This window comes from Amphiura filiformis, chromosome 11 (assembly GCF_039555335.1).
Source record: "Amphiura filiformis chromosome 11, Afil_fr2py, whole genome shotgun sequence".
Lineage (NCBI taxonomy): Eukaryota > Metazoa > Echinodermata > Ophiuroidea > Amphilepidida > Amphiuridae > Amphiura > Amphiura filiformis.
Genome location: NC_092638.1, coordinates 1,768,240 through 1,823,052, shown reverse-complemented (window position 1 = coordinate 1,823,052; position 54,813 = coordinate 1,768,240). Strand labels below are relative to the sequence as shown.

The window sequence follows — 54,813 nt, the reverse complement described above, 5'->3', positions numbered from 1 at the left end:
TGTCTACTGGTGATAGCACACTACTTCGTCAACTATCTATTGCTGATGGCACGCTACTTCATCAATTATCTACTGCTGATAGCACGCTACTTCATTAAACTATCTACTGCCGATACTTCATTTACTATCTACTGCTGATATCACCCAACTTCATCAACTATCTACTGCTGATAGCACGCTACTTCATCAACTATCTACTGCTGATAGCACGCTACTTCATCAACTATCTACTGCTGATAGCACACTACTTCATCAACTATCAACTGCTGATAGCACACTACTTCATCAACCATCTACTGATGATAGCACGCTACTTCATCAACCATCTACTGCTGACAGCACGCTGCTTCATCAACTATCTACTGCTGATAGCACGCTACTTCATCAACTATCTGCTGGTGATAGCACACTACTTCATCAACCATCTACTGCTGATAGCACGCTACTTCATCAACTATCTTCTGCTGATAGCACGCTACTTCATCAACTATCTACTGGTGATAGCACACTACTTCATCAACCATCTGCTGCTGATAACACGCTACTTCATCAACTATCTACTGCTGATAGCACGCTACTTCATCAACTATCTACTGGTGATAGCACACTACTTCATCAACTGTCTACTGGTGATAGCACACTACTTCGTCAACTATCTATTGCTGATGGCACGCTACTTCATCAATTATCTACTGCTGATAGCACGCTACTTCATTAAACTATCTACTGCCGATACTTCATTTACTATCTACTGCTGATATCACCCAACTTCATCAACTATCTACTGCTGATAACAGACTACTTCATCAACCATCTACTTCTGATAGCACACTACTTCATCAACTATCTACTGCTGATAGCACACTACTTCATCAACTATCTATTGCTGATGGCACGCTACTTCATCAATTATTTACTGCTGATAGCACGCTACTTCATTAAACTATCTACTGCCGATACTTCATTTACTATGTACTGCTGATAGCACCCAACTTCATCAACTATCTACTGCTGATAGCACGCTACTTCATCAACTATCTACTGCTGATAGCACGCTACTTCATCAACTATCTACTGCTGATAGCACACTACTTCATCAACTATCTATTGCTGATGGCACGCTACTTCATCAACTATCTACTGCTGATAGCACGCTACTTCATCAACTATCTATTGCTGATAGCACGCTACTTCATCAACTATCTACTGCTGATAACACGCTACTTCATCAACTATCTACTGGTGATAGCACACTACTTCATCAACCATCTACTGCTGATAGCACGCTACTTCATCAACTATCTTCTGCTGATAGCACGCTACTTCATCAACTATCTACTGGTGATAGCACACTACTTCATCAACCATCTGCTGCTGATAACACGCTACTTCATCAACTATCTACTGCTGATAGCACGCTACTTCATCAACTATCTACTGGTGATAGCACACTACTTCATCAACTGTCTACTGGTGATAGCACACTACTTCGTCAACTATCTATTGCTGATGGCACGCTACTTCATTAATTATCTACTGCTGATAGCACGTTACTTCATTAACTATCTACTGGTGATAGCACACTACTTCATCAACTGTCTACTGGTGATAGCACACTACTTCGTCAACTATCTATTGCTGATGGCACGCTACTTCATTAATTATCTACTGCTGATAGCACGCTACTTCATCAACTATCTACTGGTGATAGCACACTACTTCATCAACTGTCTACTGGTGATAGCACACTACTTCGTCAACTATCTATTGCTGATGGCACGCTACTTCATCAATTATCTACTGCTGATAGCACGCTACTTCATTAAACTATCTACTGCCGATACTTCATTTTACTATCTACTGCTGATATCACCCAACTTCATCAACTATCTACTGCTGATAGCACGCTACTTCATCAACTATCTACTGCTGATAGCACGCTACTTCATCAACTATCTACTGCTGATAGCACACTACTTCATCAACTATCAACTGCTGATAGCACGCTACTTCATCAACCATCTACTGATGATAGCACGCTACTTCATCAACCATCTACAGCTGATAGCACGCTACTTCGTCAACCATCTACTGCTGACAGCACGCTACTTCATCAACTATATACTGCTGATAGCACGCTACTTCATCAACTATCTACTGATGATTGCACGCTACTTCATCAACTATCTACTGCTGATAGCACGCTACTTCATCAACTACTGCTGATATCGAGCAAGTTACTGCTGATAGCATAATGCTCCTTCAAATCAGTGGCGGATCTGGAGTTGTCACGAGCCCAATTTGAGAGAAAATAATAAAATTTACCAAATGGCCCCGAAGCCATCGCATCACGCTTGCGCGACGCAGGTGGGTGTTTGAAGGGGTGTCCCCCTCAGAAGTGAGAAACTGTGTGCAACATGAAGACCTACTTGAAGCCATTTGGTGGACCATTTTGGCACTATTATTTTGTAAAATTTTAGTTTGAAAAAGCCGACAATTTGCGAAATGAGGGCCCAATTGAAGCTATTCCTGGCCAAGTTGTCACTATTATAGTATAAATTATTGCTTTAAACATAAAGTGCCGGGTGTGCAAAGCAGAAGAAATAAAGGGCACTTCTTTAATGCATACGCAGGGGGTTGTCTGAGGGGGATGTTCTCTTCTGAGAATTTATAAAATTTTGCAAATTGAAGTCCAAATTAAAGCTATTTGGTGTGCAATTTTGACACTATTATTGTATAAAATGTTAGTTAACGCCACTCGTACACACTATTATAGTATGCCTAAGTTATTGCTTAAAACCTAAAGTGTAGGGGTGTCCTACGAAATAGAGTAATGGCTCTAGGTTTCAAATCTTTCGAAAGTATCTCCATCTTTTTTGAGGCACCAATGATACATACGGCTCTTCTTTATATAACATCAAGCTTAGGCCTCGTATCCATAGGCTGTAGCGGCCACTAAGCAAAACAAAGGTTCAGTTATCTGTGTGGCAGGTCACATGGGATAAAGTAAACACGGAACAAGGGCACACGCCACAAGGGAACAGCCTATGGATACGAGGCCTTAGACGGAGAGGTGGGTGGATCACCCATCCATGGCACATTCCATCTAGGACCGGATCATAGTCTTGTATATCATTGTTCACTGAGATGGAACAATGTAGGGCTGCATTACGAAGGAGATCGAGAAGCTGGCTGGCTGTTCTTGCCATCTTGTTCAGAACATGAGTCCACGACAGGTCTTTGTTTAATTACAGTAAGACCAAGCAGGTCAACACTATCTGCCTCTTCCAAAGTTGTTAAAAATGGAGGCAATGATGACCAGTATAATCTCTGCGGTTGGAAATAGTGGTAGTCTTGCACTTCGCGGTACCAAAGAGAACATTCTATTTGATTGCCCATGTCTCTATAGCCTTAATTGAGTTCTACATCATGTGATGTTGCAACACCTATTCTATCTTCTTAGCACATAGTGGGTGACATCAGGGTTATTTTTGCATATAGGATCAATGTCTTGATGAAGATAATAAGCAAAAGAGGTCTAAGGATGAAGCATTGTTGGCCACCAGCATTTTATAGGTCTTTCAGTTGATGAAATGCCATTCGTTGAGACTCTCGAGTGGTTTGTAAGGTAGTTATGCAGCCAATTCGGCAGCTTACCAGTGAAACATAAGAACAGATACCTTTGCCAAGAGGTCAGGATACATAATACCCTGTCAAAAGCCTTACTGATGTCCAGGCAGGCAACTGTATGTACTTCTAAACTTTCTTCTCTGTTATTGATGGAGTTTAATAGCTGATGGGAGACATATGTTAGTGTATCAGAGGTAGCCAGCCCTGAAGATTTCACATTACAAAATAATGTCTCCAAAAGCTTTCCGTCCCGATGCAGTGTTTTTACATTTCGGTAAATGTTGACCAACATTACATCAATATCAAAAATCAAAATATTTATGCAGATTTTGTGAAAAAAATTGTGCCATGTATGTATACATTGTGCCATGTAGGCTTGAATTCAAGCATCTGGCAAGATTTAAAAAGAATTTTTTAATGTATTTCTCAAAACGCCGGTTTCTAGGTAAAATCACAAGTGACGCTATTCTGAAAATGGGATGAGCAAATCTTCGCGGTCCAGTAGTTCGAAAATTCAATGGTCACCAATATATTTCTTTTTGTTTGTTTACTTGCTTGTTTGTTTGTCTTTCAGGAAAATATTACTTCGAAGTGGAGCTGGAACTAAGTGAGACACAATTTGACTTCAGAAAAAACAGGGGATGTACAGATGCCATTTTTGCGCTACGACAATTTGTGTATCGAGTTCAACCAGGAACTGCACATGGTGGATAGAGAACAGTGTTGGGCTGTAATGGAGGGCTATGGTATAAGAGGTCAACTGCTAGATAATGTCAGAGCTCTATATAAAGACAGCAAATGCATGGTGAGAACCAGAAGTGGCCAGTCAAAGTGGTTCCCAGTAACATCAGGGGTACGCCAAGTATGTGTGCTTTCGCCACTACTATGGTCTTCTTGATTTATGTGGACAAGATCGCCAAGGAAGCAAATCCAACTGGTGGAGAAATAAATGAGCTTTTCTTTGCAGATGACCAGAGCCTCATCCACATTGACTCTGCAGGACTTCACTATCATACCAACAAACTAAATGCAGCATGTGAGAAATATGGCATGGAAGTCAGCATAGCCAAAACAGAGACTATGGTGGTTAGCCGTGCAGGACTTCACGATCATACCAACAAACTAAATGCAGCATGTGAGAAATATGGCATGGAAGTCAGCATAGCCAAAACAGAGACTATGGTGGTTAGCCGATTACCAAAGGATATTGACATCACCATTAACAGCAGTAAGCTAAAACAGACAACGGAGTTTAAGTACTTGGAGAGTATCATTAGAGACATAGAGACACGATGTCAAAGGCCAATAACATCATCTACCAACTAGGCCCGCTTCTTACATATCCTGCATTACCCATGGATACCAAAGCAAAACTCTCAACAAAAGACCAACCCATAAGTTCATCACCTGTGAAATGAGATGCCTAAGAAAAGCAGCTAATAGGTTAAGGAGGGATAAGATCAGGAATGAAGATATCAGAAAGATGGTGGGCAATTATGGTTCGGTCACTTTATGCGAATGGCCCCTAGCCAACCTTCAGCAAGAACGTATAACAGCAACACAACAGGAACTAGGGCTAGACAGCTGCCAAGCTGGTGTGTGACTCCTGCAACGATCTGGGTAAGATCATGTGTACAGCAGAAGTCATGCGCCACCCTGTCCTCTTCATTAGTAGATCTGCTAAGAAGCCATTCGTGGTGGTTACAGTTGAAATCCACAGCCAAAATAGAAATATTGGCTTTGGTTTTCGTGATTTATTAGGCGGTCCAACAAATATTTTATAACAATAACATTTTGACAAAATTTGTGAAAGGTTGTTTTTCTAAATAAACTGTTTTAAAAACATTTTCATGACTTTTACATGTATATAACCAGACATATAAATATTCTTAAAACGTTTTAACCAAAACCAAAACATGTTAACTTTTAAAAAATTGCGTTCACTGGCTATATACTGCTGATAGCATATGACTTTGTAAACTATCTATGGATACCATACCACTTCATCAACTATCTCCTGTTGGTAGCAAGCTGATAGTGTTCTCTAGACTAAGACAAAGATAAAACAACACATTGAAATTTTATTACAAAAGCAGTCCATTTTTAATAAATTTCATTTCATATATTGTGTACACTCTGTGTACACTGAAATGTACAATTCACATTCTTTTATTCATAAGGCTGACATTGACAACCTAAATATTACATGGTACTTCATAGCGTTGACATCCTACAAGCCAGCATGCTCTTTTGGTTAACCATGTAGTAGTAGGTAACTCTTTTAACTTGGATTGAATAATATTCAACCCAGTTTATAAACTAGGTCACGTCTGACAATCCCGTGGATCAAATTCCCAGGTACCGCCCTAGCACCGCCCTAGTTACGCGATATTAACCAATCACGGGCCGTACTGGAGTTTGATTGACAGAATCTTCAGACGCGATCTAGTTTTTGTTTATTTCCAACATCTATCATAACTGAATTTTTGAGCTTTGAAACAATAGAACGCATACTGTCTCAATTGGAAGGATCAGATCCGGGGGATCAGATTCTTTTTAATTGTCTCTTATAAAAGAGGCCTATGCAGATGGGTAGGTGTGCGTGGGGGTGCCCGCGTTTATACGTGTATGGGGTGTGTGTGGGACGAATGTGTGTAGGCTTTGTACATACACTAAATCAACTCCGCAAACAAATAACAAAATCAACACGCTATGAATTTTCCAGAGAGGAGTATTCACTGCTTTTATTTTCTAAGAATACATTTACATTTCTGAGAATACACAGAAGCACAGAAAGAAACAAAGAAAGAAAGAACAAAAGCAAGCAAAGAATAAAGAACGAACGAAATGAAGAAAAAAGAAAAGAATGAAATGAAGAAATAAAGAACAAATAAATAAATAAATAAATAAATAAATAAATAAATAAATAAATAAATAAATAAATAAATAAATAAAATAAATAAATCATCAATTAGCACTTAGTTTTGTTTATATTTACATAATCACGTGTCGAATCTCTTATGCATGTATCCTACTTTATGATACTATCAGTCACAGCGATCAAAGGACATATCAATGTAGGCCTACTGTTAACATTGATTAGGGAACAAACCGAAAGTTCGATGACGTCTTATAAACTTTCGTTAGGATATTGATCCCATCCCTCCCTCTCTGAAACGTACAAAACGTTGAAAATTGCAACCAGATAATTACTTACAAACGTAATCGGACTTTCTGACCCCACCCCTAACGGAAGGACTTGAGTTAATAGGACGTCTTTCAACTTTTTATTTGTTTCCTATAATTATACACCTTATTTTTTATTACCAGATTTTATCAACAATGATACATATATAAACAGCTTACTTATTAAATGCTACGGATACAAACAGTTTCTTTTATGCAAATAATCAAAATACCAATATTTTAATCATTTAGTATGCCTATAAAAGAATAAATGTTCTTAATATACGTCCAATTAATTGAACATACAGATAATCAAGCAATTCAAAATATTTCACAATATAAACAATATAACTCTGACATTTACAATGTTTACTGCGTAAGTTGCAGACCTCAAAACGCAGCCGAAATATAATGAACACTCTCAGAATTATTAACCTGCTGCCAAGGGCGGACCCAGGGGAGCAGGGGCTTGCCCCCTAAAAAGAGGGCTCCTTTACCTCTCCCCACACCGCGCCGAATGACCAATTGAGTCGCATTTGTATGGCAATTTGGCTCGGGAAACGAACGGCAAACATTTTAAAGAGAGGATTCTCCCCCTGTTTGATGTTGCAATGGATCATTAACTCCGGGCACTGGATGGAGGCAAAATTGCAATACTTTAGTCTTAAAGATTGCCATTCAATTGCATTTTAAAACGACATTGTACATTCATAAAATTCCAGGACAAGGCCAGAGTCCCGCTACCCCTTGGTTTTAACAAATCAAAATAAATCATATTAATACGATCATTATAATAGTAGACTTTTTTACTTTCTTCAATAGCTTCGATAACACACAATATAACACAAATAAGACATAATAATATACATACACAATGTGACATCAATAAGAGATAATAATATACATACACAATATGGCATAAATAAGAGATAATAATATACATACACACATAATATGACATAAATAACAGATAATAATATATGAGTGTCTGATTGGCAAGCAAATTAAAACAGAGCGAACACCCCCGCCCAGCAAATATTTCCATGGCAAGGATAACCCCGATATTTCACATAATCAATGAAATGCACATATATGATATGAAATGTAAATAGGCCTATATCGTTTTTTGATACAAAAAAATTGTAAATGACCAAAATAATTCATGAAATACATAAAATTGTCATTATTTCAAGGTGATAACAAGGAAGTTTTTTGTGCCGTTTAGAATTTACCTCCCCCCCCCCGGCTCATACTAGTATTTATTGCACAACCCCTTAAGCATGTATTTCACATAACACTCACATTGAGATAATTTACACAATTTTCCTGAAATCAGGATGTGTGCAAAATAAGGCAGGTCTGCAATGATGATGAGTATACATAAGACATTATGCAAATCATCACAGTGATCATGTATACATGCTGATTGTTGGACATAAATGAGAATTAAGCACCTTATGAGGCAATCAGGCCATTTATTGTTGCTCATACACCAACACAGATTTACGATTCGCTACATAAATTTTTCCATTTGACATGGCAATACCACATGGTGCATACATCCCTTTAATTATGCACCTTTGGAATTGTCCATTCATAGTGTATTGGTGTATGTGACCAGTATTAGCGAAGGCGCCACCAGTCTTCTCATTTGCCTCTATCACTGCAATATAAACTGACCCTTTGCCATATACGGCACCCCTGGGTTGACCTGCTTCGTTATCAACAATAAATGACTTGATACGACATAACTCAACACCGCTATCACTGTATCTTATCACTTGCCTTGTCTGCCAATCAGACACCCATATATTATTATCTGGGTCTGATGATATATACCATGGTTTGATATCGACAGACAGCTTCTTTATAGGTTGCTGTCTGTCCATATCATGTACTGTAATTACCTGTCTGTCCAAATCACCTACGTATACCACACCAGATGGAAATATTGCTACACCACATGTATCATACTTAGTACTATTATTGCACTCTGCTGTAACAGTGGAGAGACTTTTTAAATAATCTCCACTGACAGAAAAGAGTTTTACTAGGTTTGATTGGTCGGAGATAACAATATCTCCACCTGGTGTGACTGCGACACGTTTGGGGTATAGGAGTTTGCCTTCTGGATTGGTTGGATGGGATTGGAATGTAAACTTATATGTGCCGTTACTGTTAAACATGTATGCTTGACTTGTTTGCATTGCCAAATTAACGTTTGTTACAACGATATCACCATTCTTACACACAGCAATACCCAATGCCCGTCTGAATTCTCCGTCCTTGTCCCCTTCTTGTCCAAACGTCTGCATCAGTTTCCATTCTTTTGAATGTTGAGATCCTATTGGTGATACATAGAAATAAAACACAGTCATGTTATAGTCATTAGTGTATGTTATATGGGTCATAGCAATGATGGACATTAGTTGAATATTGATTATTTTAATTTACTTATTTTATTTGTTTACTTACTTTTTGTTCTTATTTATTTATTTTGTTTATTTTATGATTTTTTTTTTTTTAATTTTTTATATATTTTATTTATTTCATTTATTTTGTGATGCTACAGATATACATAAACCCTACATGTGACTAATAATTAGAATTGAATTTAATATTAATTATTTCTTTATTATTTTTCTATTGTATTATGACGCATACACAAATCATGATGTCATTCATTTTTGTTTGCTGTTGTTGTTTGTTGTTTGTTTTTGTTTTGTTTTTTGTTTTTGGCTCTTTTTTTTTCTTCTTTTTTTTGTTACTGATCTTGGTTGCGTCTTTCTGTGTAGGAGTAACAAACTCCCGCTATTTATTATTATGAACAAAAAGTCTCCTTATATATTATTTTTAGATACAGCTGGTTAACCGTTTTTAACATTAGTTAATACAATATGAGCTAATCATGAATTAATAACCGAGATATTTTAACTTCAATGACGCAACCTCGCTGTTAGTTGTTGAAGTATCCAAATGTAAACATTAGCAAACTTGAGGGGGCTAGACCACTTTTTAAACTTTTTAAGTAGAGAGCAGGCCTGCTAGAGCGTAGGCCAACGCGCTGTTCTTGGATGCATCATTTTACTCCCGTTATCTTTGTTATAACCAGTAACATGCCAGGGGGACAAGGTAATGGATTTGTATGTGATAATGAAACAAGATCTATTTGAACATAAATATAATAATGTAGTTATATAGTAAACATCAATAATATTCACTGTTTAGTACAACGTTTTAGAAAGAAAGAAAGAAAGAAAGAAAGAAAGAAAGAAAGAAAGAAAGAAAGAAAGAAAGAAAGAAAGAAAGAAAGAAAGAAAGAAAGAAAGAAAGAAAGAAAGAAAGAAAGAAAGAAAGAAAGAAAGAAAGAAAGAAAGAAAGAAAGAAAGAAAGAAAGAAAGAAAAACTTTGTAGCGCATGGCAACTATTAACAGAACATAAAATCAAAATATAAAATCAGCAACATCAGAATTGTGGACACAAACACAATCCAGACATACTCTTTGAATATTGCTATGTTCATTTCGAATCATAGCCTATTTTAGGCCTAAACCTACACTAAATGCATGCATGCTGAGAGGAGGTATGCGCTATGTATTACGCCTTTGTTGAAGCGAAATGATAATATAACATATAATGCATTATAGGCTTTTGTGCCCGTCATTTCATTAAAACTACAGCGAGTGCAATAAAAATAACATACAAAATAAAATACGTCAGAAGAATTAAGATTCTGCTTCTAAGGTATCTCAATGGCAGCGGAATAAATGAGTTCGCTAAATCACACAAATGTATTTTACCCTATAAACATTGTCCCTGACATTTGCGCTTATTCACAAAACGAGCGTCAGTCAAAGGCCTACATCTGCATGATATTAATTGTTTGAATAAACTTAAACCCTCATATGGTTAGGTCGATAAAAAATAGAATTATCAGAGTGATTAAACAGGAAAAACCTGATTGATCCAATGGCATTTATCTCTATCATTGCTTAAATGTTGCGAGTAGATTGGCTTGTGAGCTCAGAGAAATGGAAATCTTATGTAGTCCGTCAATTGCACCCCTTCAGCCCAGAAATCCGCGTATCCTGAACAGAGCATAATGACGATGAAGCAAAATTTGTTTCAGTAGGCCTACTCGGTTGGCCAGCTGCCGGACTACCCTGATGTATTTGGAATATTTCTCTACAGAGAATTATCAACAGTTCTTCATGCAGGCCTACACGCTATTCAACTCGTATACACTAGTGGACTAAGTGAAATGGTACCCTGATGTAGTCCGGTCATATACTCTGTTGAACGTGCTGCCGAAGAGAGTACTACATGATGGACTATACCCTGATTTGGTTGGACCATAAATTTTCACATGACTACAGAGAATTACCAGGAGTTTTTCATACTTTGCAATAACATCAACTAGACCTACATGCTATCCAGCTCGTATACATTAGGCAGGCCTTCTCAACTAGTTTATTTGAAGTGCCAACTGGGAAATTTTAGTGATCATGAAGTGCCATCATGTTAAGGGTGGATTTTGCGAAGGAGCACGTGCGCGCCTGAACGCATAGCGGGGGGGTCCAGTGGCATGCCTTATGGCCCCCTGAGGTGTCCAGTGTAAAAGCCCCAGCCGGGGGTCCAGGGGGCGCCGCCCCCGGAAGCTTTGAGATTTTAGGGCTTTCGAAAGGCTCAGATGTGGTATTTTTACCCCTCTTTTGTTAAAAATGCGCAACTTCGTGCGCCACTTCGACTAACTCCAAGCGCCACATGTGGCGCGCGCGCCGCCAGTTGAGAAGGCCTGCTAGTGAGCTTATTGAAATGGAACCCTAATGTAGTCCGTCCTAGCCTGTCCAAGCACCCGCCCAACCGAACACCCACAAGGCACAATACAGGGAAGCAAATGTCGCTTCGATTTGGTACTCGTTCGACGCGTGACCGAGGGTAGGCATACTTCTTGAGTTTTATGACGGATTATGAATTGATATGAGTGGACCACGTGACCACAGATAACTATCAGAGTTTTTCGTTCTTAGCAATAACATCAAAATACACCTTATCATGCTTATTCAGCTTGTATTAACCCTAACAGATCCTCTGCTTTATGGCGAAGGACAAGGAAAGAAGGAAGACCGATTGAAAGAAGAATAGGAAAACCACCGACCCCTCGGTTGTGTAGAACAAGACCGGGGATAGCAACTCATGAGTGTGAACGCTGCCCGGTCAACGTTTTAGTGTGAATAATCATATGTTGGTTCTTTGCGAAATCGGATCACTCGGTGTGCTTGGTCTTGCATAGCGAATTGCACGCAAGTACGCAACTATACGTACAAATGCACTTTGCGTATTGTGTAACTTGCGCTTGTTTTTTGACGTTAATGACGCGCCCAATAAGAAATTTTAAAATAAATAATTTTGCCGATAACGTAAAACATTGTTGGGTTCTACATTATTGTTAAGACTCATTGTATAGGCCTAAACATGTTTATAATCATTATGAGTTGGGATGGCAGCAGCGTAGCTAGAGATGGGGGAAGGGGGTTGAAGAGAGCTGAGGAAAGGGGAAAGGAAAGGAAGGGAAATCTGAAGAAGAGAATAGAAAGAGAGAAAGAGAAAAACCTTACCAAAAGGGAAAGAAAGCCAAAAAAGAGAAAATAAACGAGGACGAATACAAAGAAAGGGAACTGAATAAAAACAAAACGGAGCCCTAAAAAGGGACGGGGAACAAAATAAATGGAAGAAGACAAAACAACATTTAGCATGCAGGTGAGCAATTCAAGTGCAAGTATTGGAAGGGGAAATGATTGAAAGAAAAGGGAAGAAATTGTAGAATGTGAAACTATGAAATGAAAAGACCAGGCAAGGAATTGAAAGATGAATGTATAGAAAGGGAAAAGAAAGAGAGGACCCGGGGAACTCGATAAGACTAAATGGAGAAAATGGAGGGAAAATGAGAGAAGACACAAGACACTGAAAGAAAGGAACATAACTATTAAAAACCATAAGGGAAATGAAGCTGGAAGAGGAATAAATGAAGTAAAAAGTTCAAGGGAAATAATGCGAGTGAATGTAATGGAAAGCGTAAGAAGTGCTTAAAACACAGGAACTTTCAGGGGCTCTACCCCCTAAACCCTACTAAGTACCAAGGGCTCTAAGAAGGACCGTCTGACTCGAGAATCGATCCGTTCCAGTTTCTTCTCCTCTTGTAACATGAGTGTGATAATCGATCTTGACGTGCTGGGGCAATTACCAAATACGGCGTATAATTATCATTTAGAATGTTCACACTTACCGATGCCACTATCCTTTGACGCCATGGCTTCCTGTAATTATTCAAATAAACATGTATGATTGGCGGAAAAATGTACGATACTAGTTGTATATTATGTTTTATAGTAAATGCAGGTCTAAAACATGTTTACTTTCTCTCATTTACATCTTAAATATCTTAAATATCCAAATGAACCTATAGGACCAGTTACAAAGAAATACGAGTATACAGGATTGTTTAGTAAACATTGAAAAGGTAAGGTTAAAGATGTGCACTATTTTAAGAAACAGTTGCTGAGTTCCAGGAGTAAACAGCGCCATGTAATTTTAAAGAAGCATTTTCTTTACATCGAGTCGATAATGTTTTACAGAGCTATTTACAGTGTTTTCCAATGATCGCATTATATCGCATTGGCACATCGTGCGTCGAGTGCCGCTCTTTAATTCTGTAATATCTAGCAATGCTTTGAGAAATTCGAATATCACATTATTATTATAAATAAATATTCGTGATATGATCAAAAGCGATTAACCAGATAATGGATAAACAAAACAAGCAAACGTCCCTATCCACCGGGTGCACCACTCAGTCCGACAAGCCGCTAGTACGACACGCCGCTAGTCCGACAAAACAAATTCCCTATACTTAGAGGTGCGTCAGTCCGAAAATGAAAAGCACGGCGCTAGTCCGAAAAAAGCACGCGCTAGTCCGAAAATGAAAACCACTGCAACAGTGCGACACGCCGCTAGTCCGAATCTGAAAACACAGTTTTTATATAGTCCGACACGCCGCTAGTCCGAATCCGAAATACACTGCGCTAGTCCGAATTTGGTAAACACTTCTTCAGTCCGACACTGCGCTAGTCCAAAAACTGACGGAGTGTTTTCCAGATTCGGACTAGCGCAGTGGTTTTTAATTTCGGACTAGCCCAGTGGTTTTCATTTTCGATTTTCGAACTAGCCTCGTGTCTGACTGGCAGAGTATATTTAAGATTCGGACTAGCGGCGTGTCGGACTGGTGCAGTGCATTTCAGATTCGGACTAGCGGCGTGTCGGACTAGCGGAGTGTTGGACTAGCGGCGTGTCGGACTATCGCCCTGTACCCCTATCCACAAGGGCGCAGCAAGCGGGTGGACAGGGTGGACGAAGTCCATTGCCCCTATGGTTCAAGGGCCCCGAGACCACGGTGAAGAGTCATCTGTTTAAGATTTTCGTGCAATACTTGTGGTCAAAGCTTTTCATAGACATCAGATGGAGTTAAAATTGCACACTATTGATTTGTTTTCCATTTCACCAGGCTGCAATTTTTCAAACAACAACTGAAATCTAAACTCTAACTATATTAAATCTAATCTTTTCTTATATAATTGGCCCATTCCAGCCGTAAATGGCGTTTCGGCTTGGCTAACTCCAATCAGGGCGGACTTAGCGAAGCGGAAAAAGTTAAAGCGAGGACGATTGTGTAGCCTGCCACCGCTAATTCTGGCCTGATTGGATTTAGCGAAGCCAAATTGCCATCAAAGACCAATAAAGCTCTTTGGAACTTGAAATAATTGACGGCTTCAGTAAAGTAATGGATATCTGCAAAGCTGATTTACGGATAGGCCCCTATACACATAATGATGACAATCGAGGATTTTAACATGTTTATAAATCCAACAATTTTATTACCATTTAGATTTTAGAATCACTGCCTTGCCATTTTGGAGATTTAATACAACATGCTATAAATGCAGGTTGTATAAAAGAATATAATGAGATACTCACCTCAGTGCGACCCATGAGAGCGGCGTCTGATTTGGGTAGCCTTGGTTTGGTTGGGCTAATAGTAGTATTGGTCTTTAGAAAATCTGATCAAGAAAAGGATACCCACATATTAAGGGGGAATAATACCCTGATTTTCATCAGTACCCCTCTTCTTTTTTTCTTACAAATTTATCAAGTACACATATATGTTCATCACCTCATGTCCTGAACTTATCAAATATATCGTTATGAACACGGCAGAGTGCCGAATACGCAAAATTGCTGTTCTGAGTAAACGGCGTCTGAAAATCTTGTTACCATTCCATTGGTCCTTCTAAAAATTTAGAACATTCGTGAGCACTCATTTGAAATATATATTATAGAAGTGAATGTACACGAATTATTAGCAATACTTGCATGTTCTGAAATAATCGATATATCCCTCAAAACGCGTTTTAATAGCTATTCGGCTTTATGCTGTATCCAAAATGTCTCTACCACTGCGCAGAGAGAGGTCGAATACGCATTCAACTACGTGTAAACCATAGCACGCATTCTTGATTTGGGGGGTTTTGTGTAGAAATTACTGGTTGTCCTAAGGCTATGTAGACTTAACTTGCTATTAAGTTATAAATAGTCATCCCTGTAATATTTAGCAAAAATTCGAAGATTTTAAAGCAAAATTAACAATACTGGCCTATATTTTGTGTATTATTTTCCGGGATTTTCCAATTTCACGGGCGCGCACTCACATTATTAAACCACAGCAATATCATATGGGGAATGTTTGTACTTATTTTGGTATAACTGGACAGAAGATACCTACAGCTATACGTTGGTATCAAATATATTAGTATAGGACATGCAATATAGAAAATTCGGGGTTTCCCGCTATACAATACTATAGATCAACATGATTTGTACAGCTAAGTATACGATTCGTCTCTCTGTCGAATTCTTTTATCGCACTTCAGCGCGATTCGTCCAAATCGAAATTTCAATAACTACGTCGGTGAGTAAGATTTACCATTAATTTTTGTTGGAAATAAAAGATAACCTGAAACATAATCATAAGCATACAAAAACTCAATTTGCTCAAAATTCTCGATTCGTCACTCTGCCGAATTCATAACGATATCTACATACAAAGTGTTTTTAAATCATTTTAGTAAGTCATTTTAGCCCTATATATTTTTTGTTTACTGTATCCTAGTAACTCAGATCTGTGCTTCATAACAAACCATAATTTATTCTTTTCAACACGTTCAAGTAGGGTATATGAATAGAATACATATAGAAAATCAAAGTGGTGCATGCAAAATATAACACTGAATAAATTAAATAAACACTTATACAATGGATGCACAGTCATTAGTCAATTTAATACTATAATGTGTTGTTAGGAGAAGAAAAGGCTATTAGGTCATCGTATGTCAGGTTATAGGTCAATTGGTTCAGGTCAAATTTAAGCATCAATTTTGAATACACACGTGAGAGTCTGTGATATCATAATGAGGCATAATTTTGATATTCTGTCTTTAACTGGATATATATCGAGAAGTGCAAGGTGGATATACTAATATACCTTGGGATGTAAATGGTGAGTACAATGTAGAATGCCTAGTTGAGATGGATTTCACAAATAAATATAAAATAGTTACCAAAATCACAAAACTTAAGCTTACGGAAAACTACCCAATATGGCGGTCTAGGTGACAAGAAATAAAATTTTTTCAACATTGCTGTAGTATGGTGGTGGTAACCTGTTACCTATGGCTTAATTAAGTTTCAGTGAAATAATATCGCAAGTTAAAAATACAAAATATAGCTCAACATTGAAAATAGAAGCATTTTAACCAGTTCCTTTTTGATAGTTGTGGAGCACCAAGTTCATGAAGTCATAAAAGAAATCAGGAACCACTTATTCCCATTTTACATATCAACTTTATTTCCCTAATGTGTTAGCAACACATATCCAAAATTTTAACGAAATCCGTTGATAGTAAGCTTTCCAAAATGAAGTGAATTTAAATCATCAGTGATGTACCTCCTTTTGGCTTCTATTTTTAAAAGCATTTAATCTACATTGATACCGATGCCACCAATAAAACGAGAAGATCTGCCCCTTCATTTTGCATACCACTTTGTCCAATTTTTTTTTGTAATTTCTTCACAAAATACAAAAAAATGCAAAAAAAAATCAATGGGTGTAGTACCCCTTAATTAGTACGGTCAAAATATTTTGCTTTCATGATTTCGTAATACGTAGCGCATAGCTCCTCTCAGGATACATTTATGTGATTACCACATAGTTGAACTAAATTTAGTAACAGACCGGAATTCATTTGATACATTTTTGTGAAGATATGACATCAAACCTAGACTTTGTTGTGTGACTTGTTTCATGCTTTCCTTTTGGAGTGACATTTCAGACCATAACTCTGCAACTGATATGTTCAAAAGATTTGCAAAATCCATGTATTCAAAGATGCATATCAATAACTATATTTTTTTATTATTATTTGATGTATTTTATCCTTGTAGCTTTGTCCTTGTTTATGCGGTTATTTTTTTCATAATATATGCTTGTTTAATTTTTTATGCGAAAAAGCAAGCCGCGGATACGCGCGGATGCTCGATTTCATAGAATAAAAGATGGTACCTTAGTATTTTACTTAAATGTAATTATTAGTCTCAAAAACAACATTCCCAAGAATAGGGGGAGAATTACATGAATATAGTGCATTAGTACAATTGTCCAAATTATTTTTAAATTCACTTTTGTTGATTAAGATTTTGTTCCTCGTTTTAATAGCTCGACAAGTGAACCGTTTTGTTTTGTTTGTTTGTTAATAATGATCTTTGTGTGTAGCGGGACGGAGACAACCAATTTTCATGTAGCAGGGTTGATGTAAAAACAACTACCTAAGACAGTGGAATTCTCAATGGTGTTATGATATAACGGGGTCGGCACTGAGCATTGTTTGTATTTGATATATAATACGTCACTTACCACTATCCCTTGACGGTTTCTTAGTCTCCGAATGACTGGATAGATTCAAAGCAGCAACTTTCGCTCTGACAGACACTTCACCAGATGTCCTCCAGAAGTCGCTTCCCACGCTTTCACCCTTGCCACTATCCTGTATCTTCTGCACTTTCTTGGCTTCTGGTGCTTCTGTTACCTGCTAGTATATCATATTAGAGAGCATGATTATAATTTCTAAAAGAAAATCTGCTGTTACAATGAAGATATGGAAGATGAGAGCGTGTAAAAAAAAGGATTGATTTTCTCCTGATGAACAGACATAATGAAAAAGGGAAAGAAAGTGTTTCCTTTGAAAATCTTCATTGGTCAGTCTTGTTTCCCGCCAGACTGATTGTGACCCCGGAAAGTAAACCTGAACCAACAAGTCATACAAAGAAATTGTCTCTTTAGATACGATTTCTGAGAATTAAACCAGTGGCTTTGGTCAGTGGTTAGTGTAATAGGACCTGTCAAATCTGCATCCTAATTGGTTATTAATTCTCATATAAATTGTGTTTCCAACTGCAAGCGCAAACTGTACAATAGGACTAGAACTAGGACTAGACCCGCCACGAAGGCACCAATCGGCCTCTCATGAGCCGCATCGCGTACTCGCGTGTCTTGTGTGCATTTATATCTCCAGATTCCACTGAAGCAAAGTGGTTGATTGACAGCCAATTACACCAAAAATCCATTTGGGGCTCGATTCGGACCAATCAGTGCAAATCTCGCCTAATAACTCGCCTGCGTGCCCGGACCCAAGACGCTGACCCAAGATGATGCAATTATGCTGAGAAACCAATTTACTATTGCTATTTGCAATAACGGAATGTGTGTCTGCCGATAAAAAGCGATGTTCAGTCACCCTTCCATCGGCTTCATCGGCCCAACTCCTGTATTTTATCGCAACCGGATTATAGCACTTGCAGACAAAAATATTAGAAATATCGTTCGCGTTTTAACAAAAATAGCGGTATTGTCAAAGGCCAAATAAATCGCAGAATCGCTCAAAAAGGGTGTTTTTCCCCTGAAAATGAGAGGCAAAAGGGGGTGTTTTTAAAGTTCACCGACAAGCATGAATAGCCGTGGATGCACGGAGTGTGGGAACCGGGCCATGAATCAACTAAAACCCAAGTACTCAGCCGCCTTCTGCTCCTATTCGGACCTATTCGGATGATTCGCACTACATTTATAGAAACATAATGTCCTATGCTCATTATGTGAGTTTTTTGTTGCTTATTTTTGTTTTAGGGTAAGAATTAATATGATTAATGTTAATTTCCAAACACGCTGTAAGTAGATGTTATTGTTTTCTTTGTATATTAATGAAATAACTCACCGTCTCAACTATTTCCATTAAGACCCTATCAGCTCTCCGTATTGTAGACTTGAATTGGCTCTGGTAAAGATGGGTAACGGACTCCTGAATTTCTATTAAAGGTTTGAATAGCGAAATACTTCATTGATCAGGTTTATGCTTGAGACATTCGTTTTATACATGGTTAAATTAAAATACTGAATACAGGTGAATTTATGGGGCCTGGATTATTATAGGAAAGTCACGTACTCTTTTTGCGGAGGACTATAGCTACACATCACAGCAACATATACCTTGATGTGTCATCGGAATTACCAAATACAGACAAATAACAGACAGCGATAAACCGTTCGCATTCGCACCGCGCCTTTTGTGTTAAATCAACTACAGAGGGCGTCGTTGTAATTCACACCTTGATTTCAATCGTGTCATCGGAATTACCAAATACAGACGAATAGCATGCAACGATAAACCGCTCGCATTCGCAACGCGCCTTTTGTGTTAAATTAACTACAGAGGGCGTCGATGCAATTCATACTTTGATTTCAATCGTGTCATCGGAATTACCAAATACAGACGAATAGCATGCAACGATAAACCGTTCGCATTCGCAACGCGCCTTTTGTGTTAAATTAACTAAAGAGCGCGACATTGTAATTCACACCTTGATTTCAATCGTGTCATCGCAATTACCACATACAGACGAATAGTAGACAACGATAAACCGTTCGCATCCACGTGACCGTGCCTTTTGTGTTAAATTAACTACAGAGGGCGTCTATGTAATTCACACCTTGATTTCAATCGTGTCATCGGAATTACCAAATACAGATGAATAGCAGACAACGATAAGCCGTCCGCGTCCGCACCGCGCCTTTTGTCTTAAATTAAGTACAGAGGGCGTCGTTGTAATTCACACCTTGATTTCAATCGTGTCATCGGAATTACCAAATACAGACGAATAGCAGACAACGATAAGCCGTCCGCATCTGCACCGTGCCTTTTGTGTTAAATTAACTACAGAGGGCGTTGACATTCACGCATTGATTTCAATCGTGTCATCGGAATTACCAAATACAGACGAATAGCAGACAACGATAAACTGTCCACATCCGCACCGCGCCTTTTGTGTTAAATCAACTACAGAGGGCGTCGTTGTAGTTCACACCTTGATTTCAATCGTGTCATCGGAATTACCAAATACAGACGAATAGCAAACAACGATAAACTGTCCACATCCGCACCGCGCCTTTTGTGTTAAATCAATGACAGAGGGCGTCGTTGTAATTCACACCTTGATTTCAATCGTGTCATCGGAATTACCAAATACAGACGAATAGCAGACAACGATAAACTGTCCACATCTGCACCGTGTCTTTTATGTTAAATTAACTACAGAGGGCGTCGATATCAATATTTACACAATGCAGAGCGATTTTTGCCTTGGTCACTACCGCGCTGGACGAATCGCTTAAGGCACTCTACCATTCATAGATTATTATAGAGACGATGCAGTAGGTAGTAGCCATAGGGGTATATGTTTTGTATTAGTCGCACCTTGAAACTGTGGTCTGTCTGAAGGCTTTGCATCCCAGCATCTCTCAATCAAGGCTACAATCTCTTTTGGAACATCACTAGGAATTTGGTTCATGTCTGGGCGCTTTCCAGTTAACAACCAGACAGCAACTAAAGTTGGCTCGGCATCTAAGACAACAAAAAACAGAGGATTGATCATCATATGGTCATTTGTTAAAGTTTGATCCTTTTCCTTTACCAATTTGATACATAAGAGGAACTCGACAGGTTCTTTTAGAAGCTTATAGTCCGAAAAATAAACTCAATATAACATTCCACTATTTGCAGTATTTGCAAGGTATATTTAAAGCAAGTGTGTAGAAACAACCTTTGCTTCCGATCGGATTGTGTGGGGGTGTGTGCGTGGAGGGAAATTAATCATCCGATAGTGGCAGATCGTCTCGTAGTGAGGGTCAAAAACGCATGATTTCTATCTAGTTGATACATTTATGGGTTATTTTAGTGCACCAAAAAACGCTGAATTCCTATTTAAGGATGTTTTTGCTCAAAAGGGCAAATCCTGTTATAAAGGGTATGTTTTGAAAATCTCTGGTCGCGCATGTTATAATACTTGATCCCCCATACCAGGGAGGAGGATCGCCTCGCCGTATGTGTGAATCCTCCGACGGTGGAGCGTATGGGAATTCCCTGAGCGTTCGGAGGATCGTAGTGTGTTGGAATCCTCTGATTGTGTGAGAATCCTCAAACTGTGGAAGAACGTCACGCAGTGTATGGGGAGCTTCAAATCGTTCGGATGATCGCTTTACCCAGTGGGAATTCTCAAACGGCGAAGGACCACCACAAGCTACCTCACACTGTTCGGGCATCCATACACTGAGTGGCAATCCCCGACATGAGAGAATTATTATTCGCCGCGTGGAGATCCTTTGACATCTGACATTATTTATAAATTAATTATTATTAATAAATAAGTAAATAAATAAAAAATAAAAAAGGACAAGGCTATTTACTTACGTCCCAACCAAGCATCTTTACCGCTCACGAATTCAAATAGAGTGATTGCATATCTGGAATGAAACAGTGCAGACAAGTAAAAATCATAAGTCTTGACTACTGCATAAATCAAGCTTGTGAGCATACGGGGCCGGCAGGCTATTGACGTAAACTGAAACGAAACTGGACATCATATTCAGGGGGGGGGGGCACATTGTAACACGACATACAAACCGTGAAGCCTGATTTAAGGATTAGTTGCATTCAATCAGCAAGGATGACGGTATTTTACAGCATAATTTAAAAACGTAACAGTTTTTCTGAAAACAAACCCTTCTTCATCTTATGTGCCAATTTGTGTTGTGTTTTGTGTTTAGCCAATGAGAGGCTTGCTCCGTTATGATGGCAACCATATTTTGAAAAGCCCGTTTTCAAATCTAAACATGTGCTCTAATAATCATGATAATGGTATATATAGCGGCTCGCGTTTGAAAAGCGTATTTAAATCGATCCAAACATATTCACCCTCCCCCTTAAAGGAATAGAAGTTCTTACGTCCATATGTCCCAGAATTTGTCCGGTTTGGTCTTCTCACTGCTGTATCCTTCTGGTGGGATGTGTGAAAACGTTCCGGCAACACGGACGCTTTGCATGTACTGAACTGTTTTAGTACTCAGTGCCAATCCCAGATCTCCAACCTAATGAAATATACATACATAAAGATATGTGCTTTTTTTCTTCTTCTTTTTGGGAAAGGACATCAACTTTTTTTCCATGAAAAAAAAACCAGTTTATTCAATGATTCAAATGCATTTTCTTGCCATGTATTATGCGAGTTAATTTTTTTTTAATTATTTTTTTATTTAATGGGCAACATAAAAGCAGTTTTTGGAATTATCCAATTGTCAACATTTCCTTTTGCTCTCGATTTGCTTCTATATTCAACCATTAGATTCGTATACATTGCTTCGTTCTGTCTCTTTCTTAGTCAGACAACGGGTAAGTAAAATATGCGTGGACATATACATACCTTAACACAAAATCCATTACCAACCATCACATTTTCAAGTTTCAAATCTCGATGAATCACCGGAGGAGTTTGCGTGTGGAGGAAATTCATCGCCAACGCAATCTCTTGGATCATCTTAATCTTCCTAGCCCAGCAGTTACCTCCCATCATAAACTTCTGGTTGAATTTTCTTAAGTCTCCATACTCAAGGACTTCCATGACGATACTAAGAGGTTTGCCAGGATCTTCGATGACTCCCATAACGCGTACTAGATAAGGACACGTGATACCACGCCACATCTTCTTGGCTTCTTTCAGGATCTCATCATCCAAGCTGTATGAAATAAATTCAATCCATATTTTAGAGGTTGCTGATTAAAATAAAGGAAGAAAAGCAGAAGAAAGAAAGAAAGAAAGAAAGAAAGAAAGAAAGAAAGAAAGAAAGAAAAAAAGAAAGAAAGAAAGAAAGAAAGAAAAAGAAAAAAAGAAAGAAAGAAAGAAAGAAAGAAAGAAAGAAAGAAAGAAAGAAAGAAAGAAAAAAGAAAAAAAGAAAAAAAAAAGAAAGAAAGAAAGAAAGAAGGAAAGGAAGAAAGAAAGAAAGAAAGAAAGAAAGAAAGAAAGAAAGAAAGAAAGAAAGGAAAGAAAGAAAGAAAGAATGAAAGAAAGAAAGAAAGAAAGAAAGAAAAAAGAAAGAAAGAAGAAAGAAAAAAGAAAGAAAGAAAGAAAGAAAGAAAGAAAGAAAGAAAGAAAGAAAGAAAGAAAGAAAGAAAGAAAGAAAGAAAGAAAGAAAATATCCGGCCAAAATCTCTTTGTTTTGTTTGTTTTTTTGTTTTTTTTGTGTGTTTTTTTACAACTTATAGACCAATTAGCTAATAATTGGTACCGAATAATAGGAATAAACATCCATACACAGGCTATACCTCCCCTACCCAGGCGGCGGATGACATGATCGAGCCGGCAACTTGTGAAACCGCCCGGCCGTATGGCATTTTCCAATATACTCGGTTAGTTTTGTGGGGTTCATTATCAAACCCCAACGGTTTTAGCTTGTATTTATATTATTTATCAACATAGGCCTATTTTTTTGTGATATTTCAAGCGTTTTAAAATTTCAAAATAATCCCATTCAATTACACGGTTGACGATGGAAATTTACTGAATTTAGAGAATGCACGTCGTACACCACCTGTCCCCTACCCAAATATACAGCAGTAAGATAAGGGTTCAACATAATATGGTAGTAAACGTAATTTTTGTCAGGACATATATCTAATAAATCTTACGTGATTCCATTGAATTGTTTGATAGCAACCTCTCCCCAGCTTTTATGAGTCGCAAGTGATACGCCACCAAATCCTCCACCAGCAAGAAACTTCCCAACTGTAATATCATCTGGTCTGATAAATGCAAAACCCTCTGCCGATGTTGCCATGATTGATGTATTAAGAGTGTATCTGAAATCAAATTTCAAGACAAAAACATAGAAACAATTATTATAACTAATGCGGCTATTTTTTGGTTACAAACACGATATTGTTAAAATATCGAGGATGGTTATTTTATTCATACTTGATATGCCCAACGGTAGCACGCATGAGTAATAGTTTAAGGCTAATGGGACGGCAGGAGCCATATTTTTCCAGTTTTAACCATTTAACTGAAAATAAAATGAAGCTCTTATTATTGGTTTTTTTGTGTTATTAAATTATTAATGAAACCGTTGATTAAGGGGTGGGGTATGAACGTTTCGACAGTATTTATTGTGGGACATTAGAGCACATCAGACATATCGAATTGCATTCTGAATACGAAGAATGTCCTTCTGATATCAAATAATTTTGATTTTTTGAAATTTGCAATGTAATACACATTTTATGGCAAATGATTAAAAATAGATATTTTTGATATTTAACAGTACTCGAAGTAAACTTTATAAATCTGATGATTTATACTGAAAGTGTATGTAGGTGGAATGAAAAGCCAACGATCAATTTAAAATTTTGACCTTTCGTATTGAAGATATGGATTTTTTCCGTAAAACACCAAAATAAATGAGGTCTTTTAGGGAAAAAATCCATATCTTTAATATGAAACGTTAAAATTTTCAATTGATCGTCGGATTTTCCTCCCAGCTACATACACTTTAAGAATATATCATTAGATTTATAAAATTTTACTTCGAGGACTGTTATATATCAAAAATGTGAGAAATATCAAATTTTAATAATTTGTCATAAAATTTGTATTATATCGTGAATTTCAAAAAATGAAAAATATTTGATATCAGAAGGACATTCTTCGTATTCAGAATGCAATTTGATATGTCTGATGTGCTCTCATGTCCCACAAAAAATACTGTCGAAACGCTCAAAACGCTCATTCCCGATCCCTTAATGATAGTGATAAGTTTATATTCATTATGAGCATTAGTGATATTGATGTCATCAATATTGCTATAGTTAATTTCATCCTGCTTTTATAAAACGTTCTTTAAACATACTGATATTTAATTTTTCATATCCATAATATGTCAAATGTTCTATACCTGTTACATTTACAGTATATATCTTATATTTTCATGAACATTTAATATCTCTATATCCGTCTTTTGAATTCTGATTTTGATTCTATTGCTATATCTGATAGGAAATTAGTCTAGGAAGCCAATAATTGCATACAATATTTTTATAGGTCTTGTGGCTTTTAAGCCAAGCCCAGTAATATATGAAAACTAACATTTTTGGCGTTCTGCCTCTCCAGAGAAAAAAGTCATGCACAAAGGGCGATAATGACACTCCTAATATCAAGCCGTGGGATCTCCTTTATAGAAACCAAGCAATTCCTCTTGTGTGTCAGCTTTATTTGTCATGCTCCACTCCAACTAGCCTCAACATAATTTTAATCAATAATCACTAAATGAAAGATATCCATTACTATATTAATAGAGCTACGTCAACACAGCCGAGGTGAATGCCACTTACCAGACAAGACAAATATGATAAATGCTGATTATTGATAGTTATCAACTTGACTTACGTGCAATATTCATAATTTATTTCGCATCATATCGTTTTATTATCAGATTATGATCACTAAAATCAGATAACCCTTACAACCTATACATCGCGTCGGCAATTGAGTAAAGTCGATTTTCTGTCAATAACTATAACGGCGCTTCTCAAAATGCAAAATGCAAATACGCAATTATATTTGCGACCATGTGCTGTTCGCTTGTGAAAGTGGTCATGGAAATTAAAAAAAACGAACTAACTAGCCCACCGCTCGGTTAGTTGAGGACTATTAACACACTAAAGCTTTGGTTCTCTTTTTGTGATGGCTATCAGTCATAAACATCATACATGTGTAAGAAAGGGTGTTTGTTTTCAAATTTTTCCTAAAGAGTGCAAACTTTTGAAGCAAAATTTGTGAAATTTTACAAAACATGGTATAATCTGTTTTTCGTCAAATTTGGTTTAATGTCGGGTGTTTTTTAGCATACCAGCCGCACATCCCATGCCAAACATAAGTTGAGTGTCCATATAGTTTACAACGTTAAATCTACAATACTGTACAAGCAGGGTGCATTACACATTATATTAAACATGAGCCAATCCATGTCAACTCCAGGGATGTGCACCGCAGCACCTCTTCATTTTTTTCTTTTTCTGTGTGGTGGTAGATATTGTTGAGGAAGTAAAATGCTGACAATTTCATCGACGCGACACGAGAGAGCAAAATGTGGGGGTCTGGGTCAAATTTTGACAAGCCATATCTCCAAAACCGCTTAGAGTTGAGCATTCATTTTTTCCATGTGTTCATTATGCCCATAGAGGTATGCTAGAAAATTTTCAGCAAAATCAGAGGGAATGACCACTCATTTTTTTTTATGTGGCATGGAATGACTTGTATGTATGGAGTAAAACCTAACTGATGTTTTTAAAGCAAAGCCGTCAAGACCCCAAGCCAATATCTCTCATAAATGTTGTCCAAGGACATATTTTCAACATACCTGATGTTGATGGTGGGGTAAAATGTCTGACGGGGTCAAAATGTACATAAAATGTACAATTGGGGTTTTGTATGGGTAATATCTCGACTAAAAATATACTAATAGGATCAATATTGCATAAAAGTAATGTGCCACCAAAGGGCTTTGACTGGCAAAAAAATGGACGGTAAAATTATGTTTACTTTTGGAGTTCTGACCCCCGAAGTTGGTCCTGGAGGGACGAAGTTGCATTTTGAGGGCCCTATATCTTCTAAAGTAAGAGAGAGTTACACGTCTTCTGATGCTAGATTTGAATTCTACACAAAAAGGTACCCCAAGGTACATATTTTTCAAAGTTGTAGGGGTCCCTTTTATATATTTATGGACTTCCAAACATCGTCTTTTGTGTTACGGAACATTTTTAACGCTGACCCCCCCAATTTCGAATTCCTGCCACGGGAAAACGAAATAGAGTATGAAGCTCAAATTTTCAGCATTTTACTTTCTCAACAATGTCTACCACCACACAGAAAAAGAAAAAAAATTGAAGAGGTGCTAAGGTGCACATCCCTGGAGTTGACATGGATTGGCTCACATTAATAATTACGAAGAATAAAATATGCGCTGGCGCTTTGCGCTATTTGTGAGTTCTTATATAGGTAAATCTACGATCATGTACAAGCAGAATGCAGTCCATACAATTATGACACATTATAAATTACAAATTTACAAAAATTTTAAATTTGCGCTATTTGTGAGCTTCTGACAGAAGTTCTGTAGCCGATTTCTTGGAAACGTTTTGTCGAACTCAGGCTGATAATAATTATGGTAATGATTTATAGTCATAGAGCTGTAGACCTATATAGTAGTTTTTAAACTACTATATAGTTAACACTGCATATATACAGCTCTATATCTATAGCGTACTCCCTTAATAAGTAATTCTCACTGTCTTTAAAGCGAATATAACCCACTAAAACCCACTAAATTTTCAAATGATTGTCGGCTTTTCCTCCCAGCTACATATACTTAAAGTAAATTAAATCATTAGATTTACATAATAATTTGCCATAAAAATTGTATTATAATTGCCAATTTCATCAAAAAATCAAAATTATGTAATATCAGAAGAACAGTATTCGTATTCAAAATGCAATTCGATATGTCTGATGTCTTAGGCCCCACAACAATACTGTGACCGACCACTTAAACAAATCCGGGAATGAAAATCCCCACTTGACGTGGGTAAAAACTCTGACAATACTTAAATAAAGTAATAAAAAATATACTATAAAACAAATCTGAATTATGGAGACATTTTACTGATTGACTTAGGTTTGATATGTAATTTTAAAAGTTGCAAAGATGTTTGTGAAATTGTAAGTGCATTATTCATTTAGATTTAAGACACTGATACTCTCTCTAAACATTTACATCTGTTTTCGCTCTGATCTTGTGTTTTAGATGTTTTTAGCTCTGAAAACTGGTTTTGTCTAGTTTTGATAACGTCAACAAACTTCCTTGTGACCGGTTAGTAATGAGTTGGTCATAAACAGTATCCAGTCTGTAAGCCCCCTCATCCTTGTTCATGGTATGATTGCATATACCTAACATAGTCACCTGAAGTCTGTGGCTCTCTGCGTTTGCCATTAATCGGTTAATTATCCATACTGATATTATAATTTCTCGGCCGTTCTGATTTCTTTTTGAATAAATAGTGCGGTATACGGTATTATGTTGTAGCACATTATAACATCCACGTAATTCATTTAGATTTTATTAATTTTAATTAAATGCGCACTAATGACCATAAAATCATGTGGAGACTTTTTTGGATGTGACATGACAAACTTACTTTGATGTGCAGTTACTTTTCACGGTTTTCCTGTATCGTCTAGTTGTATTTGTCGCACCTGTCGTGAGTCCCAGCAATGGGCTATTGTGAAGTGATTATTTTATATACGTATTAGCTGGAATACAGCGTATGGCGAGATCATAAGTTATTTGTGCTACTCAATCCTGTGTCCTATAGCTGAGATCCAGAGTGGCTTAGGTCCTATAGCTGAGGAACACGTTTTATTTATATGGCTAAATTTCATCATAGTTTTGACGTAATTCAAAAAGTGCCATCAACGACAATTTGTGTTATAGGCGAAGCTACATGATACGGGTAAGCGCGCATGCGTCATTGGGTGGATCGCGGTGGATCACTTGTAAAAGTTAAAAATTAACCTAACCAATTGTTGTAACTTCCATGAGTAGGCCTATTATTATGCTGCCGGTTATATATATGTACCCCCTCCCTTCCCCCTTCGGTTAGATAAGCTTATAATCCGAAGACTTGAAGTGCAAAAATAAATATCAACCCGTGCCCCCTACCATGGGAGCTTGATTGTATTCTACGACCTCCTGGTAAGGTAGTTCCCCCGGGGTAGTCCCAAGGTATATAGTAGATTATTTTGCTAACATTGGCGCAAGTGAGTACTTTGATCTATTTGTTTGGACGCGTATTACAGCATTTGTAATGCAACAGAAATCACTTTTGTATATACCTCCTTTAGTGAATCAAGGGATAAGGCCTAAGACGAGTTACGCTTTTGGAAATAAGCCTACACTTGCTAAAAGTGAAGGAGAATATGTATTTTGATAGTCGTACCCCAGCAAACACAAAACGTTTTCGACATCATTCGCAAAAGGTTATAAAAGGTTGCCAGAAAACGTTTAAATGTCGGGTTATATAAATATATAAAGGGTATATTAAGATTATAAAACGTTTTTATAACCTTACAAAACATTTTTTGATAATCTACTGCTTAGCAAACAAAAATGTTTTACAGAAAACGTTTAAATGTCGGGTTATATAAAGGGTATAAAAACGTTTTAATAACATTCCAAAAACATTCTTGAAAACTTGATACAAAACATTCTAAACAGAATGTTATTTTGGGGTTGCAAAAATATTTTGCGAAAAATGTTTGCCCAAAATATTTGCAATAACGTTTTAAAAACGTTTTCATGACCTTTATATAACCCGACATTTAAATGTTATTAAAAGGTTTTGAAAAAACATTTTAAGAACATTTCTGTGTTTGCTGGGTTCAAATATTTTAACATAATGTTATTTAAGGTTGGTCTGAACCCTGGAATTATGGAAACTTTCGGGCCTCATAACTTCTAAATTGTTTGTCTAAAGTATATAAAAGTATACATATTTAGAATGGCAAAGACTGGATAAGTTCATCTGTGAGGTCAAATTTGGGCCAAAATGGCACTTTTGGCCCAAAATCCCCAAAATAACGGTTTTGGCCCACTTCTTTTTGTGCACCGTAACAAAAAAATTCTTGGGCCAAAATTTAATTTTCATTAATTTTTAAAAACTAGATCAAAATATCTAGGACCCGTTTTTTCATTTTTTTGAATTTTGACCAATTTCACCAAAAATATTTGAAATTTGTGCCATAATCGGGCTTTTTATGATTAAATGAAAAATCAACATTTTTTGACCATTTTTGGCGCAAATTTCTCAAAGTTAGTCGAAATTCAAAAAAATGAAAAAATAGGTCCTAGATATTTTGATCTAGTTTTTAAAAATTAATAAAAAAAAATTTTTGGCCCAAGAAGTTTTTTGTTATGGTGCACAAAAAAGAAAATTTTGGGGGTTTTGGGCCAAAAGTGCCATTTTGGCCCAAATTTGACCTCACAGATGAACTTATCAAGTCTTTGCCATTCTAAATATGTATACTTTTATATACTTTAGACCAACAATTTAGAAGTTATGAGGCCCGAAAGTTTCCATAATTCCAGGGTTCAGACCAACCTTAAGTATTTACAAAATATTTGGCAACAATGTTTGCAAAAATGGTTTAAAATAACATTTTTTGAAAACATTTTAAAAATGTTGTTGTAGTGTGTTTTCATGCAAAATGTTTTAAAACGTTATTATGACCTTTATATAACCCGACATTTTAATGTTATTAAAACGTTTTTACCAAAACCAAAAGCCAAAGTATAACTTATTTAAAACGTTTTTAAAACGTTTTTGTGTTTGCTGGGAGTATCCTACCCCACACACACGATTTCATCAAGATTAACAGACTTAATTCCTCAGACAACTTAGTCAGGCTCAGATCTGTACTCCACTATATTGATTATAACTTGTATGGAGTCAGCTGAACATGTTATGTTAGTAAACGCCAACTAGAATATAAATGTGCCCAAATGGTTCCGATGTTTTAGACTCATTTAGAGACAGTAGCGTTAAAAATGAAAGAGAAAATCTGGAGGAGGGCAAAGGAAAATAAAAGGGGCAAGGAGCCCCTTTTCCACCAAAAATCACCCCAATCATGTGCCAAAATAGTGTAAAATACAAAAAAGGTATTGCGCGCTGCGCCCGCACATTGTCACAATAAAACCTTTTTTATCCCAATCATGGGCAAAAATACTGTAAAATACATGATTTTATGCGCGCACATCGTCCCAATAAAGGTTTATTTTGCCCCCTTACCAAAAATGCTGGCTACGCCCCTGTTTAGAGATATGGTCGACACAAGTTAAATTTCAACGACCTTTCCACCAATCGGGTCAAAATACATGTCAAATTCTTTCTCTCGATGGAAGGATTCCAAATTTATGTACCATACCCGGTTTTCCTGAAATTTGATAAAATAGCAAATGCCCATTGAACACTGTATAAAAATACCAAAGAACGTTTATTAGCATTTATTTACACAGTAGTATATGTGCTATTTTATCATATTTCGATAGAACCACACATGGCACAATACACTGAAAACATAAATTGGGCAGTATGACTAACTTTACGTTAGTCCAGATGGTGCCCATTTTGACTAACTTAATGTTAGTCAAGCAGGCATGACTAACATGTATGACTAGTTTTGCCTAGTCATGCAAGCAGGACTAACTTGCTTGACTAACGTCAACAGTTAGTCATTCATGCATGATTAGTAAACGACTAACTTTACGTTAGTCAGAATGGTGCCAATTTTGACTAACGTAACATTAGGCATGCAACACTAAGCTAGTCGTGCAGGCTTGACTAACATAATATAACCTAACGTGAGTCAAGCAGTTCTAAGCTAGTCAGGCAGCTGCTGGACTAGCTTGCATGACGAGTGTGCTACAAATCACGTTACTGGTAAAAAATTGAAAAAGAAACAAATGTGGCAGTTTATCTTGCCTGGCGGGATTTATTTATTTTTTTATTTTATTTTACAAATTCGGCTAAAAATACATCAAAAAGCGAAGTAAAATTACGCAATACATGCAAAAGGAAACAAAAGTAAAAATAGACCCAATGGGCTAGCCAGGAAGAGTCAGAAGCATCAAGACACTGTCACCAAAAGGTGTGACTCCTCCAACCCATTGGGGCAATTACATAAAAGATATACTATTGCACTGTTTAAACACATTGTGTGTACATCCACATCACAAGGATGCACCCACCAGCCACCACACATGTCTCCCCCACCCACCAGCCAGGAACAAAAACCAGACCCATGCCACGTGGAGGTCACTCCAAATCATCCCCAAGCCACATTGCCCACATGAAGGAATACAGAAAACATTCCCAAACCCATTATCATAGCTTTGCGTTATGAAATTGATATATATATATATATTATCCTCTTACCTGGTAATCATGATGACGGCAGATTTATGACCACTTACCTTCTTCGGGAATTGAACCCGGAACTGGAGATTATAAACCGTCTATCCTCACCACTAGACCACGGAAGCAGTTCGAAGCAATTCAAAGCGGTTGCGCAACTGCGAAATGAAAGTTACGAAAGCCGTCGGCTCGACTACCCTAGAGCTTGTCAAGCGGCTTGACTAACCTAAGGCTAGTCAAGCAGGCTTGGCTAACCTAAAGCTAGTCAAGCCTGCATGACTAGTTTGTCTGTCAGATATCGTAAACTACCCAGCAAACACAAAACGTTTTCGACATCATTCGAAAAAGGTTGTCAGAAAACGTTTAAATGTCGGGTTATATAAAGGGTATATTAAGAGTTTTTCATAACATTAAAAAACATTTTCTGATAATCTACTGGCCAGCACACACAAAATGTTTTACAAAAAACGGTAAATGTCGGGTTATATAAAGGGTCTAAAAACGTTAATAACATTCCAAAAACATTTGTGCAAACTTGATACAAAACATTCTATACAGAATTTTATTTTGGGGTTGAAAAAATATTTTGCGAAAAATGTTTGCCAAAAATTTATTTATTTATTTATTTATTACATTTGGCAAAAAGCACAGGCAATACCCAATAGTGCTCAAAGAGCACTACATCAAAGGGAAGCCTGACATACAAAGCGAACAAAAATTAACTGAGAAGCAAAAACAAGATAAAAAAGACAACTATTGGAGGGGTTTAACTGCAGCCTTGAAAGCGGACAAGGTAGGACAACCAGGCCTCGAAATAAGAAGACAAATTCAAGGGTCCTCTGGACCCTTGCCTTTGAAATATCAAGGGTCCTCACCAATTTTCAAGGGTCCGACCCCGGACCCATGCCTTTGAAATTTCAAGACAGAGAATTAGCTACAGCGATCACGGTATTTAGATTGTAGAAAATTGAAAACCCGTATTGAAAACTTGATGGGAATCTAAAATGAAAGTGTACTCAGGGAGCTGGACCTATTATGTGAACCAGATTTTCCAGTGGAACAACAAAACTAGGAGTTTCTGCTCTTTGCTTGGTTCAATTTTTACGGGTCACGCGGACCCGTACCGTATGAATGTTGCGGGTCCGCGCCTTCTTTCACGGGTATTTGACGCAAGGACGCGCCCCGGGGGGGGCACTCACATTTGCCAGCTATACGGGTATGTGCCGCGGCGACGACCCCCTTTTTCAGAGCCACTGGCCGTTCCCTAGACCCCTGAATTCATTGATTGCCGCTCTGATGACTCAATTTTTTTTCTAGCCGTTCGCTAGACTCACAGAATTCATCATATCCGCTCTCATTGACAATAGATTGGCATGTTTTCCGCGCTACGTTTACAAGCCCAAAATATCGGCCCAAAAGCTACTTTTGCAAGCCCAAAATCTTCCTTCAATGGGGATTCTCCATCATTTTCTTCCCCATTTAACACATTGTAAGGAATAAGGTGAATTTTGGGCTCCTTTATAGGCAACACTGGGCCAGTTTTGTGATTGTTTTCAAAATGTAAACATCACTCAAAACTTGAGCGAAAATCATCGGACTTTTCGGCTGATGGTGACATGAACATTTTGATGAATTGAGACCATCATTGGGAATAAAACTGGAAGTAAATATTATGACTATAGTACCTCAAATATGTACACTTCATTGGCTGGCCCGAATAGTGAATTTAGAAGTGATTTTCGATCTATCAGCCTGGTGGAAAGACTGCCGAATTCTGCATACTTGACATTTATGGCTCGATCCATTCACATAAAACTATTAAATGTTTTTCTTTGCGGCAATCTCAGGTTTGCTTGTAGTACTGCTGCTATAATTATTCAGTAGGTGAGAAAGTAGGCCAGTACAGGGAATTTAGGCTATTTGTCATTTTCTTATGATCTGGATGTTATAGTAGGCCTAGTTAGTCCGAATAATCAGACCCAGAACAAAATATTAATTTCTGACATGATCGTGTTCTGGTAAGTAAGCCTACAAGTCATACCTAGAATATTTTCTCAATTTTATCCTTTCTAGATGATCCACCCAAAAATAAAAATCATCGTATAGAATAGATCCCTGTAGGCTCCCTACTAAGGGAGCGATCGTTATTTATGGCAGGGGGGTAATGGGAAAATTTAGGGGGAACACAGGTCACAGGTTTTTTTTAGTCTTGAGATGGGGGAACCTGAAATTTTTAGTAGTTGAACCAGGAGGGGGTATTGTGAAGTTTTAAATGGAGAAATTGGGAAAACAAGGGGGGACGCGGAAATTTTGAGCGGACGCGAGGGGGGAACGCGAAAATTTTTGTTGATATTTTTTCCAAAACGCCCATCCCCACCCTGCCGTAAATAACGATCGGTCCCTAATCTGGATTCAAGTGTGATGCAGACATTCTGCTTGGAATGATCCAGGTCCAGATGTTGAGATACATTTTAATTTATTTTTCATCCCGATATAGGCCTACTTAATTCGATGCACAATTATTGACAAGAATCAAAATTGATTTTTTCGAAAATCTGTGGCAAAAATGCAACAAAAAAAGTTGAAAATTACCCTTGATCAGTTCTCGAGACCCCCATTGGCGGCTGATCAGTTCCCAAGACCCCCCTTTTTTGACCGGCCAATCAGTTCCCTAGACCCTCCCTATTTGACGGGCGATCAGTTCCCTAGACCTCGAGTTCGAAACTGGCGGTGGCACACCCTACCCAAAAAAAATGTGAGTGCCCCCCCCTGGGGACGCGCCTTATTTCGAGCGCTGATCGAGAGGAGGAATTTGACATGTATGTTGGTCCAATCAGTATGAAATGGTTAACTTTTTTGTTCCTTATATCAGAAGATATTATTGAATTGATTTGATCATTTTCACATTCATATACCATTGCCTCCCTGTGACTCCCAGGGTGCATTATGTTTTATTGGCGTTTACTAACATTATTATACAGTTAGTCGCTATCATAGGTAATATTTACATAACACAGTGAACTTTAACAATATGCAAACAAGTCGTAATCTTTTTATATTATGATAATGTATTTTTAAATACAAAATTCCCCCTTTATATGCTATATGATACGGTCCAAGGACAGTTATCTAATCTAAAGCATGGGTAGTGGAAATAAGCCATTTACCAGCGTATCCTTAATCACGGTTTATATATTATTGGTAGAAATTTCCTGTTTTAATTTTTTTCCTTCTGTCTCAAATTCTTACACAGTATATAAATTATTGGCTTTATAGGTCTTCAGTACGTTTCATTATGTATTTATTTCAATTCCAAAATGTAGTGACTTTATTACAACACATTGAGAAGAAAGTTACTTTACCTCTTACGTACACATGATGTTGTGGAACATATTGGCAATCATGGGTAATAAAACTAATATTTACATAACACAGTGCACTTTGCCGGGGCACTTTGCCATTAGGTAAACATGTCGTAATCTTTTATTGTTATTATTATTGTTATTATTATTATTATTTAACACAAACTTCCCCTTTAATTTTTCAAATAATTTTCTTTAATAACACCTTAATTTTCTTCCTATATGTGTATATTAACCCTAAACGTACATCAAAAAACCTCAACTACAAAAGCATAGCAGCTTACGCCATTGGCCAAGTGTTTCTAAACATACGTAAAAAAAAACCTTGATTTTAATGCTAATTATTGCACTGGTCACGGTAGTCCTGTGACCTCTCTGGGAAATGAGTGTTGGGTTTTTCAAATAAATGTTTTTTGTGTAAAAACTGTAATGTCAGATAGGTAAAGGAATAAATTAATCTAAACTATACATCTATTTTAACGATTTTGGATACCTACTTACTTCACAATTGATCTAGTATAGAAGATAGAGTATTTATTTGAATTTTGTAAACGCCATTTTTTTATCTAGGGAAAATGAAGACTGAAAAAGACGGTAAAATTTTATGTAAAATTTACATAGAACACATCAAGATATTACCGTGGTAATCTTATTTTTTAATTTCATAAATAAATCTAGGGGTTCTATGCGGATTTTTGGTGCAAACTGGAACAATCCAATGCCTTATGAGTTACCGCGCTGGAAGTATACTGTAGCCACGATACCGGCTAGTTAAGGAGTGGGTTCGAGGCCAACCTCTGCCGAATTAAATGTCCCTTTTAAAAAAAAATATTCATGAAATGGGCTGTGCGAATTTATGTTTGGCGTAGGGAGGAGTGTTCCAACATCATATGCACGGGCGGGTATTCCACGTGATGCGATTGCGTCATCATGCGAACATTGGTATGGCGACGGAAAGCTTGGACGGGCAAGCTAAACCCCCGTGGTAAAGTAGGCCCGTGCACGTTTCTGGCACCCGAGGTGTCGGTGGTTCAAAACCGCACCCGGAGAAAAAGTTTTCTCTTCATCTTCTTCTTCCTTCTTTCTTTCCTTGTGCGCCCTGTACACGAATACCATAATTGCATAAACGTTGCAAGGGAATGGGATCAACCATTCCTTTTCATAAAGGTAACATCTCCAGTCAAGCGTTGATTTGTACCTATTCGTGTACATAAAATGATGCACGTGTCGGCCGCTGCATGTGACTCTTTTTACATATTCGTAACAGGATTAATTACCACAGCAATGGGTTTACACTCTTTTTAAATGTATTGCGCCATACTATAAGCAGGATGCACTGTACGAGTATGTGTGTGTAATGATAGATTGAATACTCCGCTCTTTTCAAAGACACTAATGTTATTGGTGCCAGTGATCATCATGACGTGAAAATTCTAGAGAAATTAGTGATCAGCATGATGTGAATTGATTGTGAATTGATTATATAGAATTGCGATCCAGGTCTTTGTCCCGGTTCTTTGATATCTATGTGCAATAACGTTTAGTGTAGGGCAATACATTCATTTGGTGGCTGACAAGTACAATGTTTTGAATCATATAGAGATACAAGCTTATTGTCCCCTTCGACAAGAAGAGGCGATGGATTTTTACACTTTACACAAAAATTACTCTAAAGTTTATTATTCTTTGAACAAGTTCATAAGGAATGTTGATATCAACTGTGAATTTTGTTCATTTTGAACAATTCCAAGTAAAACGAAGTTGGTTTACTCACGTTTTAGTGATGTTTCACCACTACACTAGTGGCTTCTTCAGACTGGCAACTCATCACATCTGACAGCTTGCTTTTATAGGCAACAGGAAGCACCGTAGAGGGCGTGATGAGTTGGTCAAAGATGTTGTTGAGTGAGTAGGCCCCCTCGTCCTTGTTTAGAGTATCTTGTCCTTTTCGGCGGATCCAGATGGCTTCTTTCAGCCACCTGGTGGTCTTGTCTGCTTCACGATCAATCACTTTTGTGTCCTCCCAATTGATGGAGTGATTTGTAGAGGCTATGTTCAGTGATGGCGGATTTGTGAATGTCTGTGACAGATGATTGGCGTTTTGCTCGAGTAAATGGTTTTGATTCAAAACGCCAATCATCTGTCACAGTTGGTTTTAATATATTCCTTTATAAATCAGATGCTACAATCATAGAATTAAGTCTTGGGACAGTTTAGGACCATGAACTAAAATCGATCCCCCTTCCCCGTGACAATGTTGATCGGGGTCTTATCATCAGGCTCCGTGTTGAACTCTGCAACATTGATTGGTGGGGAAAGGGGAGGGATATAACATACAGGAGGGTTGAACATTATTTGAAAAGCGTCCATTAAAGTTTACGTGACTGGGGATGGAAACAAGGAGTAAAATTGACCACGTGTCCCAACACAAGAAATCTAAGATTGTAGTTTTTACACACAGAAATATTTGATTGAAATCCCTCCTACTGCACTATTTTTATAAAAGCTAGTCAGCATGACATGGCATGTCGAAAGCACAAATATGTGCACCCATATTGTCTAGCAGAGGATTACGACAACTAATGCTTCAGGAATATCATTATATAGCCTATATTGTACATGATAAAGTAAGTGAATATATTAAGGGCTGGGGTAGCGACGTTGGTCAGGGTAGCCCCTGTCGAAAAGTAAAGATGCCCTACACTCATTATCATGTGTGATAACTGCCATGGGTCAGTACATGCCATGTATACTCTTTTTTTTTTTTTTTTTATATCTGGTCAGATTTTTGGGGCAAATTAGTGAAAAATCGGTTTTTTGCACATTTTTCATTAAAGAGAAATGTCAGAAACAATCGCTGTTGGACAGTTATTATACATACATACACACAAAATTTCAGTATGGTTTTAGCACCTGCGAGTTTTCCATTTAAATATTACACTTGAATTTGTCTTCCCATTTTGCTGTTTTCTGTCGGTTTTATGTATGTTTTCGCATTAAGAATCGTTTTTCACAATGACATGCTCAAAATTTTGGTCTGACCGTCGGCATTTCTTGCAAACATTATGCGCATTACAACCGAATTTTATTCAAGTCACTCTATGTGTATATTTTGGTTGCTACCGAAGTTTGCAAGTGATATAAACACAGTGAGACACATGTAAAAAAGCGAGAAAGTTGTTTCTCGTAAATTGGCAGTCTAGATGTTTCGTGAAAAACGTCGGTTTCTGGGGTAATTCTGATATTTATACTCACATTGTTTTTCCTCAGAGTGCCTGCAGTTTAGATATTCCATTTTCTTCTGAAATAGACTATTTTTATAGTCTATTTTGAGTCCAATTCTGGTAGAAAGTCGAGCTAGCTCGTATAATTAATATGGTTTTAAATGGCACGCCATTTTATTTATTCGTCCTTGACCCATGATGACACGTGATCTATTTTGAGGCAGAAAGTAATTCCTTATGACAATTCTACTTCAACTGTGCATAGTAAACCTAATTTTTATTGTTGCTTTTTGCAATATTTGCAAGAATTTAGAAAAAAAGACATTTTTCAGCCATTTTAAAGCCCAAAAATATAAATATTTATCAGTATCATCACGTACGATCTCATGTCACGTCCTATTAACGTCCTATTGCGCTTAGCGTGCACAAGTAATATGAATGAGACTACATAGTGGGAATTTCCCCACAGAGGTCAAACATGCGAAGAAAAGTTAGATCACTCACATCATGATCATCATCATGCACTAAACATGGCAATTCTTTCCTACTTTTCTGACTGTTTGCTGCTCAAATTTGTTGTCCAGTTATCCGTGAATGTTAGTCCCTATAATCATTCAATGGAATTATTTTGCCTAGCTATAGCATAATGTTCAAACAAGAATCACAAACGTTGCGATCAAAATTCGGCAGTCTTTATCATAGTTATTATAACATGTATAACCACACCAGAGAAGATGTTATAGCCATTAAGACACATCGTTCGTACCCCGGCGCACAAAGACAAGGTCAAAAGGATGCAGAAGAAACAAAAACTTCAACCTGAACCAGGTAATGTTTGATTTTAATATAAAGCATGAAAATGAAGCCAGCTATGAATATGTGTACTATGGGCTGTGCTGTGTGCAATATGGGGCGGTGGGATTTCTTTTGGAATACCCTACCTACCACTGCAGATTTTCAATGTCATCTTTTATGAACGACCCATACACATACACTGTGAATGTAAAAAGATGGTACCAGGGTATTCTAAAAGATGGCCGGGCGGTGCAATAAATTGTGAGCCCCGATTTCCAAACGGTTGCCAAAAATCGCTTGCCCCCCCCCCCCCGGCCCGGCCCGCCAAAATATCTTTGCTCCCCCAACTTTACACATGTCAAATTTTTGGGATCCCAATTTGCAAACCTTAAATGGCCTAGATCCTCTTGCGAGTGCAGCGTGCTAGAAAATTTGCATATTAAAAGCGTTTCGGTACTTTTTTCCTAAGCCTTTTTAGAGCGTTTTATTTTAAAGGCGGCCCGGCATGAATATGTGCCAAAAATCGCTTGCCCCTCCCTCTCAGCTGGCCAAAAATCCCTTCCCCTTCTTGGCTCACCAAAAATTGCCCCCCCCCCCTCGGCCTGCCAACAAATCTTTGCCCCTTCCCCCTTTGCACATGCCACATTTTTGGGTTCCCAATTTGCAAACTTTTTTCTCAGATTTATAATTACATGATTAGCGAGCAGGAAATTGTACATTTTTAAACGTTTCTGTAGTGTGTTGCTATTTTAGCATGTGTAATTTAAAGGGTGCTCTGTAAATGTATGCCAAAATTGTACCTCCCCCATTCCCAGCCAGCCAAAATTGCTTGCCCTCTCACCTTTTGGCTCGTTAAAACCCCCCCCCCCAAAAAAAAATATATATACGGTACCCTCCCCTAAGGCTCATAATTATTGCAAAGCCTCTAAGTGAAACTTATGCATTCCCAGGCTAATAATAATATGATAATGGATTTATGGGGAAGATGTTTATTTTGTCAAGACCGTAACCATGATTCTTTGTGGGGGGTGCTGATTGGGGGGGGGGGCAATTTTGTGGAAGTAGACTTTCTTCCAAAAATTTTGACCAAAAAAGCTTTAAAAATCGCTTGCAAATTATTACATTTTGGGGCTTTTTGTATACTTTTGCAAATTGGGGGGGCTGCACCACCCGCACTCCAGTCTAGCATAAAATTGGGCTCTGAGAGCTTCATTAGTTTACGATAGAGAACACTAAAATATCAAAACGGTAGGTGGTAAGTGCAGTCATTTTTACTCTGCGTTTCATGGTTTCAACACAGGAGAACTTTTGTGTTTATGTCAGAAATTTAGCAAAATATTGTGACAATTATTTTACTTGATCTTTTCGAGCAAATGTTGCCTATTTCGAGAAATTCAAAATAATTTGGTTCACTTTTCTCGCTGTAATCAACATTTCCCACAGATTGAGCAAACTTAGTGGCAAATTGGAGTCATATACCCCTTTGTGCACATTGATTGAAACAAAAAATCACACTCAGCAGAGGTTTTTTTACAGTCGTCAGTCGGTCAGGTTAAGGGGGTACTACACCCTTGGCCAATTTAGTGCTTATTTTTGCATTTTTCTCAAAAATTATAGGGCATTTGATACAAGTAAGATATGTATATGTTAGGGGCATACAAGGACTACAACTACTGCACTGAAAATTCAGCGACTCAAGGCAAGTAGTTATTGATTTATTGATCAAATACTGGTTTTCCCTCATTTTTGACTGTAACTCCACAACTGTTGTCTGTGCTGAAATAAAATGTCCAGTGCAAGAGTTGCAGTCCTTGCCCCTATAATATACATATTACTTGTCACCAATCAATGCACTCTAATATTTGAGAAAATACAAAAAATAGGCACAAAATTGGGCAGGGGTGTAGTACCCCTTAGACAAACTCACCTATATGTTAATTTCTCGCATCACAAACATTGCATTTAGGCTAACACATGGAAACCCTTTGTTTGGCAATATAAGCAGTTTCATTTTGATAATGCTGGAAATATTTTACACATACACTGAATCGCATTTGTTTTGTATCTCAAATGCAGTTGCTGACATGGACACAAGCAGTGATGAGGATGTACTCCCAAGGAAAAAACATCTACTTGCATATAACGGTTAAGTATTTGTTCAACTGAACAGCCACAGCAGCACTCCAAAGATGTGCTGTCACATATTTGCATTGTCTGCAACAAAGTGAAATACCCTGCCACAAAGGAAGCAGATTGAGATGCCAAGGGGCTCTGACATCTTGTACTTTCATAAGGACAGAAATTGACGAAAGCCGTAGATGACAAATCATAGCAAAGACTGAAGGTGCATGCAGCAGCTTACAGGACCGGACAAACTGTGTTGTGCTAGTGGTTTGAAGTATCATGCAACATGCTACAGGGATTTTATCCCATATTAATTACCAACTCAACTTCAACTCCCAGGAATAATGTACATGTAGAGTATACTTTGTAGATACAGCAATCCAGCTGTTTATGTTTGTGAATTCATGTGTTCAAGAGTCATAAGAGCCTCAAAGACTCAAAAAGTTGAATAAACTGTTCGTAGAGCAGGTAAAAGAAACAGACAGAGAAGATATTTCATCTTATAAAACAACAATAAAGGCTGCAGCAGACATTTTCAGTTCACAGCTATGCCGTGTAAAACCACATCAGCACAACTGAAGTGAAATGGTGTATGACGCTTTGTTGATGACTGGCTTTATGATGAGTGTCAATAGTTAAGGAATTGCAGATTCTAAGTGAGACAATTCAGTGTTCTTCAAGTGATGTAAACAGACTCGGAGACATTAATTATGTATTATATTTATAGGAAGTTTATTGACATTTGACACACTGCTTTGGATAACCATGAACACATTTCAATTTTGATACTTGGAAGTGTATGATTACAGACATCAAATAAATGTCAGGGCCGTCTATTCTTCTATTATTCACCCCCCCCCCCACACACCCCCACACACACCAGGGGAGGAAATAATTTTACCCCTTTGAGGAAGAATTTGGGTTTTTCAAAGAAAAAAAAGCTAGTTTCAAGGAAGATTAAAATAAAATGAATTATTATGTTATGGAGATGGGCTATGTAATTGGATTGGCTGGCAGTGACCGCTCTACAGGGTATGCAAATTATCAAGTGTCATTTAGGAAAGAATTATAATGGGTTTATATCAATTTATACATGTAGCAGTCTGTGGCTTTTACCCATCCCCATCAACAAAAATAATGATTTTGTAGGAAAACCAGGGAATGCTTAAAACAGGACAGTTGGTCAGTAATTTGTCCTCGCCTGGGCAATAGTGATCAGCACTGATCACTTATAATAATAATAAAGAGCCTACATATACCCCATTGTGGCCTGCAGGGGCATGTACACCATCCGCAATAATAAAAACATGTAAAAAGGGTAGTATTCCGCAGGTACTGAGGCATGTTACATGGGTAGTACACACAAGGTGCTACAAAATTACAGTTGCATTTGACAAATTTCAATTTGCATAATCAATTAGGGCCACTAATTAGAAAAGTTGATTAGGGTCCTAATTATTTTTATGCAAATTATGGAAATTTGCCAAATACATCCATAGGTTTGTTGCATTTTATGTGTATAGCCCATGTACCAAGTTTCAGTACTACCATACCTCTTATAATTGTATCTGAAAACTTTACTTTGCATAATTCATGCATATATAATGAAAAAATTACCTGACAACACTTCATGCCAAAAATAAAGAAAATTATAAAAAGAAAGTTGTTGCCAATTTGTTGGTTTTGTACCATTTTGACAGGCCATATCTTGAGAACCGAATGTCCAATTAAAATCAAAATTTCAGTTTTGTAATCAGGAGAGCATGGACTTTTAAATCTATATAATAGTGTTACCTTAGTGTTAAACTTAGTTGAATAAACGTTTTAAGAACATTTTTGTGTTTGCTGGGAACACATTGCCCAGAGGTTTTTTTTTTTTTTAAAGATGTGTCTCAATTTCACTTAATTGTTGACCAAAGTGAGAGGGTGGACCAAATATTTTCTCCTCCATTTTTTCCCTAGTAAATACTTCTTATTACCACTGACTCGCGCCCCCACCTGGCCCCCCCACTAGCTATGGCTATATAATAACATGGTTCATTGAACTTCATTCTCATATTTGAAGGGTATATTTTTGTTGTCTATCGCTACAAGATGAAAATAATTCTCAGGTATATCAAATCATTTTTAAATGAACATGTACGTTTTCAAGATTTTGTACACATTACACTGTTGCACTTATAATTTCAAAACGTCCAACTTTAAGGGGTACTACACCCCTGCCAAATTTTAATGCCTATTTTTGCATTTTTTCGCAAAAATTATAGCGCATTGGGGACAAGTAAGATATGTATATTATAGGGGCAAGGACTACAACTAATGCACTGGAAATTTTATTTCAGCACCGACAACAGTTGTGGATTTACAGTCAAAAATGAGGGAAAACCAATATTTGATCAATAAATCAATAACTATTTTCCTTGAGTTGCTGAATTTTCAGTGCAGTAGTTGTAGTCCTTGCCCCTATAATATACATATCTTACTTGTCACCAATGCACTATAATTTGTAAGAAAAAATGCAAAAATAGGCACAAAATTGGGCAGGGTGTAATACCCCTTAAGGTTGGTCTGAAACCTGGAATTATGGAAACTTTCAGGCCTCTAAATTGTTGGTCTAAAGTATATAAAAGTATACATATTTAGAATGGCAAAGACTTGATAAGTTCATCTGTGAGGTCAAATGTGGGCCAAAATGCCATTTTTCGTACATCGTACATCAACAAAAAATTCTTGGGCCAAAATTTTGTTTTAAATTATTAATATTTAAAAACTTGAATTCAAAAAAATAAAAAACGGGTCCTAGATATTTTTAAATTTTTATGGCGCTGGATAGTACATTACCCGGGAGATTACCCCACTGATCTCTAACCAATGTCTGTGGTTCACATACATGGATAGGCCTCCCAAAAAGCATTTTTTCAGAAAGAAAAGTTCTGGTAGATTTTTGTTTTGCTATTAAAACCAGCTACATGTGTGTATGACCTATAATATAATAAGGAATCATGGGTTTTCATTTGTGTAGTTTCATTTTTTTTTTCGCCTCCAAAGGCTAGATATTTTTTTTTTCAATTTTAATGTATACTTTTATACAAAGTTGGTTGGGGGAATTTTTTTTTACTCATCAGTGAGGCAAAATTTTTTTTTTCGTCTCACTAGCGGGCGAAGTTTTTTTTTTCGTCTCACTAGTGGGCGAAGTTTTTTTTTCTTCAAAAAACTCCCATGCCCCCTGGAAATCTAATGGTGCGCCCCTTACCAACATCGTAACCTTGATATCGTCTTCTTGACTGACCTGTATTCAGGGAATACTGAATTCCATTACCCCCTCAGTGACTCGAGAATGTAGGCCTACTATTTTCCCTCTGCCTTCAGTCTTGGAAAATAGTAGACCTATACTCTCCAGATCACCTTGGGGTAATAATTTGCACACTTTCTATCATGAGCAGCCAATATTCCCACCATCCACTTGGTCATTGGGCTATTCCAGTTGAAATCCACACTACCCCTGTGGAAGATTTAGCCAAAGTCTTCCACAGATGGCGTATGAGTTTTCGAATAGAATAGACAGTTGGGTAACTTCCATTTGAAATACTCACTCCATCTGTGGAAGATATAGGTAAAGCCATAATGCAGGGGGTGTATGGGTTTCAAAATGATTAACCCTGACCAATTACATTTGAAAAACATACTCCCCTGTGGAAGGTATTTCCAAAATCTTCCACAGGGGTAGTGTGGATTTTAACTGGAATAGCCCAATATGAAGATATGACCTTAATCTCCCAGGGAGTGTGAATTTCAATTGTGGTTACCTGAATTCGGCGACTCCACTTGGAATCTATATCCCCTGTGTCAAAGATTAAGGTCATGTATTCCATAGGGGGTGTATGGATTTCAACTGGAATAGCCCATTTGGTGTATAACAATGTGTTTGAATAATAACAATGAAAAACAGACACTTTATCACAAGTTTGTACTTAATCATTAATATCTTTTATTTGCTAAATAAAGTTATCTCCATTTGTAATAAATGTGTTTGTTGAATATAAATTACTGACATCATTTGCCACTTGTATTGTATTATATCATACTGTTATAACATGACAGTGCCGAATAACAACTTACTAAATGTATAACTATAAAGCGTCCCCATTTGTTGAATTGCTTCCCCGGGAGTGTTTCAGTTGATGCTTCGAATTCGAGATTAAGTTTTTGTATTGTTTTATTATGTCAACAGACTCACCACAGGACTAGCATAGATATCGAAACAATATGAATTTAATACACCCTTGATGCCATTTTCCAAAAAAATGCTATGTCTCTGAGCTTGCAAACATTTCAAAATCCAATGATTTCAGATTTCAGTTCATATGCACTACAAGTTGTCATATTTGGCTGAGAAATAGCACTTTTAATCTAGGCTATGGAGCCATTTCAACAACACCTCTCATTCAGTGGAAAAAGGTCATTGAACTTTGCACTTTCAAACTTGATCATAACCCATTTAAGGGGTACTACACCTCTGTGGTAAATTTGTGACTATTTTTGCATTTTTCTCAAAATTAATAACATATACTGGTAACAAAAGTTATGTATATTATTGGGGCAAGGAATCCAATTACTATACTGAAATTTCAGTGAATCAAGACAACAAGCGGTTCAGTAAATATGATACTATAGAAATGAGGTACATCCTAGTGGTACATGTACCTCATTTTCTATCACAAGTATCGAACCGCTTGTCTTGTGTAAGCACCCAAAGAGCTAATTAGGTTGAATACAATACACTGGTAACAATTAAAAGTTATGTATATTATATATGGGAAAGGAATCCAGTTACTACACTGTAATTTAAGTGACTCAAGACAAGCGGTATGTTATTGATGATAAGAAAAGAGGTACTGCTAGAATGTACCTCATTTCTTAACATATATAATGAACCACTTGTCTTCAATCACTGAAATGTCAGTGAAGTATTATACATAACTTTTGTTACCGGAGTGTAGTAATTTTTTAAGAAAAATGCAAAATTAGTCACAAAATTTATCAAGGGGTGTAGTACAGGGGCGTAGCCAGCTTTCTTGGTCAGGGGGGGCAAAATAAAATTTTTGGGGCACAGACGAAAAAAATTGCAGTTGCATCATACAATACATAGAGACTGTATGTCTTCGAGCTTCCAGAAAAAGGCCTTATTGGGATGATGTGCGCGCGCAGCGCGAAAAAGATGGTATTTTACATTATTTTCGCCCATTATCCGGCTGAAAAGGGCTATATTGTTACAATGTGCGCGCGTAGCGCGAAAAATTTTGTATTTTACACTATTTTGGCCCTGAATTTTGCTAGAAAAGGGCTCCTTGCCCTTTTCTTTTCCTTTGCCCTCCTGATTTTCTCTTTCATTTTTTTGTAAAGGGCACTTTTTTCTTTCATTTTTTTGTCAGGGGGCACTCTGCCCCCCTGCCCCCCCTGCTGGCTACGCTACTGGTGTAGTACCACCTTAAAGCCTTCAATTTATAATGTACATCAAGGTTTAGGTGTAAGTAACATTAAAGGAGGCTGGTCAAATTTCATTGCATGATATTTCTACCATGGATGAATGATCTCAAAGTTAATACTACTGCCTATACCTTGGGACAGAATATTCCTTTGTTGCTACATCATAACACAAAAATACTTTTTTTTTTTTATCTTGAGACGACATTCCAGAAACAGTTTCTTAATTTGTTTGATATCGGCCTTATTAACAAAAAAATAACTTAATAAATTTCACATATGCCAATATGCACAAAATGATGCATAAAATCAGAGTTTCCGGCAATCATAGCATTGTGACTTATAATTATATGTTAGAAAAATAATTATGAAGCATGAATCGCATGGTTTATTTAAAACAAACTCATATTGACTATAAAAACGAATACAAACAGTCGGCTCTCAACACGCGATATTCAAAATTCCCGCGCTGAATCTGTCCAAGTGCAATGACATAATGGTTATTTGTACCGGTACTCAATTGTCATTACACTCGACAATTTCAGCGCCCAGGAATTTTGAATATCGCCCGTTGAGAGACGGGGTGTTTTTAATTGCTTTTATGGTCACGAAGAGTTTGTTTTAAATAAAACCATGTGATTCGTGCTTGATAGTTATTTTTTTACATATAAGGCATAATGTTGTGAATGCCAGAGACTTCCTTTAAAGATACTTCAATGTAGGCCTAGTTCACCTGTCAATCAAACTCAGAAACAGTTTGTTTGTATACATTTTTTCTTGATGATTGAAATTTCTAACCCATCGGGAAACAGCATGCCCTATGGTTAGTTTTTTTACCTTTAAACATACAAACTCTCTAAAAAGTTAGGTCTTAGTAATAGGAAACTAATGCTAGAAAACAATTCCTAGAAAAGTTGCCCTTTTCCTTCCTAAAGTTCAGACACATTGGCCATTGTCTCTGATTGTGTGCTTTTAAAGTTAAACATATCACAGGCCGTGGTGAGGATTGACATGATCGTCAGATGCAAAATAGTTCACTCATTTCTGACTATCATTATGAATACATGTTTTGAAGCTCCTAAAAAATTGGTTAATGCAAACCATGCAATACAAACAAAATGCCCTTTTTAATATGATACATGCAGAGAGAGCAGCATGCACTTTGCTCAGTGTGCTACACTATATATCATGCAGTATGCTCTGTGTGATACAAAAATACACAATTACTTTACTATCAACAATAGCATTGACATAACTACACAAAAGATACAGAAAAGGGATATACAGGGTGTAACAAAAAAGTTTACCATCAACTTTTGCTTGTAAAGTTGACCAGGTGCATATAGCCAGGATATGTGGCTGCTATTAAAGGGGCTGTTATTTTCTTCGGGCATGGAGGGCACCTATGTTTCAGATGGACATTTTATTTTTTTAAAGACCATATATATACAATACATAAAAATATTTTGTATAGCCCCTCACGAAAACTAGTGCATTGCATTTGTGCTTGCTCAATTAGCATTTTGTGCAAATTTTAGTACACAATTTGTTACCGTTCTTTTTTTATGGACCTTTTCATTTTACATGTAAAGTCTATGGAGATTAATATTAACTTACAAGTTCATAAAAAATGGCAACAAATTGTGTAATAAAATAGAAAATGCCACTTGAGCAAGTCCAATTAAAAATACGTCTGGAGTGGGGGCTATAGCTAAAACAAAAAATGTCCTACACCTTAGGCCAAGTAAAAAATAAACATATTTCACGTCCGGGTTTTTGAAAAAAGGAGGAAGAGGGCCTTTTTATTTTGTATTTTTATCGCAAAATCAGTGTAAATACCCAAAATTAGAGCTGTTTTAGCGTATACATACAATAATGCCTGGAAAAAGGAGGAGGCCTCTTTTTATTTGTTGTTCTGAGAGATAGGCCCCCTCTAACTATCACAAAACCTTATAAAAGTGTTCCTTGTATATTAGCAAGACTATAGAAAGCATCTCTACTTCCTAGACATATTTTTTTGAAAAGTTGTAACTGAATTTCAAAAAATAAAAATATAATTGAAGAAACCTCAAAAAAGGAAGCCGGAGGGGACATGAAACATGTTTATTTTTTTATTTGGCCTTAGTGGTTATGAAACAAAGGTGAGGGGTCATGAATATGTCAGTGAGCAGAGTCGATTTTTATGAACCCCTTCCATCGTGGGCTGAAAATTTTGTGACCCCCTATCTTTGGCGGAATATTTTGATGACCGCCCTTTTGTACGCATACCAGAGACAAATTTCCAAAAAAAAGTTAAGAAATGTGTGTTTGATGGAAAGGTGTGCACAGTACAGAAACATTATTTTGTCATTGTAACTAAAGATTGTAAAATTTGTGATGGAAAGTGTAAATGTGCTTGTAGGGCACCCACATTTTTTTAAAGTCACACGCCCTTTCACTCGTTTTCAGAGAAGAACGGCAGCCCTTGCTCAGATTGACGCGAATGCCCTGTTATTCTGTTAATGAGCGACATATACAAGGAGCTTTGTTTGCGCAGACCAATGTCTAAGGCGCGTAATCGGCCAATCAAATTATCACGTCTGTAGTTATGTTTGTCAGACGATTGAATCAGCCAATCAGAACCAGTGCCGTAACTACCGGGGCAGAGGGGGCAATGTGCCCCGGCGCTACCCTTAAGGGGGCACCAAATTGACCAATTCAGCATCGATTCCGCGCCCCTCCAAGCGATGAATGTCAAAATTTTCAGCACAAAATCAATTGAAAGAACATTTTAAGACCGATATTCAACTTCTAGTAACCAAAATTAATTAGTGGTAGGCCTTATTTGTCCAAAATTTCGCGCGTCCCGCGCGCAAATGTTTCAAAAATTTCCCACGTCTAAGATATTCTGGGGGGTGTAGGGGCGCAAATTTTGTTTCTTGCCCCAAGCGCTACCAAACCTAGTTACGCCACTGATCAGAACCCTACTACCGTGTTTACACTGTGCCCACTCTCAAAATGTAAACATCAAGTGCCATTCTTCTTTGAAGGAAACTGTAGTAATTATAACCTCCTTTTTTGGTGTAAAAATTATGACCCTCACTATTTTTGGTATACAATTTGTATGACCCCTAGTATATTCATGACCCCATTCTGAAGAAAATGACAGCCCCCTAAATGCACAAAAAATTGTCTTTTATGCAAAGGTCATTCAGCACTTTTGAGCCAACCTGAAGCATTCATCCTTGTTCACCTTAACTGATATTGGAGGTCAAGCTTCACCTCGATCAGCTTACTTTTTGCTCACAAATTTGAAGTCAACTTTCACTATATAAAGTGTTCTGTTGGGCCAAGCTTCACCATGCATCCAAAAGGATTTTCATTGTCTCACCATTTATGCGTTCAATTTGTCACCATGCATCGGTTCACGATAATAATGCCTGAAAGCGAAAGCCAAGTTTAACCTTAATCATACGAATGCTTTTATTAGTTCAAGCTTCACCCAGAAGTTCATTTTGATAAGTCTAAACTTAATCATCGTAAAGCGGTATCCAAGAAGAAGAAGAAAATAGTGAAGCTTGACGTGGCTTGAGGAGGGTACTGAGTTCCAAGATTCACAATGATGCCCACATTAATGTCTTCTGGATCTTCTTATTGTGGGATAGCAACCCCTGTAAACATGGTAAATGTATTCCTTATTTTTAAGATGCTCGCTTGGCTTCTGTAACAGTATCCACATCAAGTTGTGAAGCAAGTGTGTATGCTGTGGATAGAAAAAAAATACGATTATTATTGACATACCTCTGTTGAAATGTTCTCATTCCTAAAACACTATTACAATGTACAAAATCATTGTATATATTATCTTCAATTAATTGTCACCATAATTAGTTCCCTAATAAACAAGAAATCAAGGGCTCAGGGACATAACATCTTAACTCAAAATTGCTAGTTTGAGTGCACCGTGTAAATACAAACCATGATGTAGATCTATATGATTTTGTGTACATTAAAATTTTCATATTAAAATCTCATTTTCATCACAACGATACTGTGGCGTATATTGGGGGTGCCCACCTTGGTCTGGGGCGGACATTTTAAAAATGAATTTAGGAGAGCAGCAACGGCATCACTTGCATTACATTCCAGATGTTAAATCTACATCATATGCAAAATTTGAGGAAATTCGCACGAGTCCGTTTTATTTTAGGGCCATTTGTCTATAACTGGTCTTTACATGTAGCCCTATGGAGAGAGTGCCCGTTGAGGGCGCTATAACCCCATTTTAGGAACAAAATGTGATTTAAAAAAAACGGACTCGTGCGAATTTTCTAAAATTTTCAGAGTATGTAGTATGAACATGTAGAAATATAATCAAGTAGTTGCCCTATCTGCTCTCCTCCAAAAAAATAAAAAGTCCTATACCTCAATGATAATGAAACCTAGGTGCCACCAGTGTTCGAAATATGCCTCAAAAAGTTACAGGCCAGCCAGGCTTGACCTTAAAAAGTTACCGGCCAGCCAACTAGATGCCAGTCAGGAAATTTCCGGCCAGGCCAAAAAGTTACATGCCAATGGCCGGCTGACCGGCCATATTTCGTATGCTGGGTGCCACCCCAGTCCCAACCTTTCCTGGTTCTGGAGTAAGGTGCATCTCATGCCCTCTTGTCAAGCAAATTTCTTGTCCCTAGTCTCAAAACATGCCATTGGTCAATATATTACTGCATACCCAATTTAAAATTATTCCAAAATCATAATAGGGGGCCTCCGTGATGCTGAAATGACCATACCCTAATGTTAATGTTAGAAATTATTGCTGCCTTATGCATTTTAGTTCATGCATTTAGGACTATTAATGACTAAAGATGTTAAAAAAGCATACTTGTCTCAAAATTAAACATAAGGGAGCTATCTACAAAGACCAAGTTTATGTAAGGCAATAGAAACAAATTAGTTCGATCTTCCGATCGAACATCGATGCTTGGTCGATCCTTATTAATTATGGAATCAATTAATTTACTATTTTTAATTGTGATAAAATAGTAATATGTGCCTGTAGTGATACTGACCAATATAAATTTAGCATTAATTCTGATTAATTAGTTGATAGTTCATTAATAACAAGCATCGAAGCAACATCGACGGTCGATCCAAAGATCGAACGGATTTGTTTCTGGTGCCTAAACACACATGGCTGCCTTGTGCTGTCTTTACTGTGTAATTGTGAAATTGCTAAAATATTCATAACTTTCCTATTTGTACTAACTTTGACCTGTTAGGCAGATAATACTACAGACTTGAGATCACACACTTGCATCTAGACCTTGCTCAATTTGATGAGACAACACACACAGGCCTGATGAGCTCGAGGGTAGCCTTGTTCAAGGCCTTCTAAGATTTCCTCCCTGCTTGAACTATTTTTGGGCTCATGAAGTCAGTGAGGGCCACAGATTACAGCTATTAATGACCGTGCGTATGCTGAAAAATTGAACTTGGGCTCAGTCTACGAACCGCCAAACAGCCTTGTCTCGCCATACGAGCTCGCAGGCACAACCCGAGTTTGATTGTTCAACTTAATACACATGATTATAAGCAGCCACAGTCTGTGATGGTCATATCATGGACAGGGTTAACTTGTAGCTAGGATATTTTTACTGCTGGGTGGCATTTGATGAAAATCTTGCATATTTATTTATTTATTTATTTATTTCTTATTTAACCTGGGGTGACCAATCAATGCACTGGCATTGTTCTCCCTTGGTTCCCAGGTGGAAATTGTTTGCCAAAATAGACCAAATTCTTAACTAATTCAATAAAATGGTGCAATTTTGGCCTCTGAGTGGTGGGCTCCAATGCTAAAATTGGAGCCGAGTGATAGACTCCAAAACCGATTGGTGGGCTCTACCGCCCACCACCGCCCACTGTAGCTACATCCCTGATCATGGACTTGCCAAGCCCAAAAGTTGTGATAGGATTCAAGTGCTGGTCATGAGGGAGGAAACTTAGAGGGCTAGCCAGAGGGCTGAGGTTCTTCAAATCTTGAGATTGGATATCTTCGATTGGCACTCGCAGGAAATCAGAGCTGGGTTTTACTCCATGCTCAACGCTCATTGATATTGAGGGCATTAATGTCATTGAGTGATGCTTTGGTACATGTATGCTTCAGAGTCTCAACATTCTGGGGAAAGGAAATCAAGACCATATTGTTTATCTCTGGAATATGAAGTGTGATCCAAGGATCATGCACATTGCACAGCTAGATCAGCAAGGGCTGCAGATGGAGTCATTTCTGTAGACACTGATGAGGGTTTCCCAAATCCAGTTCCAATAAGGCATATATGTGTCATGATTATTTACGTCATTCTGCTTCATACTTTGTCTTTCATGTGGCCTAGCATCTACAATGCTCTAGAATTTTAAACTTCTGAGTTTGCTCACCACTACCTATCCACAACTTCACGATATAAACCACCTCTGCTGAGAACTCCCATCTGAAGATTTGAAGAACCTCAGCCTCCATTCTTTTAACATATTGGGTGCTGTGACTGCTGTCTCATCAAATTGAGCAAGGTCTATAAATGTGCAAGTGTGCGATCACTCTTCTGTAGTAGTATCAGCCTAACAGGTCAAAGTTGGCACAAAAACAGTAACGTTATGTATTCACAATTACACAGTAAAGACAGCAAATGGCAGCCAATTTTGTTTACATAAACTTGGCCTTGTTATTTTTTGAGTAAGACTGTTATTTTGATCATCTTTTATTCATTGATAGTAGTAAGTACTAAGTTACTAGTACAGCAGTCATTTGTAATGTACACAATGCATGAATAAAATAGCTGCCTTATGCATATGGTATGGCTATTGACCCCCAAAACGACTTTGGAATAATTTTAAATTTGCAATGGGGACAAGAAATTTGTGTGACATGAGGTGATGAGGGGCACGAGATGTACCCTATTCTGGAGCCACTGATTTTGTTTCTAGATATTTGTGTAACTGCATTTCACAAAATGACCAAGTGATAATTTTGACAAGTTGGTACTTTCACAGCTTTGGGGCACATCCATTTTGTATCCTTGCCCTTGGCGCACAACCCCCTAGCTACACCAGGCAACATGAAAAGAAACATATATACAGGAATAGCTGTTCTTACCAACAATGGCTGGTGTGTGTCATTCATGGTCTTGTTTGATCACATCTAATCCTGTTCTGCCCCACTGTAAAAATCATCCATCAATCTTCTACATAGTTTTGCAAATGTCTTCTCCATATCCAGTGTACTTGGAAACACAAACACTGCCATGCCTGGAGTAAGCTCCACCATCTGGAAGTAGTAAAACAGTTCAGTATAATTATAACACTTACTGGCAAAGTTCATGGAGATTGAATGAAAGTTAAAAATTGGCTCAAATTTATTTAGCTGTCAACGTCACACAAGTAGCCTACAGGTACTGTATTCACCATAATTAGTTCCCTTCTCCTAATAACCACCCTTAAAGAAACTTTTGAAAGACAGCT

At 37.4% G+C, this 54,813-nt stretch overlaps 1 protein-coding gene and 1 long non-coding RNA gene across 2 annotated transcripts in view; both read right to left on the bottom strand.

The window, feature by feature from the left end:
- Nucleotides 1-7,911: 7,911 nt before the first annotated feature.
- On the bottom strand, nt 7,912-32,359 carry LOC140164200 (uncharacterized). The gene is made up of 11 exons (XM_072187443.1): nt 32,349-32,359; nt 23,994-24,164; nt 22,732-23,044; nt 22,257-22,399; nt 21,723-21,775; nt 20,730-20,876; nt 19,194-19,285; nt 17,840-18,011; nt 14,848-14,930; nt 13,103-13,133; nt 7,912-9,160 (listed from the first exon to the last, which is right to left on the bottom strand). The coding sequence occupies exons 1-11, from the start codon at nt 32,357-32,359 to the stop codon at nt 8,292-8,294; spliced, it is 2,085 nt and encodes a 694-aa protein (XP_072043544.1). The 3' UTR covers nt 7,912-8,291.
- Nucleotides 32,360-50,362: 18,003 nt separating this feature from the next.
- The window catches only part of LOC140164203 (uncharacterized), a 7,677-nt gene continuing 3,226 nt past the window's right edge, over nt 50,363-54,813 (bottom strand). The window contains exons 2-3 of the long non-coding RNA XR_011860502.1: nt 54,449-54,619; nt 50,363-51,058 (exon numbers count right to left, since the gene is read on the bottom strand). This is a non-coding gene — a long non-coding RNA (uncharacterized lncRNA). The remainder of the gene's footprint in view (nt 51,059-54,448; nt 54,620-54,813) is intronic.

Bases quoted from the DNA above. Each gene is read 5' to 3' on its own strand.
- LOC140164200 (XM_072187443.1), bottom strand. The intron at 22,400-22,731 runs GTATGTATATGT...ATATTTCATTAG, and splicing joins GTAATGGATTTTGTGTTAAG to GTTGGAGATCTGGGATTGGC. The intron at 14,931-17,839 runs GTAAGTGACGTA...TTTCTTGATCAG, and splicing joins GAAACCGTCAAGGGATAGTG to ATTTTCTAAAGACCAATACT.